Here is a 72,089-nt window from a genome sequence, read left to right on the forward strand (position 1 = left end):
GAGACTAAATCGAAACCCTTCAGCTCCCCATGTGGGGTCCCGCAGGGGTCATCACTGAGCCCTACGCTTTTTAATATATATGCAGCACCGCTAGCAGGAATCATTAGGCAATTTGGTTTCCTCCCGGTGTCTTACGCAGACGACACACAAATAGTGGTCGCAATTAAAAACGACACCGTAAACACCGCAGATAAGTTTAAGAACTGCATGAAGCAGGTCAGTGCATGGATGGAGCAAAATTGCTTGAAACTTAACGGGGATAAAAGCGAGGTGATGATACTGGGAACAAACACAGGGATCTGGTCCCCAGACTGGTGGCCGGAAGAACTAGGTAATTGTCCATCTCCGGTGGATAAAGTAAGAAATTTATGAATCATGCTAGACAATAGACTAACATTCGAGGCCCAAACTAACAAACTAATAGCCACAATGTGGTTTGTTCTAAAAATCATCAGGAAAATACTGCCGTACATCCCTACAGACAGCCGCAAAACTGTGGTCACCGCATTAGCCGTATCAAGACTTGATTACGGGAATGCGCTATATGCCGGGATGCAGGCGCAGCATCTAACCAAACTCCAACGCCTACAGAATTCAGCGGCTAGGCTGATTCTAAATATCCCGAAGTCGGAACACATGTCGCATCATCTGGAATCACTTCACTGGCTCCCTCTGGCAAAACGAATCAGGTTCAAATACCTGTGCCTGACTTATAAAGCACTCCAGGGCTCGGGCCCCAGGTTTTTGCGAACCCATCTAAAGCCATATGTACCCTCAAGAGAGTTGAGGTCCAGCCAAGCGAAACTGATACAGGTCCCTAGATTCACACAGGCCAGATGGGGGGGCAGGAGTTTCCTACTGCATGCAGCCAAGGATTGGAATCGACTCCCACTGGACATCAAGAATAGTACCTCCTTACTGGCTTTTAGGAAAGCAGTGAAAACCTGGCTATTTAAGTCTCGTTAAAATTTGAACACACCAATAGCACATATCATCAGGTTTGTTCTTCTGTAGCGCTAAGATGCCCAAGGGCAAAAGTGCGCTTTACAAAACTACAAATCAAATCAAATCAAATCAGAAGGCCTTTACTTCCTGAGGGCAGGGTGCATGGTGATAAGTGAGAGGGTGCCACTGCATGAGCACCCCTGCAGCCTACGGAGTCCATTCTCCTGGGTTGTCAGTCAGACAGCCATTTACGACATATAGAGTGGCATTATGCGCCTGCGTGATGACCAACTTTAAAATGGCTGAAACTAACCCTATTGTGTTTGGTGTCAAACATATTGGAATAATACCCCCACACCGTTAACCAGTGTGGGAGGTATGATTCCATCGCTCAGAAGCAAGCTCCGTGGGGTCCCTGGTGTTCCCGGTACCAACCTTCTAGTCCCGGACAGCACAAAATGGATGCTGCCGACTAGAGACACAGTTCCGCCCTCCTACTACTGAGCCAAGCTCGAGCAGGGGGAGGCAGAACAATAGGCATCCTATCACAGGGATGTGTGACCACCTCCCAGACAGGATTTAGTGTATTAGGGCTGGGTGGTTGCGCTTGCAAGCGACTGAAAGTCTGTATGAGGGACACATTTGGGGTCCCTGTGCATAGTCCAGTGCAAACAAGTCCTGGGAGGCGTTGGTTCCTGCTCTGGCATGAAACTAGACAAAGGACATGGGAGTAACCTCTCCACTGTCCAGACCCTCCCCTGGGAGGGTCCCCTGAATCTGTCCAACCCTCCCCTTTGGGTACATAAGGGCTTACCTGGCTGTAGGACCTTAGATTTGATGTGGACAAGATTCAGAACCAGGAACCACTGAACGTTGACCGTCTGGACACTCGACTTTGGTGGACTTTGTTTGGGCCCGACGTAGTCTCCGTCTCAGTCTGAAGACTTGTCTGTGCCGGTGCACCATACAGGATCCGTACAGGACCTGTGGAGCATCAAGGACAAGGAGTTCTTCCCCTGCATTCGCAGGTACCGCAACACTGCTGTCTGCTCTGCTGACCCTGAGCTCCTCTGGATTCCGAAGGCTTCAGTAACACAAGAGGTGGGTTTCTATGTCCCAAGTTTGAGGTCAGAATCCCTTGTGGGCGCTGCGATACCCAAACCCCTGTGCACAGTGTACATTTGTGCATATGCTTGTTGGCGTTTCCCGAACAAATGCATTGGGCCCAATCTCTGGCACCATTTCCTACCAAGAACTTTGGCCTCCTTGCACCAAGTGCACCAAGTGCTCCATGGGCTGTTGTTTGATGAAATCACTTGAGGTTCTCTTACAACTCCTGTGCCTCCGGTCGGTGGGTCCACTTGAGGGTCAACTTTGCTTTTCTTGGGCTCCCCTGGTTTCTCCAGGCCTGCCCTGACTCCCCTTGATAAAGTGAGTCTCCCGGACATTGCGGGTCAAAACCGTACACATCCTTGACCTTCTGGGTGGGTTGCAGTTGATAGGGCTGGTTGGTGCTCCCACTGGACACCAACCCCTCAGTACTCGACAACCTTTGTGCGACAGCTTGTATCCAGCTCCTGTTTGTCCTCGATGTCTCCTAGTCCCCGTAGCTGCAGAGTCAAGAACTCCATCACCGTCCCTGAAGCACCTGACATCGGTGGGCATTCGTCTACTGAGCCCTTGGTCACTCCTAAGTGACCCAGACTCTGTCCCCTCTGCTTTCAGGTACTCTTCAACAAGTATCCACCTTGGGATTCCTGCGGACACTTTTCTTCCTTCCAGCAGCGGCTCTTTTACGAAGTCCTCCATTGGGTTCAATGGCATTTTCCCGACGCCACCTCAGACCTCTGTACCTGGCTTCCTTGGGCTAGGTAACTTTGGTACCTCAGTATCCACGGGTGGGGTGGCTCTCCAACCTCCTTTCTTCCATGGGTTTATTCGAAGTCCACTGGGAAGGGTCCTTAAACTCTAAAACTTCAACCACGATTTTCCCATACAATTGTATGGAGCACGGGGTTGTGTTCCCACACTGCACCCTACCTCCGTGGGGTCCCTACTTACTCACCTTGGGTGATTCCTTGGGTTCCCAGTGATTCTGCGTCCTCTCGACACTGCCTTGACTCGAGTTGTGGTTGTTATACCACTTTCTTAGTATATGGTTTGGTCCCTCCATGTGGCCCACTGTTTATATGCACTGTCATTTCTGTGCTTAAGTATTGTGTGCTTTGTGACTATCTCTGTTTAGGAGATACTGTGTCGTACCAGATAGTGTTATATTAATAAATACATATTTTTTATAGCTACTTTGTGGTTCTCCTTTCATTTAATCAATAATATAAGATTACATTCTAGTAAAACAAGCTGCCTTAACATTCCTTCAAGACATAGGGGTCCATTATGATATCGGGCGGATTGCCTCCGCCAGGCTGGCGGTAGCCACCGCCAGCCTGGCGGAGGCAATCCACCCGATATCATAACCAGATTTCCCCCCGCCATATTAGGATGGCGGGGGGGCCACAGCGGACGGAAAGACCGGAAAGGAATAATATGGTGGCGGTGTCTAATAGACACCGCCAGACATATTATGATGTCTGGTTTTCAGTGCCTTTCCGCGGCGGCGATGCCGCCACGGAAAGGCATGTGGTCTTCACTCTGGGGGCCCCCTGCGGGCCCCCAGAGTGAAGTACAGTTGGGGGGTGCACATGGGGGGTATTCATTGTCATTTACAAAGCGGCAGGCACCGCACGGTGCCTGCCGCTTTGTAAATGACAATGTGAAAGTGCATTTTCCGCATTGTGGCGGGCGGTACAGAGAGCACCGCCCGCCACAATGCTGAAAATACAGGAAGTGCCCGCCACTGTGGCTGACACATCCTAATAGCACCCCCGGGACCCATGCCCTTATGGCGGGCGGTCCCGATTCACGATGGGATGACAGGCGGGCAAAGTCCGCCAATCATCCTAATGAGGCCCTAAGCCTGAAGGCTGTTCTCCACAGCTACCATTTGTATAGCTTTTTATGGTTATCTTTGACCTCTTAAATCACCATAAGGGTTGTTTGGACTGGTGCAAGGTGCCCACTTTAATTAGTGGACAGCATATACCAGGCTAACTTCTCACATTGATCGCAGCGGTGGGAAGACAATTTCATGATTTTAAAAGGAGGAGCACAGACACTTAACCACTTAATTAGCAGCGGTAATGTGCACAGAGTTCTGCTGCTGGAAAGAACAGTCAAGGCAAAATTCTGTTGTGGTACCATGCAATAGATGGCCATTTCGTGCCGGGATGTACAAATATATGCCATGCACTAAGGATTCCATTTATGGAGTGTCACACAGTGACCACCAATAAGATATGCACTCCTCTTGCCTTGGTGTTGATTTCCCAAGTGGGAACACGTGGTCAGACTATCTCACCAATTCCACAACTTGCTCAGTGGCCTACACTGGAGTCTACAATAACATTTCTCCTTTTGACATCCCTCTGGCTTTAGAACAAGCTAGGATACCTTACCAAATGCATCATCCAGTTTACAGGGGATAACAGTAGAGAAGAGAGAACATGATGCAAGCAATCCGATGAAGATGATGGTACAACCTCACTGACACAGTTATGGATTCTGAAGAGGGCAGTACAGTGAGTTCAGTGTAAACAGATGATAACCATTATGGGGGTTAAGTCACAGGGTAGATGTTATGAAAAACCCTGTGGAATACATATTTGACAAAATGACGCGTCGTTTGACAAAACATTTCCCAGACATGTTGTGTGCTATGTGCAACAGTACTCTGTAGTGAACAGGTATTCCAAAGACATTCTTCTATCTGTCTTCATAACATCTGGAGGCTTTTGGACACACTGGCTAATGATTCACAGTGGACTTGTCTTGCGGGTCTTGGTGCAGTTGACAAACATCTTCAATGCTGCTATTAGAGCGGCTCTCCCACCAGTGGAGTGTATGGAGGGATTCTGTGATGGAGCAAGGCACAGCAGGAGTCAGAGTGGGAAAAGTATTGGAACTGGCACAAAGGGCCCAAGTGAGAGACCTAATTTGGCCTGAATAAGGAGGAACTAGGAAGTAAGATTGCAGCACAACATGTATTTAATTATTTTGGTTTCTTTTCATTCAAATGGCAGCTATTAATTTTTTTTTTTGTCGCTCACAGCCAACAAGCACATTGTGAACAGTTGATATGTTTCTTGGTACATTGGAAAAAGGCCATCGTAAAACCTCTTTAAAAAAAAAACCACCTCGATCCTGCAGATCTGAGTAATTACCGTCCCATCTCTCTACTGCCCATAGTAAGCAAAACGGCTGAAAAACTTGTCAACCAGCAGTTCTCAGCCTATCTGGAAACTAACAGACTACTTCACCCGTCCCAGACGGGCTACCGCCAGGGCCAGGGTACGGAAACTGCTATGCTTGCCGTTGTGGAAGAGGCGAGAAAGGTCCTTGATTCAGGAGGATCAGTGGCAGTGATCCTCCTGGATCTAAGCGCAGCCTTCGACACCGTGAATCATACCACGCTGATCCACCAGCTCAGGGAACTGGGAATCTCGGGGTCTGCACTATCTTGATTGGAATCCTTTCTCCACAACCGTTCCTTCCAAATTCTCGAGGGAACCTCCAAATCCCGTGCCACCCCTGTACACTGTGGAGTTCCCCAGGGCTCCTCTCTGAGCTCTACCCTTTTCAATGCTTATGTGTCCTCCCTGGAGAAAATAGTCTCCCCTCATGGAGTCAAACTTGTGACGTACGCCGACGACACGCAGCTTGTTGTTTCTCTCAGCCAGCTCAATCGTCCCCCTGATAATCTTCATTCCTGCCTCCGAGATATTTCACTCTGGATGGACTGTTCTCATCTTAAACTTAACAGTGAAAAAACTGAAGTTCTGGTATTGGGTAACCAGTCTCATTTCATTCCAAAGTCCTTGTGGCCTCCCTGTATGGGACCGGCTCCGACTCCAAAACAATCCATTAAGAGCCTGGGTATGTGGCTCGACCAGGACCACTCGTTCACCAGGAAGTCGGCAGGGGCCTGCTACGGTATCCTCAGGACCACCCGCAAAATCCTTCCCTTGCTCCCCCAAGACTCTAGGAAGCTCCTCATCCAGAGCCTTCTACTATCCAGACTGGACTACGGCAATGCTCTCTATCTTGGTGCCCCTAAGAAAGTCATTGCCAAGCTACAGGGGGTACAAAACTCTGCAGCCAGGCTCCTGACAGGCACTTACAGTAGGAGCTCTGCAAAATCATCCCTCAGACTACTCCACTGGCTGCCTATTCAGGAGCGGGTTTATTTTAAAACTCTCTGCATGACCCACAAAATTCTCCATGACAAGGGCCCCCCTATTCTAAAACATCTGATTAGACACCACGAAGCCCCCAGAAACCTACGCTCAGCACACCTACATTTGGCCCATGTACCCAGGATTAAAAGGGCCCGCTCAGGGGGTCGCCTTTTCTCCTATAATGCCCCCAAGCTGTGGAACTCGCTGCCCCTCACCATGCGTGCTGAACCCAAACTCCTTACATTCCGAAAACTTCTGAAAACTTGGCTCTTTCCTTAACCCTTCACCTTTCCTCTACTATCTCTGTCACTTGCGCTGGGACGCTCATGGGCAGCCATGCGCTTTATAAATCCTGTTTTCATTTCATTTCATTTCAATTCATTGTTACATTTTAACCCGAGAATAAGCATGCCTTTGTTATGATAAATCACATATGCCCTCCATGTATATTTCAAACTTCTTTACATATGTAGCTGACTCTAGTAGTAGCATTTGCTCTTATCAGGCCTGCATGTTCTACCCTCAGTGGTTCTCATAGCTTCTTGGCCCAAGTGTGGGAGGAGCGGGTGTGCTTATCATCATCATCCAACTCATCATTTCTTGCTCTACTGGCACTATTGTATGACTTTGTACATGTGGCTATCATCCTACTAGATGTTTTTTAGGTTGCATTCTAGAACATATCCGCTTTTACAAAGGCAGAAGAATCTGACTTTCAGAATGCCAAATCTGATCTGCTTTTGCAATGTAACAGCAGTCCTGGTATGAAGAAAGAGAGTTATTCCCAAATCATTCACAAGGCCAAAGTACAAGAAACCTGGGGAGCAGATTGATTATTTTTAGTGCAAAGCACTGCAACATGTAAAGGTGATGTGCTGCATTGCACAACGAGCTAAAAGCAGTGCAGACCTATATTAAAAAAATGACCTTCCGTTGCTCACTACCCCAGCGTTGGTGCAAAAACAGGCTACATAGGGTCACACATGACCTATACACATGCTGCAGAAGTGCGTGTTTGCTATCTTGCATATTATTTGTACTGGAAACAGACTTTTCCAGTACAAAATGCTAAAACTGGAAACATTGTTACACACTCCACACATTCCATGCAAGGCCAGTCTGGATAAATAGGGCTTTGCATCAAAATCTCTAGATGCTTGTACTGAACTACTCAAGTTACACCCAAGTAACGGCCCTTCACGCAAAGTGGTACAGAGTGGCACAAATCAGCACAAAGAGGTATTTGTTATGAGTAAAATGCATCATTATTAATTATATATATATAGATATATATATATATTCACTGAAAAAAACATAGGTTTCAGACACATTATAATTAGGAATTAGCATTTAAAAAACCTTAGAAATTCACTGAAAAAAACATAGGTTTCAGTGGCGTTATAGTTAGCTGGACATTTCACTCGTACAAAACCATCGAAATTCCCCCGTTATAGTTGGTTGAACTAACAATAACTCACGCACCCGCAATACACTGCTGATGACGCCACATATTACATCACTCATGACATGATCAGTGACATCACTCATGACATCACTGATGACATATCAAATGACATCACTGATGACATCATCCAGCCTGGCAATTACAGGCCTATCAACCTCATTGACACAATCCAAAAGGTGGTTGGGAGGATGACCCTAAATAAAATATTGGATTGGGTGGAAGAAAACAATATATTGTCCACCTTCCAAGCGGGCTTCCGTAAATTTACCAGCACAATTGACCAGGTCTTCCGATTTACGCTACTCCATTGGAAGACAGTGCTTTTGGGCAAGGGCAGTATTTATGCGGCATTCGTGGACTTACATGCCGCTTTCGATCTTGTCCCACGTTCCAAGTTATGGACTGTTTTAAAAAAACTGGGTATGCCAGATGAAATCCTGACCCTGGTCATGAGGCTCCACGAGGACAATTATGCAAAAATCCAGTGGGGTGGCCAGGGGAATGTCACTTCTGAATTTCCAGTCGAACGTGGACTGCGCCAAGGCTGCGCAATGGCCCCTACACTCTTCTCGTTGTATGTCAATGGAGTGGTGGGCCGCATGACATCAGTAAACACAGATGCACCTAAGTTGGCAGGGGTCAGGACGCCAATGCTATTGTTTGCGGACGACATTGTATCCAAAACACAAAGTGCTCTACAACGCGCTCTGGCAGTGTTCGAGGAATTCTGTTTTGACCACGGCTTGGAGGTTAATGTGGCTAAATCTAAGCTCATGGCATTCAACCCACACTCGAACTTTAGAGGGAAGTTCTATATGAGTGGGCAAGCTCCTGAAAGGGTCAATGATTTTGTGTACCTGGGTATGCATATAGAAAAAGGTAGCAAATGGGATAAACACATAAGTATGGCTGCCCTAAAACACCGCCAAGTCTCGGGGGTCTTGAACCTGGAACACAGTAAGTCGTCAACCAAGCCAATTAAGGCAGTGCTCCAGGTCCATGAAGCAAAAGCTCTGAGCTCAGCGCTTAACGGCGCCGAGCTGTGGGGCTTTGAAAAACTGACTCCGCTATTTCTCTCTGAAAATAGATTTCTGAGGAATGTCACTGGTCTTCCACAGAGTACCCCATTGAACCCATTAAGGTACGATTTGAGAAGAAGGGCTGTTGCAGATATAGCGAGGCTACGCCCTGTTCTGTACTGGAGAAGAATTTGGACTACGCCGGAGCTCCCACATTATGCTGAAGGCCTCATGGACGTCATTAATCTGGACGTCTTCCATAAGATTGGCTGGCTAAAAAAACGGAGACCCTGACGGGAATGGGTATGCGAGAGCTCTGGGAAGACCCGATGGCAGCTTTGTTTCCATCAAAACAGATATTAAAAGAGATCTATTGGGAACGGGTGGCGTTCCGTGTTTGGAGTAACGCAGATTCCTCTGGAATCACGGGGTGTTTTTTAGAGGCAAAAGTTACTCCCAAATTGGAACCATCCTGGGATTCCATCACTAAACCCGGTGATAGGAAGCTCTACTTCCAGCTTAGAGCTGGATCTTTGCCACTAAAATCCTTCACTGGAAGGTGGGCTGGAGCAAGTGTGGACACTTGCCCGGCTTGCCAGAGACACTCAGAAACAGTTGCCCATTTTATGTTCGTTTGCCCTGCCTATGAAGTCCCAGACGAGTTTGGCTAATCCCAATGTGTAGAACCATGGGTACAAAAAGCAGTGCAGTAGCACTAAGAATAATATGCACCAGCACTTTGCCATTAATTTCGACGGTGGTAGCCAAATATCTGAGGTGGGCTTGGGCTATAAGGCTGAAGCCCTTGCTGTGATCTTTTTGTTTTCTTTAGGCTGCGAGCGAAGCTGGAAATAGGCTCCAAGGGTGAATTTTACACTAATGCTTTTTAATTGTACCTTGACGGTTTTTACATTTCTTATTTTTACATTTCTTATTGTGTACAATGTATTTTTATCATGATCTTTTAGAATGTATACATTAATCAGTTTTATCATGTTTTAATGTGCAGTCCAGGAGACAATTATTCTTTTCTACTGTGTGCTTTTATGAGTGTAGGTCGAATAAAGCTGAAATTGAATTGAATTGAATAGAATTGAATAGAATTGAATTGAATTGAATTGACATCATCCAGTGAATGTTTTTTTTTCTGAAAATGAAATGTTTTATATATGTATATCTCAAGGTCGATGGAAGAATAAATAGGTATATAAGTGTCTAAATGGATGATATTTATTTTGTAAAATTGATTGTACAACTGACTGATCAAGTGTTTCTTAGCAAATACATGGGTTAGTGAACAATGTTTAAATATTTAAATATCTGTGTCAGTCTCTCACTTTGTGTATAAGTGGCTGCATGGGTTGTGAGTAGCTACATGAGTGTCTATATAGGTTATTAGTTGTTTCTTTGATTATCAATATGAGTGTCTGTATGGTTCGATGGGGGTATTATGTAGTGCATAGATTCATGAATGAGTGACTCACTGTTTGTATGTGTTGAAGACAGCATGTGTGCAGGACTGTATAGGTGGATAAGAGTGTGTATGGGTGTGTTAGTGAGTGAATGACTGTCTCAATAGTGTCTTTATGAGTAACTACATGTGTTTTAAACTAGGATATGTGAGTATTGGTGTATTTAAGTGAGTATATGTGAGAGTGAGAGTTTGGAAGACTTCCTGTAAAAATTAGTATGTGTTTCTATAAGTGATTGCTTAAGAGACTAAGGGGCATGTTATCAAGGACCGGTGTTAAAATTAGTGTTGTTTTATCGGCAGGAAACTGCCGATAAAACGGCGATAATGGGTTTGATAATACGCCCTTGTTAATTCCCATAGAAGCCCTTATTAACATCAGAACATGGGCTTCTATGGGAATTAACAAGGGAGTATTATCAAGCCCATTATCGCCGTTTTATCGGGAGTTTCCTGCCGATAAAACAGCGATAATTTTAACATCGCTCCTTGATAATATGCCCCTAAGTATGTGTAAGTGTCTGTAGAAGTAAGTGTGGTGGTGTGTGTATAACTGTATATGCAAGTAAATGGATGTTTGATACTTTGTTTGCATGTGTGACTATGTATGTGAGTAACTGTGGATGAGTGTCGGTGTGTAACAGAATGTATAGGTGTATAAGTACATATAATGGGTGAGTACATGTATGAGTGACTGTATAGGACTGTTGGTGAAGGAGTGGATGTGTGTGTAAATCTTGGAATTACTGAATGGGCGTGTTGTAAGTGGTATTGGTATGTCCATTGTTTTTAAAATGTTAGCTTCTATTTTTGAGTGTGTGTATCAAGGTTATATTAGGCTGAGAGGAGGGGTGCCACTCTTTCACAAGGATTATGTCATCAGTGATGTCATTTGAGATGTCATCAGTGATGTCATGAGTGATATCACTGACAATGTCATGAGTGATGTAATATGTGACGTCATCAGCAGTGCATTGCGGGCGCGCGAGTTATAGTTAGCTGAACTAACTATAACGGGGGAATTTCTATGGTTTTGTACGAGTGAAATGTCCAGCTAACTATAACGCCCTGAAACCCATGGTTTTTTCAGTTAATTTCTAAGGTTTTTTAAATGCTAATTCCTAACTATAACGTGTCTGAAACCTATGGTTTTTTCAGTGAAATTGAAGGTTTTTTTAAAAGATAATTCCTAACTATAACGCCCTTGAAACCTATGTTTTTTTTCAGTAAATTTAAAAGGTTTTTTAAATGCTAATTTCTAACTGTAACGTGCCTGAAACCTATGTTTTTTTAAGTGAACTTCTAAGGATTTTTAAATGCTAGTTTCTAACTATCCCGACAGAGGTAGGACATGTGAAGAAAGAAGAAAAAAATGCACAGAAAGAAGAAAAAGAAATGCAGAAAGAAGCAACAGAAGTCCTCACACACGAAGAAAAGTGCAGGAAGAAGGAAGACGTGCAGAAAGAATAAACAGAGGAGCAGAAAGAGGCCTTGTTGAAAAATCATCCTGTACCCTCAACTTTTTCAGATGGGTACTGGTAGTAACTAACTCTGACTAACCAGTCCTAGAGGCAGTGCTATGCTAAAAGACACTTAGAATACAGTGTAAACACCTACATAGACTAGGGAACACTATGCGTTGGGGTACCCCTGTGATTACCATGGCCTCCTCTGTAAGACCCTAGTACATAATAGGACAGGGTTATTAAAACTACCTCTCAAAACGTGCCACAGGGTCTGTTTGCACACTGGTGAAGGGAGGGGGGCCTGAGGTAACATATGTGCAAACACACCCAATGGCTGTTTTAATTTGGGGGATAAAGTCCCCCTGAATCCTGAGTGTCCCTTGCGTCCAACTAGCCCACCAGGTACCTCTAGTAAGTGCCACAGAGCTGCATTGCAGAGAGGTATAAAAAGGGGCACGGCCTGGACCATCTCTCTGCAATGCAGTGCAGTGGTGCTTACTGGAAGCACCTGGTGGGCTAGTTAGTCCCCCAGGGGCACTCAGGATTGAAGGGGAATTATTTCCCCAACTTAAAATGCGCCACAGAGTGTGTTTGCACACGTTCCCTCAGGTCCCGTCCCCTCCCTTCCCCACTGTGTAAATGCGCCCAGTGGCCGTTTTAAGTTGGGAGATTAAGTCCCCTTGAATCCTGAGGGTCCCTAGGGTCCAACTAGCCCACTAGGTACCTCCAGTAAGCTCCGCAGATCTGCGTTGCAGAGAGGTGTAAAAAGGGGCACGGCCTAGACCACCTCTCTGCAACCCAGTGCAGTGGCGCTTACTGGAAGCACCTGGTGGGCTAGTTAGCCCCTAGTGGCCCTCAGGATTGAAGGGGAATTATTTACCCAATTTAAAACGTGCTGCAGGGCGTGTTTGCACACGTCACCTCAGGCCCCGTCCCCTCCCTTCCCCCACTGTGTAAACACAGCCTGTGGCTGTTTTAAATTGGGAGATTAAGTCCCCTTGAATCCTGAGGGTCCCAAGGGTCAAACTAGCCTACTAGGTACCTCCAGTAAGCGCCGTTGCAGAGAGGTGTAAAAAGGGGCACAGCCTGGACCACCTCTCTGCAACGCAGCGTGGTGGCGCTTACTGGAAGCACCTGGTGGGCTTGTTGGCCCCCAAGGGCCCTCAGGATTGAATAGGAATAATTTCCCCAACTTAAAAAGTGCCACAGGGCGTGTTTGCACATGTCACCTCAGGCCCCGTTCCCTCCCTTCCCCCACTGTGTAAACACACCCTGTGGCGATTTTAAGTTGGGAGATTAAGTTCCCTTGAATCCTGAGGGTCCCTAGGGTAAAATTAGCCCACTAGGTACCTCCAGTATGCGCTGTTGCAGAGAGGTGTAAAAAGGGGCACAGCCTGGACCACCTCTCTGCAACGCAGCGCAGTGGCACTTACTGGAAGCACCTGGAGGGCTTGTTGGCCCCAGGGGCCCTCAGGATTGAAGAGGAATTATTTCCCCAACTGAAAACGTGCCACAGGGTGTGTTTGCACATGTCACCTCAGGCCCCGTCCCCTCCCTTCACCACTGTGTAAACACGCCCTGTGGCCTTTTTAAGTTGGGAGATTAAGTCCCCTTGAATCCTGAGGGTCCCTGGGGTCCAACTAGCCCACTAGGTACCTCCAGTAAGCACCACAAAGCTGCGTTGCAGAGAGGTGTAAAAAGGGAGGTGGCCTCTGAACACCTCTCTGTAACCCAGCTCCCTGGCTCATACTGGGGGTACCTGGTGAGCTAGTTGGCACTCAGGGACCCTCAGTATTGAAGGGGGATTAATTCCCCAACTTACAACTCATCAGGGGGTGCGTTTACACAATGGTGAAGGAAGGGAGCGGGCCTGAGGTGACATGTCTGCAAACACACCCTAGTAGCCCACCAGGTACCTCCAGTATGCACCAGAGAGCTGGGTTACAGGGAGATGTTCAGAGGCCACGCCCCTTTTTACAACACTCTTCAACACAGCTCCGTGGTGCTTACTGGAGATACCTGGTGGGATAGTTCGCCCCCAGGGACCCTTAGGATTAAAAAGGAATTAATTCCCCAACTTAAAACCCGCCACAGGGTGTGTTTGCACACATGTCACCTCAGGCCCCGCCCCTCCCTCCACCACTGTTAAAATGCATCTCATGGCGAGTTTTAAGTTGGGGGATTAACTCCCCTTGAATCCTGAGGGTCCCTGTGGTGGAACTAGCCTACCAGGTACCTCCATTAAGCGCCAAAGAGCTGCGTTGCAGAGAGGTGTAAAACGGGGCGTGACCTCTGAACACCTCTATGCAATGCAGTTCCGTCGTGCATACTAGGGGTTTCTGGTGGGCTAGTTGGCCCCCAGAGACCCTCACTATTCAAGGGGAATTAGTTCCGCTTTGCAAACGCGCTTGGGGGCGTGTTTGCAAAGTGTTGCAGGAAGGGGGGGCCTCCGGCGCGATGCCAGTCTTTTTAAAAGAAAACAATTTAAGAAGAGGGGCTTTGTGGCCCCCCTTCTTTTCCTAATTTATTGGCCCTGGGGACCCCATCCCCCAGGAACTGACCCCTAACTTTTTTTTTTTTTAATAATTGGAAGGGGGCACATGGCCACCATCCAGAGGCCATAATCGGCCACTGGGACCCCATCCCCCGGGGCATTGCCATTTTTAAAATGTTATTTTATTATTGGAGGGGGGCTGTGTGTCCCAGGCACCCCTGGACACTGCAGGAGCCGGCCCTGGGGGGTGGTGGTCCCCAGGGCCATTGAGGGCTCCAGGAGGGGGGCCGCGTGCCCCCGTCCCACCATTTACAAAGCCCCGGGGGGTGGTGGTCACTGGGGCTTAGGTATCCTTCACAGACCCCCCAATTTTAATATTTAGAGCCCCGGGGACGTGGCGGTCCCCGGGTTGTGTGGAGGGGTTCAAGCCCCCCACTCAGGTTTTTTTATTTAAAAAAAAATACAAGCCCCGGGGGTGTCAGTCCCCGGGGCTGCAGGGGGCCCGTGAGCCCCCCGTAATTATTTTAGAAAAGCCCCGGGGTAGCGGTCCCCGGGAATTGGGGGGCTTATGAACCCCCGCCCATTTAATTTATAAGCCCAGGGGGTGGTGGTACCCAGTGGTTGGGGGGTCATGAGCCCCCCAAATATTTTTGAAAAGCCCCGGGGTGGTGGTCCCCGGGGCTGAGGGGCCCCTTTGGGCCCCCCTTTACAATATAAAGATTTCCCCTGGTACTTGGCCCACCCGGGGGCTAAATATTAACGAAGCATCTGGGCATACCCTTCCCACATAGGGCGAACAGCAAAACACACAAGATGATAGATGGAATGTTGCACATTGACAAAACATTCACCCCCAGTCACAGATCTGGGATTAATCCATTGTTATTTTGCTCACCACTCCACCCCAGTTCAGACATGGCTATATGCAAATCAGTATTGACCCTGTGCCTCATGGGACCAGTCCAGCCAGAACTGCCAAGCCATGTCTTCCCTGGACCTGAATCAAGCATCCTAGGACCTTGTGGGACCCCCTGAGCAGGCCTAGGGGTTCAGGGTGTTTCTACCCTGCCCCCTTTTCGTGTTTTGCACATCTGTTTTTCTCTTTTCTTGTGCCTCGGTTCTACCGAGGCACAAGATGGCTGCGAACACTTCCTGGTTTGGAGTGTTGACAGCCAATTAGCATGAAGCTCGTGATCGGGAGGGTGCGTGGATCCTGCGCGCCTCTAGATATATAATTTTTTTACATTTTGATTTTCTCAGCAACTACTAAATGGATTTAAACCATTTAACAAATTTGGTGTAATTCCGTTCAGCAGTTCGGGCTGTAGCAGCGTCTAAAGTTTCCTACGGTAAATTGCATGGGGAAAACATGTTTTGGGACCCCCCCTTTTTTTTCTGACCCTGATTGCCGAATCACCCCGAAACGTTCAAGATAGGAACGTACCAGAGCGCCCCACGAGTTTTGATAATTTCATGAAGATTCAGCCATCTGCGCCAAAGTTATTGGGAATAGAATGTTGCTATTTTCCTATGGTAACTAGGGCCTAACTATAACTACTTACCAGTAGGTAATATATATATATCATCAAGGAATACATCGCACTCCTTAGGTCTCCTTCTCTTAAATTCAGTTTTATTTAGCACAATTATCACCATGGCCACCACCAACGTTTCGACCAAGAAATGGTCTTGTTCACTGTCTTGTGACTCCACCTTCTATGTCCACTATTTATAGTTTGGCCATATTAGCCGGTTATGAGGCATTATGGGACTTGCAGTGTTTGGTTGCTTTTCAGTGTTTCTTTCATTTCCTTTTTTTGAAAATGTTTCTGTAGGGCAGTGGTTCCCAAACTTTTTTGACCCGTGGCTCCCTTGACCTAATTGGCAGTTGGCCGTGGCGCCTCACCATTTTTTTCACCATTCTGTGAGTCTGTTGCACAGCAGCTGGGCCGGCTTTAGCACTGGTGGCGCCCAGTGCGGCAATGTTTTTTGGCGTCCCCCTCCAAATGACCACCTCCGCCATGGATTCCCTCCCTACTTCCCTTTAACAGTCTCCATAACCACTCTCTCTCAGATGCATTTAATACATTTTATAGCGTTACTCATAAAAGTGAAGGCAGGGTTGGCTCTAGGGCGGTGCGACCGGTGCCACCGCAGCGGGTGATGACTTCGCCCAGGGACATAAAAACACCTGCTGCCCCATTCCTGGCCTCTAGCAGTGTTCAGGCAGCAATTAAAATGTCAATAAAGGTCCGGTAATTAATGTTCTCCTAGGCGAGATCAGAGTTTTGTCTAATATAGAAGTTTTGACTCCAGGAAGTTGTTATTCTTGGTTAGGTAGTGCAGAGAGTTGATATGCCTGCTGCACAGAACATGTACCGTGCAGATCACAAAGTGAATGTAACGTAAACAGGTCCTTGAGTTACTGTGTTTGTCAAAGACTTTCTTTTGTTAGTTGCAGTTTACAGTGAGCTAATATCTGTCATCAAAGAACTGCTGGTAGACTTCAAGGTATAGATTAGAACATGTGGGTTTTCCCCCCAGACTTTCATTGTTCTAATGTTGCGAAAAGGGTTCACTTGTGTACAAATCTGTTCTTGTCTTTAAAGAGCCCCAATCCATTATGTTACATTTTAAATTCAGAGTTTGTGCTTCTCCAGACCAAGTACTCTTCAACTATACTGCCTACCAATATGGATGACATGTGAATTCACCCCTTGTTATCCTTTGTCTTATGTAACATGTCCTATACACTGATTTGCACACCTATGATTGATAGTCTCACAAGAGTCCAGGTTTTAAACGTGCTGCACTCCCACAACAGCACTGAGAGCTTCCAGATGGCTAAGTCTAGCTGTATTTCACTGTTGCTAACAGACCGACAATTTATTTCTTCTTAACTCGAACATGCCACCCTCATGACGCCTTGACCTCCCCACGTGCAACCCCCTTAATGTGGATAGGAATATCTATGTAATTGCGTGTGTCCATATACACTGTGAATTACATACTCTATGACATGTCATTCTAATGAGCTGCTTTTAATTGAACAAGGAGCTTGCTTATGTGTTTCCTTCTTCGAAAGAACACATTTAAAGGTAGTCATTTCCATAAAGGCTTCAGACAGTGTCAATATGGATGCCCTCTGTACTGTCGAAGTTGTTGTTTACCATCGATTCCCGAGCGCTTAGAGGCCTGTAGGTGATTGAGCGCGCTACAAATCAAATATAACAATAACAAATATATAACAATATGGAAAAAGGTTGGCAAGACCTGGAGCGATGCTAAGCGGTGACCTGTTCTGCCGCACAAAACCTTTTAATAAACAAACCTGTAGGTAGGAGATACCCTATGTAACATTGTCTAGCTTCACTTCATTAAAGAAGGATACAGGCCCTCCCTTGCCATGCCAAGGTGTGCCCCCACAAAACCCAGCTGCAGTAGCTGTCCTAATATCAATCAGAGCTATGCAGGGGCCTTATACATGCATAAACTTCGGAACCATATATACTGCAATAATGGATATTAACACTTTGGCCTTGGCTTGGCTTATATTTTATGTCTGATTTCTAACGTGCTCTGTTTTTACAGTAAAAATAATGCTGGTGATACGTGTGTAAATGTTCAACCTTCATTTTACACCCGTATCACCAGCATTATGTTTACTGTAAAAACGGAGCACGATAGAAATCAGACATAAAACATAAGCAAAGTCAAGGCCTTCCTCTCGCTGAGAGAATGCCTTGGCTTGGCTTATATGTTATGTCTGATTTCGAACGTGCTCTGTTTTTACAGTAAAAATAATGCTGGTGATACTTGTGTAAATGCCCAACCTTCATTTTACACCTGTATCACCAGCATTATGTTTACTGTAAAAACGGAGCACGTTAGAAATCAGACATAAAACATAAGCAAAGTCAAGGCCATCCTCTCGCTGAGAGAAGGCCTTGGCTTGGCTTATATTTTATATCAGATTTCTAACGTGCGCCATTTTTACAGTAAAAATAATGCTGGTGATACTGGTGTAAATGCCCAAACTTCGTTTTACACACATATCACCAGCATTATGTTTACTGTAAAAACAGAGCACGTTAGAAATCAGAGATGCACGTATAGCGGAAGTGCGCTCTTGGGATTTGCAGGAGGGACATATTTTGGCTGCAAAAAAATGAGGCTTCACTTTTCCACATAGTGGTCGTGGCGCCCCTGGCTCCTCATTACGGCACACGGGGTGCCGCGGCGCACAGTTTGGGAACCACGGCTGTAGGGGATTGCTTTCTGCTGTTCCGATGCACCATTTATTTGTTTCATTACATTGTTTTCATTATTTTCAGTTCATTTTCATGAATTCATTGCACCACTTTCATCTCTTTCAGTTAGCTCTTTTTTCCGTGAGGATTTTTGGCTAGGTGGTCTATCTTCCCCAGTTTGTCTGGAGTTGTTTATGATGGTTGCCAGCTATTCTATCAGGGTAATTGGAGTAGTCTCACTTTCTTGTTTATTGAGCTTAGTACTCGCTTTTCGCTCCTGTCTCTGTTATCTCACGCTTTCGAGTTGTAGCGGGCTTAGTGCCCATATCACTTGATTTAGTTCTATTGGTGATGTCTTCTAATTGTTGTGATGTTTTTCATAGATGAATATGTAATTCTTCATCCCCGTTCAGGCTGAGGGGAAACTTTGTCTTGAATATGATGATTAAACGGGATTCCAGTCTTCTACGCTTGAGAGTTTGGTTACCACCTCTTTCATTTTTTTTTTTTAAACAATTTATTGAGAATAAAGAAAGAACATTGGACATTTTCAAGGTTACATTGCACTTATCAATCATACATAAATAATGTGAAGACATGTGGTGGACACAGTATATGCTCGCAAGAGAAAACAAGTATCATAATCGGCATGTCTCAGCAACAAAGCCCCACAATCCTAGATATTCTCGTCTCCTTTCCCTTAACCATCCGAATCTGTATCACTTTGCAACTGGGGTGGTTCACAAATGTGTCCCCTATATTCATTCCAGGCTACCCAAATTGCCCCCCACTTTCGCGGACATTTCCTATTCAAATATACTGTCCTTTCAGCAACCATTGATGAGTCTAAATCCGTGCTCCAGTCTCTGAGCGCCGGAGACACAGGGGATCCCCAGGCCTTGGCCACATTCCGTTTAGCGTACATAATACCCAATGTAGCCCAAGCCTGCAGAGGGTTACTGAGGTCATTCGGTTCCCAAATGTTCAGTAGGCACCGTCGCAGCTCAGGGAGCATCGAAACTTGCAACACTTGGGATATAGTTCTCATTACCTGGGTCCAATAACTAGCAATCACAGGGCACTCCCAAATAGTATGATAGAACGTCCCCTCTTCTCCGCAGCCTCTCAGGCAATATCGGTGTGTGGCTCTTCCTATCCTATGTAATGTGACCCTAGTGTAATATACTCTGTATAAGACTTTCAATTGTACCAGTCTGAGTCGTGATGATATAACAACCTCCTGAGACGAGGAAAGTGCGGTTTGCCAGTCCGAATTATCGAGGTCACCCAGTTCTATAGTCCAGGCGGTTTTAAGTCTGTCCATGGGGTCAGGCATGTTGTTAATTAGCTTACGATAAACCAATGAGGTCGCCTTGTTAAGCATATGTTCCGTCAGCAGTCTATCCTCCAAAGGAGTGGATTCAGGTAGCTGTCCCTCTGCCGGTAGCACCGATCGCAGGGCATGAGTGATTTGCAGATAGCAGAAACGTTCCGCTTCCACCAAGCTGAATTGGGCCGCTAGTTGGCCAAAAGTAAGGATTTTGCCCCGTCTGTAAATGTCTCCAATCGTCGAAATTCCTATGCAGTCCCAGGCCTCAAATCCCTTGCTATTACAAAGACGGCCGAGGCGTCCGACGCCCAAAGTGGTGTCATCTGCGTGATCTTGTTCTGACATTTGAGACGTGCTGATGCCATGTGCCAGAGCTTCAATGTGTGGGCCGTAGGGCCTATCAGGGTTGCTACACTCCGGAGATCATAGAGCGCGGTCAACACTCCTCCAGCCCCTAGGTCATATCTGTCCGCCTTAAACGCGGGCTCTGTCTGTGGTGCGTGGAGCCAGTGATTTACGTTTTTAAGTTGTGACGCCCAATAATACAACTGGACATCTGGAAGCGCGATGCCCCCATCAAACCACCCTCTTACCAACTTTAGTCAGGAGATACGTGGAGGTTTATCCCCACAGAGTAGGCCAGAGACTAATGCGTTGATGGACTGAAAATATTTCGGAGGCACCAGAAACGGGGCATTTTCTAGGATATAAAGAAATCTCGGTAATGTCATCATTTTAAATAGAGCGGCTTTTCCTAACAGGGTCAGCGGTAGGGTGTGCCAATGCCTCACATCCATGCGGAGTCGCTCAAGTGGTGGCAGCAAATTATGATGATAGAAGATCTCTTGATTCGGTGTCACCCATACCCCCAAATACTTGAAGGGTCCGGCAGTAACCCTCAGGGGGCAGTCGTTCGGGAGGATAGGTGGGGGCCCATTGAGGACGAATAACACCGACTTGGCCCAATTGATGGTGTATCCCGTGGCCCTCCCAAAGATCTTACATATGTCAAGGAGAACCATGAGAGAACGCCTGGGGCGAGTCAAATAGAGAAGAATATCATCAGCATATAATGATATGCGGTCCTCCCACGATTCAGTCCAGTTAAGAACTTTTATCATGGGGTCCCACCATATCCATGCTGCCAATGGTTCCAAAATTAATGCAAAAAGCAGAGGCGACAGGGGACATCCCTGACGCATACCACGACCCAGCCGGAAATCCCTGGAAATATGGCCGTTGGCCACTACATGTGCAAGTGGATTCGTATAGAGGAGTTTGATCCATGCGCAAAACTTTGGCCGAAAGCCTAGATGTCGCAGGACCGCAAATAAATATGGCCATTCGACCCTGTCGAAGGCCATACGCGCGTCTAATGACAAGATCTCAGCCGGTTCTGATATGGCTGGGATCTGCGCCATGACCGCATGAATTCTTCTTATATTTAAAGCAGTGCTCCTGTTTGGCATGAATCCAGATTGATCCGGATGCACCAGCGTCTCCAAATGTGGTGTTAGTCGCGCAGCAATCATTTTGGCCAATATTTTTGCCTCCGCGTTCAATAGCGAAATAGGGTGGTATGACGTACATTCGTCTGGGGATTTACCGGGCTTTGGTATAGCTATGATTGTTGCAGTCCGTTGATCTCTAGGTAATTCCCCCACGGTCAAGCTGTCGTTAAACATTTGCAACAGATGTGGGGCTATATGATCTGAGACGCGCTTATATAGTTCTATTGGAATTCCATTTGGCCCCCCAGTCTTACCCGACTGCAAGGAGTGGATAGCACCCACGACCTCCTCCACAGTGAAGTCCGACTCCAAAAGGTCAGCATCTGCGTTTGAAATGGAGGGCATTTGGATATCTTTAATATAAGTCTGTGCCTCCTCAGAATACATCTCCGAAGAGGACGTGTATACCTCCTCAAAGTAATCAGCCAAAGTGTTTATTATATTTGTGAGGGAAGTATGTACCATACCGTCGGTGGAGCGAAGCTGTGCTATCGTTCTCTGGGCCCTGTCTTTATTTTCGAGCCATGCTAGTAGTCTCCCCGCCTTATCGCCCACCTCGTACACTATATGTTAAGTGCGCGTGAGCCTTTGTCTGACCTGCACTCGCTGATACTCCGTGAATTCCTCCTGTTTAAGGCGTAATTGTCGCTTAGCCCCCTCAGTAGGATCTTGAGCATGTTTGGTCTGCAAATTGCCTAAGTCTCGGTCTAATGTAGCCAGGTCTTCCTGCACAGTCCGCTTATAACCTGTTATGGAGGCTATCGCCTGGCCTCTTAGCACCGTTTTGTATGCTTCCCATAGGACCCCAGGGGAGTCCACGGTAGCGACATTCTCTTGGAAGTAGCATTTCGTGGTCGCGACTAGGTCCCGTCTGATTTTGGAAATCTGTAAATAATGGGGCGGGATTGGGAAAATTCGCCTCCGGGTTTTTACATGAGAGGTGTATACCATGAGAAGCGGGGAGTGATCTGATATACCCCTTGGGCCTATGTTTACATCTAATATGTGTGGCAAAATGTCAGTAGAAACGAAGAAATGGTCAATACGAGAGAGACTATTGTGTACCCCTGAATAAAAGGTGTAGCCACGCTCCCCGGGGTGCCTGAACCTCCACCCATCCGTAAGACCCATAGCTTCTACATAGCCCTTCAGCCTCGCCTTATTCATCCCTTTCGTCCTGTTGGGGTGGCGGTCAAGACCTTCATCGAGAACCGCATTAAAGTCTCCGCCCAATATAAGCTCGCCCTCCGGGAGCGTGAGCAGAAATGCACTGAGGGCGGGGAGAGGTACTGAGTGTAAGGCAGGGGGAACGTATACCGGTACCACATTAAATCTCTTCCCCTCCCATAAACAGGAGATAGCTGCAAATTGCCCTCGTGCATCTTTCCACACTGTTGCACTATCACGTGAGAATTCTTACGCTTCAAGATTCCCACCCCCCTGGAAGCGGAGGAGAACTCAGAGTGTATCACCGTTGTGTAACCCCATCGATCCAAAGCCTTACATGTCAACCCCACCAAATGCGTTTCTTGAAGTAGTACCAATGCTGGGGCCACCCTACGTACATATTGCAACCCCAAACCCCTTTTGATTTTGTCCCCCAAACCACGCACAATTCCAGGTAAGCAGGGTCAGGGGGGGTACCGGGGCCACAATCGGGGCATCTTCATTTGTTATCACATCAGCCAAGACCACGTCCGCCATCATTACTGAAACATCCTTGAAAGCTCAGCAGCAGTCCACCCATGCAGTCACTGATATCCTTGAAATACAGTCCAAAACTAAAGCACCAAACAAAGTGCAACCAACCCTCCCCCCCTTGAACATTGCAATCTGAATTTGTACACAATCACTACAGTCGTTACCACCAATAACTCTGTGCCAACTCACCCCTGGAACATCCCCTTGACTCCCCTCCACCCCCCTCCCTGCTCCCCTGCCTGTGGACCACAAATTGCCCACCCCCCAACCCGGCAGAGTGCCTTTGTGTCCCCCACCCGTACTAACTGCGTAGAGGCGAAACGTTCCCTCCCTTCCCGCGGCATAATTATCTAATATAAGGTCGTAACAGTGCAGCCTGCAATCAAGAATATTTGCCTATGGAAAATCGTCACAACATGTCTAAGTAAATACAGTAAACCATATTATAGACCCGGAATCACTAAAGTCAGACACCTACTCCCAATGACACCCCTCTCAAGCCGCCCGTCCCCCCTAATACTTGCAAGTGTCCATCAGGGTCAGTCCTTCTTTAGGTCTCTTGTGCCTCTCACTCCTGTTCCGAGAGGCCGCTTGCCCCCACGTCATCTCCCATCGCTGTTGACTCTGGTTTATCTCCAGGTCCCCGCTCCGGTGCGCCACGGCGTCCACCAGGTTTGCCTCCAACTTTAGTCCATCCATCCAGCTCGTCCCAGGTTGCCTCAGGTGTGTCGAAAAACCAAGATTTACCGTCCCTTTCGACTCTCAATTTCGTTGGAAAAAGCATCGCGTACTTGATGTCTCCTCCTCACAGTTCTGGTTTCACTGCCTGGAAGCTGCGTCGCTGCGCCTGGACCCGAGCCGTGAAATCCGGAAAGAAGGAGACCTCGTACTTGTCGATCTTAAGTGGGGGGCCCGCTCTGGCAGTTTGTAGAATATTGTCACGGTCACGAAAGTTAAAGACTCTGGCAATAATTGGTCTGGGAGGTGCCCCGACATTAGGCCTCCCGCCCGGTACTCTATGGGCTCGTTCTATGGAGAAATATGCAGACAATGTCTTGGGCTTCAAATGTTTCGTAATTAGCTCCTCCACATAGAGGTCAGCCGCCGGCCCCTCCATTTTCTCCAGAACCCCGAGAATCCTGACGTTGTTGCGATGGGCCCTCCCTTCATAGTCGTCGAGCTGCTGTGTCATACGAGCCTGTCTTTTTTCCATGTCCGACATCTGCCGTTGGAGCTCGGAAGTATCTTCCTGGAGTGCCGCCGTCACCACCTTGAGCTCTCGCACTTTTTCATTTGTTTGCTTAAAATTGGCACGAAGTAGTGAAACTTCTGTCGTTACAGAGTCCATAGACGTGCGCATTTCCCCTATGGGTGCCAGGACATCATGGAGCGTGGGCTCCTTTGGTTGGGGAGACGACCCTTTCGCGCCGTCTTTTTCAGTTCTTGGTGAGTCAACTTTGTCTCCACCCACGCATGCTTGGACAGTCTCGCCTGGGCGTTATTTTTGGAGCTCCTGCTTCCTGACGCCATTTTCCCCCCACAGCAAAAGGCGCGGCAAGGAAAATGCGTCAGTGTTTTGGCACCTTTACCCAGAACCGGAGCAATTGATATATGTCCTGCCCCACGCCCAACAGATCACCGATGGGTACACCTCACACCCCGGATCCTTTAATGGCCGGACGCAGCCACCAGCACCGCACAGTCAATTGAGGAGGGAGGGGTGGGGGGGGGTCAAGCAATCTTCAGTCCAGCAGTCCTTCCGGAACCGCCCTGATCAAGGCGGGGAGGGAAAGGGCGACACAAGGGTCCTGACCACCGTCCAACGGGCCCTCAGAGGTCCCCCAATGTCGCAATAAGCCCCAGACTCTGCCAGGGCATCGTCGTCTAAAGCGCCATCCAGGTGTGGATGGAGCGCCTCCAAAGGCCACCAGAGGGTCCCAGGCCTCCCAAGCTCCGCCGTGTGCTCTGCAGGCCGCAGCGGGTCAGCGTGTCACGTGCCGCCTCTCCCCCCCGCTGCAGCGGTGCCGCGCCGTCGCCTCTATGGCCGCCTGAAGGTGGGCCTCAAAGCCGGGGCCTAAAGTTACTCTCGGGTCCGGGCCATCGCCACCACCACGACCGGCTATGGTGGGCAGGTTGTCGCCCCTCCAATCTCACCGCCGAGCCCTCGCAGCGTCCCCAGGGCCCAGGCCCCCCTCCTCGTCTCACCCGGTGGAAGGGGGAAGGTCGTCAGCAGTTCGCCAAAGGTAAAGCAGGATTGCGCTGTTCTCAGCGCATCGGAGCCGCCATCTTGCGCTGTCTGGGTGTCCCCGTGGCCGAGTGCCTGATCGTCAGTGTAACGGCTCCTGCCGCGCCGGAAAGCCACTCCGCAGCCTCCGCGAGGGTGTCCACCGTTCCAATGGGCACCGCGGGAGGGCTTTTGTCCGGGTCCGCAGGCTGCAGGACGGTTTAGTGCCGCAGGTCGGGAAGAGCCCATTCAAGCTGCGGCCATCTCACACCGCCGCTTAGCCACGCCCCTACCTCTTTCATTTTTTTGAACCGTCATTAAACCCCCCTAAAAAAAAAAGGTGAACGCGTATGTGGAGTGAGATGGCTTACAAATAAAGGAAATCATGAAATCCCCAGGCGAGTGCTGCATTTTCCTTGTTTTTGGTGAACAATAAAATTTCAAGGCCAGTCCAGCCTTGACGTATGCACCAGCTGTAAAGTGTGCCGTTCGTTTGTGAACTGTGTTGTTGGAAAAAAACCATATATATTAATGTGTATGTGTATATATATTCACTGAAAAAACCATAGGTTTTACAGACGTTATAGTTAGCTGGACATTTGACTTGTGTGCCCGCAATGCACTGCTGATGACGTCACATATTACATCACTCATGGCATGGTCAGTGACATCACTGATGACATCACTGATGATATCTCAAATAACGTGCCTGAAACCTATGTTTTTTTCAGTACATTTCTAAGGTGTTTCTAAATGCTAATTCCTAACTATAATGTCTGTAAATCCTATGGTTTTTTCAGTGAAGTTCAAAGGTTTTTTAAATGTTAATTTCATATTTTAATATTAATAAAACCTATATTTTGTTAATTGTTTTTTAATATTTTGCAACAAAAATTATGTAATGTTTTATATCTTTCCCCCGAAAATATGTATATCATTTAAAAATTATTTTTTTAGAAAACTACAGTCCTGTACCAGTAGTCTACCAAGCTCGATCAGCACGCGAATACTATCCACCACATTTAAATGGTGTGCATTTCATATCCGACAGGTTTGTGGCACCGCGTCCAGTGTAACAACATATACGAGTATGCACTACCAAGCCGCGCGTTACGTCATGTATGTATGGGGTCACGCCAGCTGCGCGTTGCGTATGCGATGAGTGCACGCTGCCACTTCATAGATGTACGGTGTCACACCGTTTACGCCATTACCTCATTTTTTTTGTCTCAATACTATATCTAAATAACTTTAAAGTGTATATGAGAACAAGCGATAATCAAAAATAGTTATAATATAGTAAATACATTTTCTCAAAATCACGCCAGGTGCGGTCTCCTTGCGCGCTGGCTGCGTGATTGCCATGTGACCATAAAAAAAGCATTTCATTAGTTCCTAACATTTCACATTTTAACAGATGGAAAACGCCACCCATTTTAGTCAATCTCTGTACTGCATTTGATGTGACACACCTCTTCTGCTTAGAGAGATTTTTTCTAAACTTTTTGCTATGTATACATAAATTACACTACACACAACATGCACCCATCATCTTCATCAATATTCATACTTTGTAAAGTAGCCTTCCACCTGTGGAAGAGGTGTGGCGCCACGGCCAGGGCGACTGACGCTGGAATCTGGGGACCACGGTTCGATCCCCGGCTCCGGCGGCAGGTTAGCCCAGCACCATGTGACTCTGGGCAATAGCTCGCTTAATCTTCCCGACGGCCCCCAGCGCCTAGAGACCTTTACGGGTGATTGTGTGCTTTACAAATGTGGACTTTACTTTACCTGTGATAGCCATACACCTAAAAGTTACATAACTGAAGTTTTCTCCACTATCAGAGGTAACATGTTTGCATACACTGTCCACAGCACAATGTAATGTGGTACGGTCCAGGGGCAGTATCATGCATAAATAATGAACACAATGACACAGATAGATAGTGAAAGTGGGTATGCGCAAGTGCGCTCAACACCTTTTTATTACCAGGGTCACATATCCAGTGACATCTGTGCTGGATGCGTGTGGGGTGAGTGTAAAGCAGCCCTCAGGGAATGGTTGCTGCTAGCATCAACTACAACAGTAATCATTGGATCACACACAGAGATTCAATATTGAAAAAATCGATAATTTGTGCTGCAGTAAGGTAGGGACAGTAGATGTGAAATAATACAGAAAAAATTCTATCGTAAAGAACCGCAACTTGTTGCATATTGAGACAGAATCAATAGAACTGAAATAATACACAAAAAGATGATATCATAAACGCTCCATCAGTTCTAGTGCACTCACATAACTACACCAAAAGCAGTCAGCATGTGCACAGCCAGAGATGATACGTGCTGCAGGCGGGCCGTACTAGGAGCAATACCTGATGCCATCAACACTGCATCATCTGCAATAGCGACTTGATCTCAATTGTGAACACTGCTGTCTGCAGTGTAGGCTAGACAGAGCGGTCAGCAAAGGCCCACAGCCAAGTGGCATTGACTTGAGCTCCACAGTTTGCAATACGCGAAGCAACAAAGAAGCATGTGCGGAGCCTGCAATGATGCGTATGAGTGGTGCAGACAGAGCGCACTGGAGCAATGTCTTTTCCTACAGGACTGCGTCATCTACAATAGCGACTCAATCTCAAATGTGAACACTGCTGTCTGCAGTATTGGTCGGAGAGAGTGTTCAGCTAGGGCCCACAGCCACGTCGCATTGACTTGAGTTCCACAGTTTTCAATCTGCGAAGCCACAAAGACCGTGTGCGGAGCCTGCAATGATGCGTATGAGTGGTGCAGATAGAGCGCACTAGAGCAATGTATTTTGCTACAGAACTGCGTCATCCACAATAGCGACTCAATCTGAATTGTGAACACTGCTGTCTGCAGTGTTAATTGAAGGCAGTACTCACACACACAACCATGAATACTTTTTCTCACTGCCTCTTCATAAAATACAACATAAATTACAGAAAACTCTGCAATAAATAAATTTTAAAAAATCGAATTGCGATTTCATCTGTCCACAGTCTACATTATTCACTGATACTTTTGACTTGCAAGATGAATTTGGTCACTTTACTAAACCTATAACTCATCTAAAAAAAGTTCTTCAAGCACGTATACTAACACAATATTGTGTATATTTCAATAGATGTTGTAGTTACTTGACAACTGGATTCTGTAATTAAACAATTACCACTCGATCTAAATTGTGAACCCTTCTAACCGCAGTGTAGGCCAGAGGCAGTGGTCATTAACGCCTCACAGCCATGTACCGTTGGATTCGAAAGCACGGAGTTGGTTGCACCTGTTTGGAGGGGGTACACAGAAATCAACACAGATTTTAACTTATGACATCCTCAATCATAGAATCAAGACCCTGTTTCACTGTTCGTACCTGCTGTACCGCAGTGTACTCCACCGACTGTTGTCAACCAAGCACGATAATCATGTGCAGCAGTTAGCTACCAAAGCACAGAGTCTGTTGCACCTCAACAGAGGCAGTTCTATGAAAACCAAGCAGAAAGTAATATCGGACATCTTCCATTGTGGGATCAAGACATCTTTCCAATGTTGGGACCTAGAGTTGGTTGCACCTGGTCGGAGTTGGTACACAGAAATAATCACAGACTTTAACTTCTGTCATCCTCAATCATAGAATCAAACCCCGTTTCAGTGTTCGGACCTGCTGTACCGCGGTGTAGTCCAGCAACTACAGTCAACCAAGCCCAATAATCCTGTACAGCAGTTAGCTACGGAATCACAGTGTGTGATGCACCTCAACGGAGGGAGTTCTATCAAAACCAAGCTGCAGATAATATCGTCCATTGTGGGATCAAGACACCGTTCCACTGTTGGGACCTAGAGTTGTTTGCACCTGGTCAAAGGGAGTACCATCATCTTTACTCTCAGATGCAGTTCTAACATCGTCCATTGTGGGATCAAGACACCATTCCACTGTTGGGACCTAGAGTTGGTTGCACCTGGTCGAAGGGAGTACCTTCATCTCTACTCTCAGATGCAGTTCTAACATCGTCCCTTGTGGGATCAAGACACTGTTCCACTGTTGGGACCTAGAGTTGGTTGCACCTGATCGGAGGGGGTACACAGACATCATCACAGACTTTAACTTCTGACATCCTCAATCATTTAATCAAGACCCCGTTTCACTGTTCAGACCTGCTGTACTGTGGTGTAGTCCAGCGACTATAGTCAACAAAGATCAATAATCCTGTACAGCAGTTAGCTACAGAATCACAGTGTGTGATGCACCTCAGCGGAGGGAGTTCTATCAAAACCAAGCTGCAGATAATATCGGACATCGTCCATTGTGGGATCAAGACACTGTTGGGACCTAGAGTTGGTTGCACCTGATCGTAGGGGGAACACAGAAATCAACACAGACTTTAACTTCTGACATTCTCAATCATAGAATCAAGACCCCCGTTTCACTGTTCAGACCTGCTGTACCGCGGTGTACTGCACCAACTGGTGTCAACCAAGCACAATAATCATGTGCAGCAATTAGGTACGGAAGCACAGAGTCTGATGCACCACAATGGAGGGAGTTCTGTAAAACCAAGCAGCAAGTAATATTGGACATCCTTCATTGTGGGATCAAGACTCCGTTTCACTTTTGGGACCTAGAGTTGGTTGCACCTGGTTGAAGGAAGTACCCTCATCTCCACTCTCAGATACAGTTCGAGCATTGTCCACTATGGTATCAAAACACCGTTCCACTGTGGGTACCTGTTGGACTACTGTGTTAGTAGTATACAGAGCACTCCACGCTGACCGGCCTAATGCTGGGCACTGTGTGCCTGTGTCGCAGTAGCCAGTGTTAATCTCAGGAGCCTTCCGAGCTCGCAGACCTCGGCCCAGGAGCTTCCGCTGGCACGTGGTGGGCCCTCTTTAATATACGGCGGTGTCAAAAAGTGAACTGTGTAACATATGTGGGTCGCTGTGGCCATGACCGTTTTTGGATACCAGCACGCTGAGAGCCTCATTCACGCAGCCACCTTCGCTCATGGCGTCCGCCTCATGGTGGTGTAACTTGCGCAGACCTGGCAGACACGTTCATCATTCTGGAACAAAACCACACCAAGAGAAACAGGACTCTTCTTCATACCCCTATGCTAGCCTTGTGTACGCCAAGCCAGCCCACTACGCTAAATATTTTGGGGAGGAGGCACGTACGTGCTACCTTTCCGTAATCTTCCCTACTGACTGTACTATCATGGTTGCGTCCACTGTCAACTTCACTCAATAGACCATCAGTGTATGTTGACATGTACATGTCTGTGCACTGCCTACCCAAGTCTGTCTGGCACATCCCCTCAACACTTTGCATTGTATACTTTTATAATCAAGAATTACTTGCCACCTTCGCACATACTTTGCTCCCATCTCTCCCAGTATTCTGTATTGTGTGGCAGAGGTACCATGCCATGTTTGGTTTGTATACATGGCTAGCCACGGTTCCCACAGTACGTAGTGTTGTTGTGTATACTAGGTGTACATGTTGTTTGTCATGTTGTATGTGATTATATAAAGTAGCACGTTTATTCACGAGCAATGGTTTCTCCCATTTACATATCGCTGTCTTAAAGAGCATACAGAAGTTTTTGTCACAGGTAAAAAGTACGACCATACTGGCAGTCATTCATTACTATCCAAGAATGTCCAACTAAACGGCGCTTCTAAGCTTACAGCCCCCAATCTTGCGTCCTTTCTTAAAAGGACGCCAACTCCCACAATCAGACCAACATCCACACAGCTTTCTAACAGCAATCATCTGCTTCTCAATAACATGCACTCCTACAGAATGTTAGCTGGCATACCGTATGTCCTTACTGTTTCAAACCGAGTAACTTCCTGTGTCAATGTCTATTCCCACCCACATAAACTATCTCCCAAACTTCAACTTGGCCTTCAATCCCTACTTTGAAAACAGATTTCATTAAACAAACCAAACTGAAAGTGCTTTTGTTCACAACAAAAGTGTCCCTCACTTCTGCAAAAGAAATGCATCGACTGCAGATACCACAAACTTCAAGTAAAATACACTCCCTTTTAAATACGAACCTCCCATTACACTTTGTGAATTGTTACACAATTTTCAACACATCTCACACTCAAGGTATGTCACACGTTTTTAACACCGTCTCCTCTGGGCTTCTCATACGCTTTCAAACTGTTTTTCTTTTAATACCAGACTTCATTAATTCGATCCTCTCTGGAATAACAGGAACAGTGCCCATAATTCTCATTCTGTTTACAGCCATCCTACTACTAATTTTGCTTGTAAAAAATGGCTGCGCTCTCTGTGGTAACAACCATGTCTGACAGAATACGCCTCTACGCGAAGCTACATCAATACTGTAAAAAAATGGAAAAACTTTTCGTCTGCCTGCCTCTATCTATTATCGGAGCCAGCTACAACATAACATTTATTTACACATATGCAATCTGCGTACAACCATCTTTTTATTGCAAACTTGCCCATTCAACTGGTGAATGGATCTATACCTTGCCAACATCCCAACAACCGCTCCTGATATCCTGCAGATAGTGCATTATCTTGGAAACCATGAACTTGATTGTTCAGGCAGTGAAGCAATGGCGAATGCAATGCAAAAAGGTATTGTGGCGGAATGGGATTTCTGCGCAGCCGAGCAAGATCTCCTGCAACGTGCAAACTTTCACAACATCGCAGATTGCCTGCCAATTCAAATTGCCACTTCAACATTTGAGGAACATTACTTTTCCTTTCTAGGATATGAATTGTATCACTTCGCTTTTCTCACACGATGGCAACAAAAGCCTTTTGGAACATTACGCATCTCAAGCCGCTGAAGAACTTCTGGACTGGAATCTTCAAGACTTGTAAGAAACTCACGTTATTCTTGGATGGATTTTTTCCATCTTTTTCGACTTTTTCCTTACATTTTTTTTAATACACTTCAATTTTACTACTTTCATATAATAACTTTCTAAGTATACTCAGACATTTGAACTCTGTCTTCATTACTGCCCCTTATGTCTCCACTCTAACCAGGGATCGGTGATGTATGGCCCATACAAATACGCAGTTTACTAAATTAGCCTAAACCCAACACCCATTTAGAAACCACCTCTATTCTTTGTACACACGTCTCTCTGCCTGCCTCTTATCCACAAAGCCCTTTCACACAAATTTACCCAGCCTCTGCTCACAACCTGGCGATCAAAATGAAAAAAAGACAACATTGTTTAGGAACTGGTTGGCACAGTTGGGTAATCGTATCCTACCTTTATTTTCATTATATAATTTAGTCATTCATCTCTAATAGCTATTGTTTATGTCACATAGAACTGTAACATGTATTGTGGAATTCACTGATGCAGGAGCTTCGGTTTGAATACAGCAGAAGCGGTTGGAGTTTGCCTCAGCTGGATGCCTTAGCCCTCTGCACAAGAATGTTTTTCAGCTGTAGACAATAATGTATGGTTTGACCAGAAAGGTACTGAATGTGCTTCTCAGAAACAAAATGTTTGTGTTCCTCCTCAAAGTTCCGATGTTGGTAGAACTATTACCAATGCTCACACGCACCAGATTGAATCTACTGTACAAGAGATAGCTGACTGTTCTACTGTTGATAAATTTCTGTTGGAAAAAATGGAGAACCAGGTTACCTAAGAAGTTTGATCATCACATTTTACAATTTGTTTGTGTTTTTTTCTTAAAGGATACATGTGGTAATCGTATCCTACCTGTATTTCCATTATAAAATGTAGACTCATTAAAGTGTAATAGGTATTGTTTATGTCACATGGAACTCTAACATGAAATGTGGAGTTCACTGATGCAGGAGCTTACGTTTGAATACAGCAGAAGCGGTTCAAGTTTGCATCAGCTGGATGCCCTAAATCTTGCACCAATGGGGCAATTTAAAGACACTTTCTATATACCTTCCAAACTCCATCACTTTATTACACACAGCCACTTTCTTAGACACACCTCATTTCACCATTTGTCTTTTGTGGCACTGCAACATTCTGCATTATATTCTTCATGATTATTTCTTTATTCCTGCTTGCTAAAATACTGCATTAGAGTCTTCAGACCGGTAGGGGTGAGTAATTCGCTTCCCACTCCCTGTATAGTATAAACACATACTAACACTACTTACACAGGTATGCTACAGCGGCCAGTATCCTACAGCGCCCACAGCACATCACTTTACAGCAATCAGCTCACGACTTAGACTCACAGTTTCATCCCTGAGGCTTCAGAGTGGTACAAGTGAGTAGTTTGCTTCCCACTCCCGCTGTAGTCTAAATGCATACTAACACCACCTGCACAGCTATGCTACAGCGGCCAGTATTCTACAGCACCCAGAGCATATCAGTTTACAGCACTCAGCTCACAGTTTGGGCTTACGGTTTCATCCCTGAGTTTACCGGTACCTCATCTCAGCACCATCTCACTGTAGGCAAACAGCACTTTCACATCATTAAGAGTAAATACTTTGCTTCGGCCAGTATGCTACAGCGCCAACAGCACATCAGTTTACAGCACTCAGCTCACAGTTTAGGTGCATGCTTTCATCCCCGAGTTTACCGGCACCTCAACTCACCACCATTTCACTCTAAGCAAAACACCACTTTCACACCCGTAAGGGTAAATACTTCACTTCACACTCCCTCTATAGCACACCCTAACCACCCTACAGAGCTCACAGTGCTCCAACCCTCCTCTTTCCTCCTCTTTTTGCCGTTTGTTCGCCTTACTCGCTTCAACTGAATCACAAAATGGCGGCCAACTCTTCCTAGTTGCAACCGCTCGCAGCCAATAAGCAACAAGCTTGTGCTCATAAAGCCTCAGCCAATTAGATGGCAGAATTCCCAAATATCGATATCTGTAAATCTCAATATTTCTCTAAAACTACTGAACGAATTTACACCAAATAGAGCGTGCTTTCTAGACCAAGACCCTTCTCCCTACCAAATTTAGGGTAATTCCATTCACCCGTTCGACCTATAGCCTTGTCTAAAGTTTCCTATGGAAATTAACATGGAGAAAACATATTCTGTGACCCCCTTTTTTCTCAGCCCCATCTTGACGAATCACCCCCAAACTTTCAAGTAGGTAGTTGTAGTTAGGACCTATTATCCATAGGAAAATCGCAACATTCTATTCCCAATAACTTTGGCTCCGGTTGACGAATCTTCGCAAACTTTTCAAAACTCATGGCTCGCTCCGGTCCGCTCCTATCTTGAAAGTTTCGGGGAGATTCGTCAAGGGGGGGGCCGAGTAAAAAGGGGTCCCCAAAACATGTTTTTCCCATGCAATTTCCCATAGGAAACTTTAGACAGGGCTACAGCCCGAACTGCTAAACGGAATTACACCAAATTTGGCAAAAAGGTAGCCCTTGGTTCAGAAAGATCCCTTTTTTTGTTAAATGGTGTAAATCCATCCAGTAGCTGCTGAGAAAATCAAAATTAAAAAAGTTTCAATATCTATGGCCGTGCAGGATCCGCGCACCCTCCCGATCACAAGCTTTATGCTAATTGGCTGTCAACACTCCAAACCAGGAAGTGTTGGCAGCCATCTTGTGCCTCGGTAGAACCGAGGCACAAGAAATCAGTAAAACAAATGCGCAAAACACGAAAAGGGGGCAGGGTAGAAAAACCCTGATCCCCTAGACCTGCTTAGGGGGGTCCCACAAGGACCCCCAGGGCCCAAAAATGTATTTATTTATTGTTTAAATGTCAAAATCCACGGATACTGCCGCAAGAAAGAAACGAAGCACGGGCTCACGCGCTTCGTTACTATTTAGCCCCCGGGTGGGCCAAGTCCTGGGGGCAATATTTTTGTTGTAATGGGGGGCCTCCCAAGCCCCAGGGACTGCCACCCCCGGGGCCTTATGAAAATAATTGTGGGGGGCTCACAGCCCCCCCAGCATCGAGGACCACCACCCCCAGGGCTTCTAAAAACAAGGGTGGGGGGCTCAAAGGCTACCAAAGCCCCGAGACTGCCTACCCCCAGGCCTTTAAGAAAATATTTGCGGGGGCTCACGGTTTGTGTTTTATTTATTTTTGTAAACTTAAAAAACCCGGGGCTCTAAATATTAAAATTGGGAGGTCCGTGGGGGACCCCCCCAGCCCTGGGGACCACCACCTACCCGGGGCGTTGGTAATATTGGGAGGGGGCTGCGCTGCCCCCCTCCTGGAGCCCTGTCATGGCCCTGGGGACCACCACCCCCCAGACCCGGATCCTGTAGTGTCCCGGGGTGCCCACTGCAGTGTCCCGGGGTGCCCACTGCAGTTTGCTATGGCAGGGCGGGAGCCTCGTGGCTCCTGCCCTGCCATAGCAAACTCTGCTTTGGTATTTGGAAGAGAGAGCAAGAAACCTGCTCTCTCTTCCAAATCCCAAAGCAGATTGCTCTTCCACACGGGGAACTGCATCTTAGCAGCTCCCCGTGTGGAAAAACAATGCGCGCTCCCGCAGGACGTGGGGAGCCGGCCCGACCGTGGGGGGATTGGGGACCCCCCAATGTCCCCAACGGAGAGGGCCGGCCCCCGGGGATGGAGTCCCCAGGGCTATTAGTGGCCCGGGAGGGGGGCCACGCGGCCCCCCTCCTCAAAAATTAAAATAAATAAATAATTTTAAAAAACAAAGGCCGGCCCCGGGGGATGGGGTCCCTGGGGCCATAAATGGCCTGAGGAGGGGGGCAAGGCAGCCCCCCTCCAAAAGAATAAAGTTAAAAAAAATGACCATGCCTGGGGGATGGGGTCCCTGGGGCCGATTATGGCCTCGGGAGGGGGGGTCACGGCCCCCTTCCAATTTATTTATTTTTTAAACAAAAATTGGGGTCAGGCCCTGGGGGGTGGGGTCCCCAGGGCCAGTAAAACAGGAAAAGAAGGGGGCCCACACAGCCCTCTTTCTTAAAAAAAAATCTCCTACAAAATGTGAGGGGTTTAGGGAGAAACATGGAGGGATTTAGTAAGAGGTAAGGAAGGGACATACAATTACAAACACCCCCCCTCCAGAGGAGATTAAGCCCATTGCTATTCACAAACTACATTTCTAAAATGACTGCAGACACAAAGTCCACAAAACAGTCATTAATGCATTCCACCCTAGCCTTGGAATAACTCTAGCACCAATCTTGACCACTTACAGGTACTACAAAACTGATGGAGAAGGCCCTTAAAATAGAACCCCCATAGAAAATAATGTTATTATAAAATAATTTATTTTGAGTTTCTAAAAATATATGCAAAGTATTTATAAATAGAAATAATTATTATTATAGTTAAAAATATGTTAATGACTTTTAAATTTAATAATAAATGTAATTGATTCTTTCTTTTGAAATTCAAGTAGTTTACATTAATTTTATACATAACTTCAGTAATTTTAAGTGCATAATAAATAAGTATAGTTCTTTTATTTTAGATGGGATTTTTTGTATAAATCTTTAAAAATAATTTTGATACAATCAAGTATATTTAAATTAATTCAATATTTATTTCAAAATTAAGTTATTAGTGTTGTAGTCATTTTCATTTTGTCATATATTCAAAACACATATATCAAATTAATCTGCATTAATATTTGACATTAAAATGTTTTTGCTATTTTATTAAAAGTTTAATAAACCTTTTAATACCTCCCTATACTTTACCACTGAGGGATTTTTATCATAATGGCGGATATCTCTGCCTATGTGTGAAAAGTTACTGCTAGTAACTTTACACTTGTAAATGTGTCTCTGTCCCCGATTCAGCTGGTGGAGACATATAAGTATACACTTTTTTGTGAATTTACATTCCGAAATGGTGGTTAGCTACAAGTAGTAAATTTAATATAACATGCAAGATTTACTGTACATGTGTAGATTTACTCGTGTGTAAATGTATCTTTATGAATAGGCCCAAGAGAGTGTAATAAAGAACAATTTACAGTATTTTAACCATGTACACGTAAAGCGATATTGAAAAACAAGTGCTGATTAAAGTTCTTTCATGTTTGTATAGAAATGTGTTTACTTTTATGAAATGGGAATGCTTAATTTTTGTAGGTAGATGCTACATATCTAGGTATTCTGTTAACATGTAGTGTATGCTTCAAACTAATGCTTCAAAGGGGCTTGTTCAACACATACAGTATTGTACAAATACCCTGAATGTGTATCCATTGTGATGCCCAATTGTAGAACCGGGGGTCTTCGAGGAAAACCACCCAGCATTGCAGGGACCACCCAAGTCTACAGGTTCCTCCAAGTATATAAAAGAGGGTAGACCACACCACTGGGAGTAAAGAAACACAGGTTTATTAATTTCACACAGTCAATATCTAGAGATGGAAAAGTGTCTGTGACTGGAAGGTAGGTAATAGGACACTGTTCGACCTGCGAGGGGCATGCAGCATCCCTTATAGGACGTGGACACTCCCCTCGCGGGAGAAGGAATGAAAAACTAGTCTGTATAGCTTGCGGGGATGGAGATACAGATCACCTGCCTCTTGTCGCGTAGCTTGATGAGGAATGGAACCCGCGGGCGAGATCATCTACGTCTCAACATTCCTGGAGCATTTTAACATGGGTACGTCAAAAGGTCAGATTGGGGTACAGTTTGGCATGTACGTGGTCAGTGAGCCAGAGACAGAATGGACGCCGTAACACAAAATGGTAGTGCACATAGCAACTTAGCAGTTTCAGGTTTCACACAAGTTATGCTTCAGACCATGGCTAACATATTCATGCCATATTGTGTCTCACTCCTTGTATTTTCTGTTGCTAAAGGCAGCAAGATGCCGTGATGTATGTCAAACCTAGTAAGTGTTAGATTCATCAGTCCTAAGTACCCCAAACCGGTATTCAAATTCAGACTCTAGATTGTCTTTTCTTAGATACCTTGATTCTATATTTGAAATGAAATCAATATGTTTTGTCTAGTGTTAGTGCTTGAATATTAGGAAATTAATGGACAGATAGGAAATGTGTGCATGTCTCTGTAAATGGAGAGTCATTTCCCATGTCCTTTATTACAAGTGATAGAGATTTCTAGAAAACGCGTCCTTGAAATGTGTATAATGAAATTAAAGCCCTTCATTAGTGGAGAGTAGTTCAGAGGTGTTATTTCAGCATGGGGTATGCGTACTATTGCCAGTGTGCTGTTGCACTGACATTGACATGATAAAACTATATGCAACTTTACTTGAGCAGATTTTAAGGCAAGAGATATTTTGTGAATTGTTTAGATGTTGAGTTCTATGTTTTAAATAGAAAATATGTCTGCCAGTGTATGTTACAAATATTCTAATATGATGCTCAGGGTATAGCATCAGGTGCTTGTATTTGGGTATGTTTGCAAGAATGTTGGAGCAATATTGACCGAGTCTGGTGCACTACATTCAGTTTTTTGGTATGTAAAGGGGATGCATCACCTCTGCATGGGTATCTCACTGATCCGTTTATTCTTTATTTCAACATTGGCAGCCCCTGTTAGGCCATCTACCTGCTATCTAACATTAATATATTGTAGCTTCATAGAGAGGAGTCTGCTCCTTCTACTATATTTTTTTCATTGGCAAATGGGTGCCTACCTGCACCTCCCATATACACGCTCTTCTGTCCTGAGGACTGCATGAAAAGATGTTTGTTAAAGAAGCATGTTTATTTTTGCATAAAGAACATTTGGAAGATGAATCATGATGGTGGGAACCGCAAAGACCATACCCTCTGTCCACGAAGGAGAAAAATCAGATGCCTGCCCACACTTCATCTTTGCTAAAGGAATGTACCCCAGCTGGGCAGCTTTGACCCAATACTCAACAATTCCCACATCACAGCCACTTTCCCAGGTACAGGAAAGCACACCACCATACTCCCACTTCTGAAGAAACCCTCAGTAGACTCGAAAGATATTGGCTAACTACTGACTGATCTTCTTGCTACCCTACCCTGCCAAAGTCCTACAGCAAGTCATCAACAAATAACTGGCCAATCACCTAAACAACCATCACCTCCTTGACCCTGCCAAAACTTCATTAAGGCGTAACCACCGCACTGAACTGAGACCTCCTTCAATGCCACCACAGATGACACCTGAATGATCATGGAGAGAGGAGACACCACAGCTCTTTCCTTACTATTATCTGTCACTTTCCACATCATCTCCCAAACCACCCTCATTTAACGTCTCCACAAAACCAGCATATGAGGGCCTTTCGCTCACTGGAACTACTACTTCCTCCTCAGTCTATCAGCCTGGCTCTCTATACCTCAGTCGCCACTTACCTTATCTGTAGTATACCCCAAGGATCATTTCTCACTCCCTCACAACTCAACACCTATATGGCACAGCTCACCAACATTATCTGATCCTAGAGAATCAACATCATCCACTATCTTGACAAGACCCAGATCATCTTTTCCGTGTCTGACAAAATATCTAGCACCATGTCTAACTTCACCTGCTGCACGTCAGAAGTCGATTACTGGATGAAGACCAACTGACTGAAACTGAACACAGTCAGAACAGATATGGTACCCTTTGGCAAGAACACCTCTCTTTGGAACTCCGCCTGGTGGACAGAATATCTAGGACCAACACTCTGTCAGGCTAATCAAGCCAAGAACCTGGGTATAGTTGTAGACAAACATTTCTCTATGACTATTCAGGTTAAAGTGGTTGTGTTCTCCTGTTTATACATCCTAAAGGTTGTCCAAAACATGGTCTTTGGTAAACCCATGCATAACTGTCACCCAGGTCCTTATCATCAGAAAATTACTATAGCAGTGCACTCTATGTCTCTATGTCGGTATCATCGCCCGACTGACCAGAAGACGTTAGTTCATAGAAAGCGCAGCAGTTAAACTCACTGAGTTCCACTCTGCATATACATCACCTTGTATCTGACAGAGCTCCAATGGCTCCCTTTCCAAAACTGTGAACTCTTTATACACATGCACTAAACTGTGCACCACTCAGGTCTTCCTACCTCATCAATTTTCACCTCAACCTGGCCTGCTGCTGCTACACATCCCCCTTGCATCTGCAGAGCCAGCAGTTGTGTTTTCTCGTACCTCACTCCCAAAACCTAAAGCACCCCCTGCACATCAGGACCACCTCCTCCTTCATTGAGAGCCACAAGAAACTAAAGACTGGGTTCTTCACCTAGACCACAAATGTGTCCTGCACATTCACTCCCTTATCTGGCACTTGGATAACCTTCAGGGTCCGACACTCTCTCTCCAAGAATTCATAACATAACATTCCATAACAGATCATAACATAACATAACTTAGCATAACATTTCAACACTTGGCCATAAGTTACAAAATGTTTTACCATCAAGACAGGCTCAGCAAATCTTTGGAAGGGAAAGCAGAATGGCTGACAAAGAGCTCTTCATTTTGTGGGATTGTAAAATTTAAATCAGTTTTGAAGAAAGCAGGGTCATATTCTAAAACAGCGCAATGAGATATGCACTGAGACTTGTAAATACACAATGGCCAACTCACTTACATTTTTCCTGAAGTAGGTCTAACTTACTCCTGCCTTTGTAAATCAGGCTTAAAATCTTGAATGATATTCAAAACTGTTTGGTACCAGAATATCATAGCATAAATATTGTGTGACAAAGATAGAGTGTGGTATTTTATTTATTATTTATTTATTTATTACTGCCATTTATAGAGCGCGTACAATTACCCTTGGGCGTCTCGGCGCTGAAAAGTGCATTGATGTCTCACCTTGATCAGGGAGTACGGAAATATGGATCACTGATTGAATAACCATGTTTTCAGTTTTTTTCTGAACTGGAGAAGTGTGGGACTTGCTTTTATATGGTTAGGTAAAGTGTTCCAGAGTCTAGGGGCTGCGATTGAGAAGCGGCGATCGCCCCAGGAAACTGTTCGGCTTCGTTGAACCACTAGTTGGTTAAGAGAAGTGGATCTGAGAGTTCTGGATGGATTGTAGGGAATCAGTTGATTTTTGAGGTAACGAGGTCCTTGATCCTGTAGGGATTTATATACTGTGCACAAAGATTTAAATTTTACCCGGTTGTGGATGGGCAGCCAATGGTAGCTTTTAAGCGTGTCTGAAATAGGTGCAAACTTGGTTTTTTTTGACAGAACGCGAGCGGCAGCATTCCGCACGGTCTGTAGTTTTTTGGTGACTCTGCTCTGAGCATTGAGCAGCAGACCATTGCAGTAGTCTAGCGAAGTAAGCACTAGGGAGGTGACTAAAGTTTTTGCTGCTGAGTCTGGTAGATAAGGTGTAATTTTTCTTACCATTCTAAGCTTGAAATGGGCGTTAGCTGCCACCTTGTTTGCATGGGCCATAAAGTTAAGCTGGTCGTCGAAAGTAACCCCTAGGTTTCTGACTTTGACCGTGGGGCTGGGGGGTGTGCCCAAGGCCGATGGCCACCAAGTAGCCGACCACGCTGGGGAGAGATTACCAAAAATGACCACCTCCGTTTTATCGGAGTTGAGCTTTAGGCAATTCTTTGCCATCCACTCACCGATAGCAATCATCCCACTTTGGAATCTCTCTGCCACCCTTTGTCCGTCGCCCTTTATAGCCAGCACCAACTGAGTGTCGTCAGCGTATGAGGTTAGGCCCATCCCATGTGCTTTGATGACACTGGCAAGGTCCGACACATATATATTAAATAGTGTCGGACTTAGGGATGAGCCTTGGGGTACCCCACACGGCAACGACAGATCAGCCGACTGGAAAGGACCCACTGTGACCGCCTGAGTTCTGTTGGCCAGGAAGGAAGCAAGTAAGTCCCTGGCCGTGAGCGTAATGCCCATCCTCTCGACACGGTCGACCAAGATCTTATGGTCGACCGTGTCGAAAGCAGCTGACAAGTCCAGGAGAACTAGCAAAGCAGTTCCTCCCTGATCACGGATGACTCTTATGTCATCAGCTGATTTGATAAGAGCGGTTTCCGTTCCATGATGTTTGCGGAAACCGAACTGCGTATCATCTAGCAGATTGTTGTTTTCTATGTAGGCTGATAGCTGCTGGTTCATCGCCTTTTCTATAACCTTAGCTAGAAAAGGGAGGCTTGCTATAGGGCGGTAGTTTTTTAATTCTTCTTTATCTAAACCAGGCTTCTTAAGCAAAGGCTTGATCAGGGTGTTTTTTAGTGAGTCAGGATAAGATCCAGATGCCAGAATTGTATTACAGACCATGGTAATAATTGGGATTACTGTATCCGATACCTTTGCAAGTACGGAAGTTGGGCAGGGATCCAAGGCGGATCCAGCTTTGATCGTTGTTACTATGCCCTTAATTTGGTCAGTGGTGAGGGGACTAAAGCAGGTCATGGTGGTTCTAGGAGTGGTCATGGGGGTAGTGGCACTACTACTAACCTGGTCTGAGTTGAATACTTGATAAATGTCGTTAACTTTTGCAAAAAAGAACTCCGATAAAGCATCACATAGTGTTTGCGATGGAGGTGGGTTGAGATCCGGGGCATTGCCAGCAAGGGTTTTGGCAATGTGATATAGCTGTTTGCTGGAATTTTTAGCAGTTTCTATGTGGCGTGTGAAAAAATCCTTTTTTGCTGCAATTAACATTGTTTTATAAGTAGCGAGAGCTTTCTTATATTTTTCCTTGTTTTCACTGTCGTAAGTTCTTCGCCAGTGTCTTTCCCTGTTCCTGGTTAATTGTTTTTGAGTTTTGAGTTCTGCCGTATACCACTGAGCTTTGGGCATATTTCTATTTTTAGATATTGATTTGGTGGGTGCCAGCTGAGTAGTAGCTTCACCTAACCATTTTTGGAATTGGTTAGTTGCAGTGGTGGGGTCAGTGGATAATTCCGGAGTTGTGGTGTTGAGAAGAAACGTTAGGTCGTTGGGATTGATGTCCTTCCATGCTTTGAAAGTGCCCTTTTTCGCAGGGGCGGCTTTTGTTCTCTGAGGACCTTTGATGGTGAGTCTACTAAAGATGACTGAGTGGTCTGTCCAGGTCATAGGGAGAACTGAGGTGATACACAGTCCTTCCACATTCGTAAAGATTCCGTCCAGCGTATGGCCTGCCAAATGGGTAGGAGTTTTGACCAATTGTCTAAGGCCCATTATGTCTAGGTCAGATACGAGGGCTGCGGTATCCCTATCACTGAGAAGCTCTAGATAGAAATTGAAATCTCCCATCATCGTGGTAGAGTCTTCTGATGCTATAGACTCGGTGATATTGCTAAGATTTGAGAGAAACGCAGATCTTGTCCCCGGAGGTCTGTAAGTCAGTGTTCCCTTAAAGTTATAGGTGGGGGATAGTATTATATCAAACAGCATGGCTTCGCAAGAGTTGATAGGTATTGGTGAGCAGCGGACTTTAAAATGTTCTCTCGCTATTATGACTATCCCTCCTCCCTTTCCTATGGGCCTGTCCTGTCGGTAGGCACTGGGGGAACTGCCGTGACATAGTCAGGGGCAGATGCCTCATCGGACCATGTCTCTGTAATATAGAGCATATCTAAATTATAGTCACTGATGAGGTCGGCTATATCTTGGCAGTGTTTGCCCAGGGAGCGCGCGTTAATAAGTGCCATGGAGACATACATGTCAGCCTCAGTGGTGCAGGATTTAACATCCCTTGCTGGGTTGATGAACACTAACGGAATATTACAGTGTGCACATTGTATATGTGGTGGCGGCTGCATGAGGGAGACATCAAGTTTGGTGCACAGCGGGCCGTGGGATGGACCAATCTCCAGAAGTGCGTTACGGGCATAAGAGAGGCGGGGGGCAGGGGTTATGGCCCTAGGCCCGGTCCCGGCGCGGACGGGCGCAGACGGGCTTGCCTTTGGCGCGCCCGCTGCGCCCGCCCGCTGCGCGGACGGGCGATAGTATTGTTTATATACATGATTTGGGCGGAAAGGGAGGAGGGTGGGAGGGGTGCCGAATTGGCAAACAGACAGCCACACACTTAGTGATGATTCAATCCTCGTATGGCATTCAACCCTACCTGTCTTTTTACTTGTCAAACTACGATAGGTATGTTTTAACTAGATTTCGTTTCGACTCATTTTACCGTCTTGTCTCGTTCCCTGAGCCCTCTGACTGGTCCCGTGAATTGAGTAAATGTCCTTGCGACAATTGTTCCTCTCAGTCTACATTGCATGTAATTTTATTTTGTACTTTTTACGAGACCCCACGTAAACGTTGGTTGGTCCCACTGCTAAGACAAATAGGACTGAGAAGATGCAGACCTGCTCTCTTGGCACTACAGCGTTTAGATGTCCCTTTTGTTGCCAAATCAGTGCTTGCTTTTTAAAGACATGCATGAAAATTCGTTCCCAGATAGCAGCTTCTGTATAGAAATTTTTTTCTTCTGTCTCTGTGCATATAACTCTTTTCTTACTGTTATTTAAGGTACCATTGCATAGTCGACTTTTTAAGATTGATCTAATGCTTATTTTACTACTTAGTCAATTCTGCTTTCACGGAAACTTTTTATAAATCGTTGTATATATTTTTCTACAATGTACTTTTATGATTGTAAATTCAATCGAATAAAGTTTCTTGAACTTGAATGAAGCAACAACACTTGTTTGCAGCCATTTCTACGAGATCTCTAAATTAAGAGTGACTGAGTATTTTCCACATTGAGAAAGTAAATCCTGTCAGCCAAAGTCAAAATCAGGCCCATAGTCTTTTTCACACTACAGACAAATAAGAAATAAACCAGTACATGTGTTTTATTTTTGACTATCATAACCCTCTGCCTATTTGTTTTGACAGTGTGTTGGGCGGATAGCTCTGTGAGGTGAACAAAATAAAATGTTCTGGAGCTCATGAGATTGAATCATGTCAAGGCAAACTTGAATTTCCATCCTGGTGTGTGTAAATTAAGAACATTCATTGGCTACGAATCATATATGTTGTTTACAGTATCTAGAAATGGCAGATGCATGATACTTTAGTGCACTATAAAAAGTGAAATATCATTGTACCTACAATTATGAATTAAATGCATTTTTATAACGTTCTTGTTTAACAAATCCATTATATTCTTGTGTTGCACCTATATTTATCAATGTTTTTAAGAAAATTGATTATTTTTTGAAAAAAGCGTTTTTTAAAATATGTTTTTAACTTATATTGTGACAGTTTTTATTAACTAATAACAATAAACTGAAACTGAACTGAAATATTATTAGGAAAGTTTAGTGAATACTGAAATAGGTGCAAGTTAATAACAAACGTAAAACATCACTTACTGCTGGCGTAAATTACAGCTTATTGAAGCAGTAATGTATGATTTGCCTCTGGCAAAATACTAAATTATGTACTTTAAGTTGATAATCCGTGTTATAGTTACATAACGATGCGAAAAGTGGCTTGCTATGGGGACAAATGAAGCATTTCCATTACAGAGCAACAATCGTCCACTGAAAAACTGGAAGGGCATCAATACTTTGTGTGCAAGCAACTAAAGCTGGTAAGTGAAACCGCTCAAAGGGAGTGGGCTTAAGAAAGGTCTTTCTGTTACTGGGACCATGCCATCATTATGTGTGACCCGGGTCATTATCTAGTGCTATCACTGTCACATAGTAACCTTTCATGCCACTGCAAGATTGTGAACAAAGGGACATGTCTCTCGGGTACAAATGTCAGCCTCCGAGCACAAAACAAAGCAGGTTGCTTCACATTTTGGATTCAAATGCAAACTTTAAGCAGCATTGTTTAGATCTTGGGATTAGTGTCTTTTTCTTCCAGCAATACATCTGTTTCCCTACTCACTTAGGAACCAAGTGCTTGCGGGAAGCAACTCATTTAGCGTGTAAGAGGATAGGTGCTTGGTAACACAGTCAAGGGCAAACGCATTACTGCATTAGGGCTCGCGTTTTTACATTTCACAGAATCCTGTTTCCAAAGAGATGATTCAGGCCTTTTCACTGTTTGTCTGACCTCCCGAGATACGATTTCTTGCCATTACTATCTTCTTGAATAGAAATCAGATTGCAGAGTTCACGGCTTCCTTGTGCTCCTTGTTTGAAGGAGAAGTTGTGTCATAAAAGTAGTAATTTAATCTTTAATTGCCTAGGGCTGAACATTGCTCAGGATTTGTTTGGAGCCTTTGGGAAATAATGTACATTTACATTCAATGTTTTGTGTGATGAAAAGGAAAACTAGTGATCTCCCATTAAATCTTGCGTAATGCTACATGTTTTTATTTTATTCCTAAAGATGATTTATTTCCATGACCTTTGGCAGGTAAAGACATAAAAAAGGCAACATCCCAATTAACAAATAATAATTAAGGGCCACATGTATCAAAAAAACATTTTGCGATTACCAAATAGCAATGTTTACCGAACCGCTATTTGATAAATGCAAAATGCTATGTATGTAAGGAATCACCAAAGAGTTAGTTATTCCCCAAATAGTGATTTGGTAAATAGGTAATTGCTAATAGGAAATACTGCTCCATTCGTTCCTATGGGCCTAGAGGCCCATAGGTGCGAATGGTTTTGTATTAGCTAATTTCAGGTAATGCAAAGCCAAGGGTACCCGGGGCCTAAGTTCCCCTTGAAGCACCTCTAAAATAAAGGGTCACATGTATCAAATAATTTTGCATTCAGAAACGGTGTGAATCGGTAATTTCGTCCATTGGCAAATTCAAAATAGCCTTTCAAGATGTATGAAAGACTTCGTAGTCGCAATTTTAGGTAATCGCAAAAATAGCGAATATCTAAAATTGCGACTACAAATTGGGAATCGCAATTTGCGATTCCCTTAGCACATGTACTAAGCATTTTCTAAATGCAAACTGTGCATTTAGGAAAATGCTATTAGTGCAAATATTGAAAAATGCACAAAAATGCATTTTTCAAAGTGTCACGTATCGCACACATGCCCCCAGGGCATGTGTGCACTTTGCATGTGCACATTAGGTTTTTTGGGGGTGCTTCAGGGGGGCACCCTTGGCTTTGCATTACCTATTTTGTGATTACCAATGAGGTATTCAGAAATTAGCTAATTTTAAACCATTCGCATCTATGGCCCTTTAGGCCCATAGGAACGGAAGGGAGTAGTATTACCTAATAGCGATTACCTATTTACCGACTCCGTGGACTCCGACTTATGGCAGAATGGAGTTAAGTAAGTAAATAAATAAATAAAACAATTAACATTGCGCACACTTCATCAAGAAATCGGCGTAAATTGTTTTATTTATTTATTTACTTACTTAATTCTGTTCCGCCGTAAGTCGGTGTCCACTACCCCCACAACCTGGCCCTCCCCCGCCCCACCCCACCGCCCGCGGGACTCCCTCAGCGAGCCGCAACTGCATTTGTATACTCTGCTCCTTGTAGCCACATCCGTTCCACGACCAGACATAGACGTGTGATACAGTATCAAAAGCCGCACTTGGGTCTAGCAAGACTAATGCCACCTTCTTGCCTTTGTCAGCCAGTGTACGTAGCATTTCTGAGGCTAATAGGAGGGCGGATTCAGTGCTAAACTGCAGCCTGAAACCAGATTGCGTCTCGTAAGGAAGCTACATTTTCATCAATGAACTTCATTAGTTGAGAACTTACATGTTTTTCAGCAATTTTCGTAAAATAAGGACGCATCGAAATTGGTTGAAGGTTTTCAGGCTTGGAAGGATCCAAAGTAGGTTTCTTAAGGAGAGGAACCACCATAGTGTGTTTCCACTCAGCTGGGAGTTGTCCCACTTCGAAAGGTAGGTTGAGCTGTGCAGATAGAGTTGGAGCAAGAGTCATGAGCCGGCGTTCCAAGATGGCCGGAGAGGCCATATCTTGCTGGGAGCCTGACTTAACCTTTGCAGCGAGAGAGCCTGATCTGCCTGTTGTACTCCCTAATCGCCTGTAGATATGTGGCTCCATCTGAGATATGATAGCTCTTATGCCATTTACGTTCAAGGCAATTGCATGCCTTTTTTTATCTGAAGAAGGTCCTTAGTAAACCTTTCTAAAGTGTGTCTAGACAGAGTGATGTTCTGTGTCTTCCAGGGGGCCTCTGCAATCCACCCCAATTCCTGTTGATTACCAACCTGCGGGCAGGAGCGTAGGCATGGGGGTTTACGATTCAGAGTAATTGTGAGGGCCTCTGGGGTCACCAGGGGCCATTTACGGACCTTAATGTGGTGACCCAGTGGCAGTCTTTTCAGGAGAGCAGACTCAAGGATCTGAAGGTGTGTAGGTGAGATTTCATGGATGGATTTAAGTATCAGGGTAAGTAGTCATAGTATGCTATGGGCTTCACAGAGAACCAGACAACCTGCTTCCCATTGTAAGAAGAAGGTGTCTGTATCTTCTGATTCAACAGTGTATGGGTGGCAAGGTTAATGATTGATGATTCTTCTAATAATGGATGGCGCTTGTTGTTAGGGCATACAGTGGTTTGTTTAAATGAATATGTTATTGATTAAGCATTTTGCTTTATGTAGTGGGAGAAGTGGAGGGATCTTGTTAGCTGTAGCACTGGAAGAAATTAACTCCTTTAGGTGCATTTTGGAACTTAAGTTCAAGCTAAGATTGCAGGATTGAGATGACATCAAGGGGTTGAAATGGGATACGTGTAAACGCAGTCCTTGGAGCACGGTAGTATAGGGAGTAAAGAATTTCAGCTTTTGAGGAGTTCAGCATGAGAGAGCAGCGATCCTCCTGTGATGTATTGCTGTGATGCGGTCAAAGATTCTGTTCTCTAAGTTGACAAACAAGAGGAGAACCGGAAAAATATTTTCACTGTTGATTATGTGGAGGTTGTGCAACAACACACAGGAGGAGATGATTTCACATGAGGATTAGTTTGGGAGGAGGAGATCATCAAGGCTGGAATCTTGGTGTGCGCTGATGGTTAGAGGGCTCTGCTTGGAGTGTGCGGTGCAACAGGAGACAGACTACGACTGGATAAAGAGGCGAGTGATATTTGTGACAATGAAGTGAGTTATGTAAGTATAGCACGATGGTCAGTGGTGCCACAAGCAGCAGCATCGTCTATTAAGATATGTATTGTCTTCTATTGTAATTGCATTTAGATAGCGCTTAGTTTCCATGACGAGGCATCGAAGCACTTTTTCAGTCAGTAGCACACTACTCCGGAACCCATAAAGGATTCGTGATGAATTGGTATAGTGAAATATGAAAGTAATTTGAGTGGTGAATAGGTTAGTCAGTTATTTGGATTCAGAAGGATAGTGGAGGGATAGAAGAGGGAAAAAGGTTTGCATTTATATAGCGCTTGTTACCCCTGATGGGGTGTTGAAGCGCTTTTTTGGCGTGTAGCACGCTATTCCGGAACCCGTAAAGGATTAGTGGTGAATTAGTATACTGAAATATGAAAGTAATTTGAGTGGTGGATATTAGTCAGTTATTTGGCTTGAGAAGGATAGCGGAGGGATAGAAGAGGGAAAAAGGTTTGCATTTATATAGCGCTTGTTACCCCTGATGGGGTGTTGAAGGGCTTTTTTGTTGAGTAGCACTCTACTCCGGAACCCATAAAGGATTAGTGTTGAATTAGAATAGTAAAATATGAAAGTAATTTGAGTGGTGGATATGTTAGTCAGTTAAATGGATTGAGGAGGGTAGGGGGGATAGAAGAGGGAAAAAGGTTTGCATTTATATAGTACTTCCTACCCTTGATGAGGTGTTGAAGCACTTTTTCTGCGAGTAGCATGCTAGTCTGGAACCCATAAAGGATTAATGGTAAATTAGAATAGTGAAATATAAAATTTGAGAATTGGACATGTTCTTCTGTCATTTTGATTGAAAAGGATAGTAGAGGCATAGAAGAGAGAAGGATTTAGACCTTTTTTTGGAAGGGCATAGCAGTAGGAGGAGGCTTGGGATAAGTAAAAGGGGATATGGAGTGGAAGAGTCAGAGGGAAGAGTTTAGAAAGGCTTGTTTTGGGGGATCGGTATAGTAAATGAGGTGTCAGATGATGCAAGGCGGTGTAGAGTCTAGAAAGTAAATTACGACTTGAGGTGGGCAGTGGTGATGAAGTTTACGTCATGAGTAAGGACTATTGTTCTAAGGTAGAGAATCTGTAAGTCAGATTGAAGGGGGTTTTGAAGCGTTTGCCGAAAATTAGGCGTTTTAGTGATTTAAAATTGAAAGGTAACTGGCAGTTATTAAAGTAGTTGGTTGAAAAAGGGTTGACAGGGTGTTTTAGTAGTGACATAACAGAAATCAATTTGAAAAAGTGGAGCTATATGCCTTCGAGTAGGGAATGATTAAATAGGTGTATCTGGTAAGCAATGACATTTGGAGGAAATCAGATGTTTCATGAGCTGGGTTTTGCGGTAGTCACTGTTTTACAACATTGGTTAGTGACCTTCATGATGAGAATGACCTCTGTGGCATTGTGGGTGTGAAGGGTGTGAGTGCTTTGAATAGAGATGATGATGGGTGGCAAGTGTAGAAGAATTAATGAGGCAGCTCTTTTAGATATTGGAGAAAAGGCAGGAGGGAACATTTGATGATGATTAATAACTTTGATAGCTGTTAGTATCGGAAGGCGAAAACATAAAGTTGGCTGTTGTAAGAAATTAGGTTACTGGTTGAGTAGGGTGAAGGTGCATGGTTACAGCAATCATATATGAATCATGGTATTGTGCAAGGGAGAAGGTTCATGGTTTGGTGCAGTATGATAATCTGTGAGGGAGGTCTGGTTTGAGGAGAGTGGTAACTAAACTATAAATTCAATCAATTACTTCATCAATATTTTCAAAGGCATTGAAACAGATGTTAATGATGCCTTTACTAAATTGTCATCTGATGTTCCATCTACCTCAAGCCACATTCTGCCTGTTTCTATGCGTGCTTTTCCTTTGAGGATACTAGAAAAACATATTAACACCCAACTCTCTACTCAGTTGGGGGCATATCAGCAACAACCGGCGATAATTATCACTAAGCGCACTTAGCGCTAGGATAATTATCGCCGGATATCGCTTGTTTTTATCGCGGAGATAGCGCGCTATCAGCGACGCTTATCTCCAAAGCGAGAAAAAAAAACGAGTTAGCTGCCAAATGTGCAATTATCGCTGGGATTCCAGCGATAATCGCACATTGTTTGGCGCTATGTTGCTGATAGGGAAGGGCATACTAAACCATGATATCCACCTTCCATTGGATATCATGGCTAAGTTACGCTAAAAGCAGGCGTAAGGAAAGTAGCGATAACCGCGGTTAGCACTACTTTGCTTATCGCTATGCTTGTTAGCGTGCCCATTGATAATTGGAGAAATGTCGCTTAGCGACATTTCTCCAGTTATTTGGGGAAGGAACGCCCACTTTGCATCTCATTAGAGATGCAAAGAGAGGCGTAGGGAAAAAGGGTGCTAACATGCGATTAAGCAAAAACATAATCTCCGCTTTCTGGCTTTTAAAGCCAAAAAAGCTGAGATAAGGCCCTTGATGATATGCCCATTAGAGCTTTACCAATTTCACAGTAATGATTCCGCTTTAATAGCAACACTGAATGAGTTGGGTTAGAGTCACACGTAGAAAAGGGGCCCAGTGCTAGTCTGGATCGCTTCCTATTTAGCTGATCAATCACCAGCCATCAAGTTGCTACCTTTTCAGTCTGCATTCAGATCTCCCACCAAGGGTGTTCCAATAGGCTACTCAAATAACCGTGCACTCTTAATGAAACTCCAGCTCCTCTGGCTCTAAAAATGTGTGTTTTCAGTCTAACATTAATGTCCTATATGGACAATATGCTAATTAGTACCATTTAGATATCAATTTGAACCATATCCATCTGAATTTCTAAGAGTGCCTCTCAGCAATGGCCGATTGGATGAGCGTTAATGTGCTCACACTGAACACAGGTAATGTTGCACACCTTCCTGTGCAGGTGAGAGCAATGCTATCTAACAAAGTTCCACTGGCTACTTCTTGTGCTAAGATTAGCTTAGTTAAAGCAAAAGAGATATTGGCGAACCGTCACGGAGAAATGTCACAGTTACTGTTTTAATGCTGCAATATTTTTTGCTTTCTGTTTAATAACCTAAAATGTTGCCACTATTTGGTTGGTTTTCATAGTAACCACTTTGCACATTATATGCACTAAGATTGCTTTTTTTTTATTTTAACAAAGTCATAAAAAAGTATATTGCTAGTATGAATTCTTGAGTGTGTCTATTCATGATGAAACGAGACTTTCAGCCCTCACATAATTAATACTCCTGTAGGACTCATAGGACAGACCTTTGCCAAATATGTTGAAGGGGTGCATAGGTTACAGTCCACTGGGTTCCTTGTCTCATGAGGTTTTCTGACTCATGATGGTATGTTGACTAAGTCTGCACTGGCAGAGAGTGTATGAATCTCAGGCAGTATTCAGAAGAGATACTGGAAAAAGTATCATTGCTATCTCCTGGCCTCTACCTACAAAACAGTTCCATTAGGCACAGTGGCCCACATGCATCAAGCATTTTTGTAGTCGCAAACGGTGCGATTCCTTAAAATCGGCCGTTTGCGAATGCAAAAGTGCTTTTTGGGATGCATGAAGCAATTTTAGAATTCGTAACATTGTTGCGAGTTCTAAAATTGCGGGTGCTTTTAAGAAGTCGCATATGTGCGATTTCTTAAAAGCAATGCATCATTACTTTTACAAGTGGAAATTCCCAGTTAGGGTGCCAAATTTACCGAGTGGTTGAACCACTCGGTAAATTTGGAAAAAGTGTTTAAAATGGTGAAAATGTTTTTTTTTCAACATTCATGTTTCACACACACATGTCCTTAGGACATGTGTGTGTGAAACATGATGCGAAAAATACATTTCAGGGGTGCATGGGGGGGTCCTTTGGACCCCCCCCTGCACCCATGAAATTTTCTAAGTGCCACTCGCAATTTGCTGATGCCTTCCCATTGACTCCTATGGGCCTTTTGGCCCATAGGAATCAATGGGAATTGCGAAAATGTACTTAAGAATTCGGTATTCATTTGGGATTCGGTAAAAATTGCGATTTTTACCGAATCCCAAATGAATACCGAAAATAATGATGCATAGCATTTTGCACTTCTTAATTTGCGATTCCTTATTTTTCGCAAATTAGGAAGTGCAAAATGTAACAATGATGCATGTGGGCTATTATCCCTTACAAAAAGCCAATGATGTCAATGTGCTACCTATCTTTATATAATTGCAAAGCCTGGATAACCTGAACAGGACCATCACCCCTATTTGCTACATCACCACAGTCACCACTGCCGCCTTCTTTCATTATTAGGCTCCACCTCCCAAGCATGTACAGAGTGATATGATTAGAACATTGGCCACTGCTTGCCCTTTTGGTCTGTGCCAGATATAGTGATTCCTGTTATGTGTTCTGCCCTTCAAGCATGGAAAAAATACATATATTTATTACATTATATTGTTGGACCTATGATCAGTCTTCCTGATCCCAATTTTCTGAGCATACATGGGTAAGAGGTACTTTTTTAAAATATAAGTGTAAGACTTCATAGAAGGTAAATACACACATATCTTCAAAGAGCACATGCAGATTGAAGCTATAGATGCACTCTCCAGGCAAGCTAAATCTTAAATTGGACTACAAATAACTCATTAAGTGCCCAGCAGCTAATTTTGGCTTCTGTTAATTTCACTTAGCCCCCTTATTTTCAAATTCATTGAGCACTTACACAGGACTGTCTCTGCCCAACCCCCCATAGCAAACTTTCAAAATCCAGTCCATAGTCACACAGCTTTGAGAAACAATGTCACAAGTGGGGGTAGTCCGATTCACAGGAGCATACATGATTAAGTTTCACATGCATGATTAAGTTTCACAATTCTTCAATCGACAAGCACCATTAATAAAAATATGTGTCCCACTATTGGGTTCACTAAACTGCACCAGTCTGGATCGAATTCGGTAATTCAGGATCCCACTGGTGGAAGTTTGTTTGGCAGGAATGATTCATTTGAAATGCAATGATGAATCATGCCATGCTTGTTAAGAAGAACAAACGGGTTTTACCTCATATTTCAGTACTACAAGTATAAGTTCTTGACAAAACAAACACTGGTCATGGTGTACTTAGGGGTAGTGAATTTAAACAAATTGAACTAATTGTAAATCAAAATCTAACTAGCATGGAGATGGCCAGTTTTTTGTTTTTATTTTGCCTTTTTTGGAAAGCTGCTACGAAAACAAATAATGGACGGAATGCTGAATAAAGCATACATTAACCCCCAGTCACGAGTTCTGGGTTAAATCCATCATTCTTTTGCTCATCATGCCACCCCAGTTTAGACCCAGCCATATGCAAATCCGTCTTGACCCTATGCCTCATAGGAACAGTCCAGCCAAACTGTCAAGCCAGGTCCTCCCTGGACCGGAAACAAGCATCCTGGGACTGGTTTCTGGGTATTACCCTTCATCAGCCAGGCTAGCTGGAAACCAGGGGCACAGTGAGCAGGGGACCCTCGTCTGGCAATACCCATCCCACTTAGGGTGAAAAGTGCTACGCAAACAAATGTTGGACGGAATGCTGAATCAATCGTACATTCACCCCAGTCAAGAGATCAGGGTTGAATCCATTGTTCTTTCGCTCACCATGCCACCGCAGTTTAGACCCAGCCATATGCAAATCAGTCTTGACCCTGTGCCTCATGGGATTTTGATTTAAAATCAAAATCTAACTAGCATGGAGATGGGCAGTTTTTTGTTTTTATTTTACCATTTTTGGAAAGCTGGCATTCAGGAACAAGCTGACATTTTCTAATTTCATCAGACTGCATAAGGCATATTAAAAGACTACTGGTAGTCTGTGCAATGTCAGTTTCCTGCTCCAGGGTCCTGTGACTGATACATCTTATAACAGGAAGTCATCATCGGAGGAAACGCGAACCCTCCACATGAATGGAAGAGGTGGCATGGTGACACAAATGGCTAGCAGAAAATGGCAATGCTGCTTTTGGAAGTAGGTGATGGGAATCAGGCTTGTGACTTACCGTGATAATGAAACAGAGCTTTGTGAATGGATTGCAAGCAGCATCCAAGAAGCATCAACACCTCTCATTGCAATTAGCAGCCAATCTCATGTCAGGAACTTTTCTCACTGCCGTGCCATGTTGCTCTAGAGTTCCCCATTTTCCCTTTCTTTTTTTTAAAAAAAAGTTCAAACTTGTGTTGATAAGAACATTCATCTTGAGATTTATAGGGTAATTATTCATTTTAAACTTGCACAATCTTGATAGTTAATCTCCTAAATCGAATTTATGATAGTGTAGTGACCACTCCAGAATTCCTCAAGTAATGGTGGAAGGTTGTGGAAGGGACGGGCGGAAAAAGAATCTCGGATGCTTAATGTGCAGATCAATCTTGGTGTGTTTTTAATCAGGGGCAAACAAAATGAAGTCCATCAACATTAAAAAGTCCTAGGTCTTCTCTTCTTCTCACAAGGATCACCCTTCTTCTCTGTTTTCTGGGGTAATCTTCATCAGGAGGACATCCCCAGGTGACTCAGAAAAAGAGAAGTTGGTGGTAAGTATATCTGGTTGTGTTACTTAGTTTGAGTGCATTCTCCTTCACCACACCCAGGAGTGCTGGGAAAAATGGCCTAAGCCTTCTAAGTGATACCCTACACTGTTTAACAGGGTGCAAAATAAAAGTGTTCCGATTCCTCCTTCTCTTTCTTTCTCCGGTGAGACCTATTATCATGCAGGTGGTATGGAGGACGGGACTTCTGACCACCCTATTTTTTCCTGTTCCTTTTATTCAAGGGACAGGTATTTTGCTTTAGAAAAAACAGTCTCTGTGCAGCACCAAAAAAATACCACACAAAAAGGAACAGTACATAAAACAAATTAAATGCCCCCTAATCGATATTCAGTGTACTGTTCCTTGATGGATATTATGGGCAGGTCTGCAACAATACAGTAGGTTAATGTGACACCCCTTTGTGACCCCCCTCAATATTTCAATCTCGGAGCCGACTCCCCGGCCACCTCCCCCATCCGAGGTACGTACCGCTACTGCCACAACTCTCCTGTGTTATGGCTGTGTGTAGGCATTCCCCGGGGGGGGTTCACCACTCTTTACTCCAGTCCACTGTAGTTTCATCTGCTTTGTCATTCCCCTCCTCCTCCTCCTTTGGCTTAGTTTCCTTTCTCTGCATTTCCTCTGTGTTTCCTCCGTCTTTTTCTCGTACGTGGTTGTTGGCGTCTTCCGGGTCTCCCTGACCCCGCCTTCTGGATTCTCCCACATCATGCACATGACTCTCCTCCTCTTCCACACTTCTCAGTTCTTCGCATTGGGTGTTTAGTAGGAGGGGCTGGTCTTCTTCCAGTGAGCGAGAGACGTTTTTACTTTTTAGCCCCTTTCTTTCTTTTCTTGCAGGGATGAAGCCCTCTGTGTTCTGCAGTGTGCCCAGGGCAAGTAAGGTAAGTTATTCATTATGGTGATGTCTCCCACCTCACAAAGGTACATTCTTAGGAGCATATTCTTAGCATTAGAAGTTTTGATTCCTTTATCATTAAGTACACCATAAAGTGGGGGCACCGGAGTTCTCCAAGATGGCTGCACTCTACAGGGGCCCTGGAGGTCTGAGGAAAAGATCTGACATCATCTTTTGCCATAAAGTGGCCTGCCAGTTATGCCTTCCAGAGCATAGTTATAAAGCTACAAGTGGTTCCGTTGGGTAAGCACCACAAGGTGCTAGTTTAGAACCAAAACATTTCTTCAGAATCCTTATTGGATTATAGATTCCAGAGTATAAGCATATTCCCATTTGCCAAATGTGCCCCTGTGGAAGGCCATGGAACCATTTTTTGGATTGGGCAATGTGCCGAGCGGAGGCCTACTGAGGGCCACTACAGGGGCTTGAGTGAGATGCTGGTAAAGCCCAGTAGTGAACTATGATCCTCTGTGGGGGCGGCAACCCTATCTGGCATCTGGTGACAGCTTGTCAGTGGACCAGAGGAGGTGTGTCGAGTACTGACCTAGGATTAGGATCAGGTTGTGCTATTGCACAGCATGATCCCTAGAAGCACCCTGGGAGGCCTGTCTCACCCCTCCTGTCTGGCTCTAGTGGATGCTCATTGAGGAAAAATGGGCACTAAGTCATAGGCTTTGACGAGCTGCCACATGGCATGGACACTAGTATCTTGTTGCAAAGAATTGTGGCCCTGAGGTTTGGAACCTGCTGGGACATGAGACATGGGTCGTGGAGATCCAACCTTCGCTGCAACTGATTGAGGCATTGGGGGTGTGTTTCCTGGACTTAGGACTATCAGGACTGGAGGAGTTAGATGCAAAGAGGACCTCTGAAACGGTCTGAACCATGAGGACCAAGGATGTAAGGGCCAGAGAGATTGAACCCACACAAATCAGTCCTTCAGCCAGCCAGCATAAAGGTTATTGTACAGCCCTCTTGGACAGCCTATAGATCTGCATGTGCCTCTCTGTTGGAAGGTGCAGTGCAGTGAAGGGAGGCAGGATCTACTCTGCCATTAGGGTAAGTGCTCACACAAGTCCAAACATTTACTGCTGTGATAGGCCATGTTTGCTGATATAGTCCAACAGGCTTAGTAGAGTAAATAGACTCTGACACTAAGAATTTATAACCCCATGTTGTGAGAGTGATATTGAAAAATTCAGAGAACCAGGGGTGTATATTTCTGGTGAATTCTGCTGTGTCCTTGAACCCCGGGTTGATTTCATAATTTGAGGTTATGGTAGCACATGTCTGGTGCTTTACGGAGTGGTGTCATGTATTGGGCAGTATAAGTGATGTGATTTGTCCAAGGTCCCCATTGAGAGGTCAAAGGACCCTATAGTGTTTGAAGCATCATCATATACTCTGCGACTCGTGGTGGTCAAACTATGGTTTGGCAAAGCTGACACTAAATAGCCCAAGTTGACTTTTGACTTCCGGCACAACCACAAAGCTCCAGAAGTGGCCTCACTAGGGATAGATGAGAGCCAACGAGTATTCCAGAAGGAGAAGATGGAAAACCATAATGAGAAAAATCCACTTAAAGCAGTACAACATAACCTCACCTTTATGGATAACAAAATACATAGACTCACAACCATAATGGAGCTTAAGAACTCTAAACTGGGCTAGCAGGAGTTGCACCAGGTGACTGTGAAACCACACCTTTTGATGTGGAAGATGGGGCACATAAAAGAAATGAAAACTTTTAAATAGGAGAATGCACTAACTGTGATCAAAGAAAAACATGTAAACTTGGAGGTGAGATCAAACCATAGCAATCTTTGAGTCATTGGAGTACCAGGGTTAAATAGAGCTATCTGTTGAAGGATCACTATCCTCAATTTCAGGTGTGGGATTTAAAAAAAAAATGTTTTAGTGGAGACTGTGCATCACTTTCTCATGCTTAGATTGGCCCTTGGCTTCTTGCACACCCAATAATTGCCCACCTTCTTATATTTAGATACAGGGACGAGGCTCTGGTAAAAACAGGAGCTCTAATAAAATGAAAACTTGATATCTATCTTCCATGACTTTACGATTACAGTCCAAGAGGCATGATGGGAGTTTATCTCAGTAAAGAAAAAATTACAGCTGGCAGTATTCAAATACTCAATGTTCTACTTGGCTTGACTCTGACTGAAAATCCATTCCAGGTAAAGCAGCACATTTTCTTCAATCCAAAGCAGGCATTCTCCTTTCAGAAAAAAATTACTCCTGGCACATAACTGCTCAGCATGGAGCTGCTAATCCTCTATTGGCTCACACTTGAGTGATGTGGAGTAGTAAAGGTTCATAGGCATTTATTGATATAGAATTACAGTTGGGCTTCTTGATTTTCATCTGTGGTTATAAAATAACTAGTCTGTTTAAATATGTCATTTTAATTATTTTGATGTGGCGCCTGCATTATAGTTATTTTACACACTATCAATATAGGAGCAAGGGTTGCTGCTACCTATTGTCTCTTCTGACCCCCTCTTCCATTTAAAGAGGCATTTGACCAGCATGCGCAGCAATTCCTGAGGTAACCATCGCTTTTGAACGTTAGCATTGCCAATTTCTGGACTATTTGTTTTTGCTGATTACTTTATATGGGGATTTGTGGAGCAGGGGGTGAGAGTTTACTCATTGGCATGATTAAGATGTTGAAGTTGAATTAGAGTAAGTGAAAATGAGTAGTTTAGTGTTGCACACTCATTAAAAGGCAATAGAACATTATTCATCCTTTCTCAATAAACTCCAGATCCGCAGTTCAACCTTTTAAACCATTAATTATACTTAGCAACTTAACCTAGAACTGTTGATATGGATACTAAATTGGTTACACTAATCAGTGTGAGTGGGCTAAATAATCCTCCTAAAATAAGTTAAGTGTTGTTATATATCTGGATAGGCAGGGCACTGAGAACGGCCTACTTCAGGAAATAACTGCTGGGCAAGCACTGAACTCAAAATATGGCTGGAGGTTCATCACCTGGTGAGTAGAGGGCAGAGCCTCCAAAAACGTGACTGGATGGCAGGCTTCCTGGCTTCTTTAAATGAGCCTGCAAGCCTAAATATATGTTGGGAATTTATGTTGCATCTCATTTGGCACCTCCTCAAAGAACTTACATTTCTCAATTACATGGGGTGTGTTTATATTATCGATAAAGCTTGATGAGTTCATTACTACATGAATGATCAGTAAAACTGAGCAAATTCAATGGTTTCATAATTTCATACCAAGTCAAACAATTCCTCTCCGTAAGAATACTTTGTAACCATAAACATATCTAAAAACCCTAGGACTTCCAGGACAGATTACAGATAACATCTATTGTCAGCACTCAAATACTGAATTGCAATAAAAACGGAATTGTGATGATGGAAAATCACCCTAACTTATATATACCAACGCAGCTTTTTTCTTAAAATCCAAATGGCATCTGTTTGAACGGCAATGTTTTTGAAATAAGCCATACGGAATATGAATGAAGTATATCGGTAGCTGACTAAAATATTGAATCAATCTTCTATTGCGAAATAATTCTCTCTGCTAGTGGGAATGTAGGAATGTTCTAGTTCCTGCCGAATAGCATTCTAATTCCTGCCTTTATGAAGTGAATGTTAAGTAAGAAAGAATGTTCCTTTTTACTTGGTGAATGTAATACTCACATACTTGACGTTCTTTGTCTATATAATATTGGACAAGGGTATAAAGTCCCATTACATAACTTAAACATTTTGTAACATTCATTCTATTGTTTAATATCTTGTTGGAGTTGGTCACATCAATTACCAATTGCTGAAACACATCTACTTTGATGTTTACAGCATGCTTTTCCTGTGCGTAGGGTTCGATCTTATATTTTCCTCTGGATAGTTCAAATTATTAAATACACGACATTTGCGTGAGCTTATCAGCTATTGCATTCAGGAGAAAATAAGCAGAAATGGAAGGTATTCATGTGCTGTGGCTGGTAGACAGTATATCAGAAATAGTGTGTCTGGTAAACATCCAAGTAACATTACTTATATAAAGGTCTTTTATTGCACTGCTTGAACCATACGGGAAGCCCAAATGGTGAGTTAATGCACCCAGATGTACATGTCAACTGCCTTTTTGAAAGTTTTTTTTTCCATTTGCAAACCAGTGATGAGTCCTGTGAATATTATGAATGACGTATATGTAACTGATTCAGGTGGGAAAGAATTTTCAATAAATCTTTCATATTCATATTTATAAATTACATTGGGTTTTGTGACGTTGCTAGATTCACCTTTGTTCTTTACAGGAAACCCGCTACAGATGAACCTCTCCGTTTTTTTTTAAGCATTCCCTTTTCTTTAATTTGACAAAATAACATCAGAAGAAATGTATTTCACTGATTAAACAGAGGTACATATAGCTGAAAGCAGGCCATCAGTCCAGACGACATTAGCATGTTTTAATAAATGAACAACTGTCTTAACGATCTGTAAAGTAGCACATGCTTTAATTGCTACCTGTTTATCAGCAGTGTAGGAGTTATAGTAGTAGCAATAGAAGCTGAGTCATTAATCCTGCCAAATCTCGCCAAAGAGTAGCTCCACTGGTAGTTAGTTCTCCAGATACCTCTAAGTAGCTCGCCTGTGTGCAGTGCACTATAGCATGGGTACTCACAAACTTTCTCTCGGGGCCAAATTTACAGTTTGGTTTGTGTACGAGGGCCGCACCGGTGGGGGCGGGGTCAGTGGGGGAGGGGGAGGGGCTAGAGCAATAAAAAAACTGACCATGAGGTTGATCACAGGTCCCTGCAGCGGACGCCTTCGTCCACTGAGCTACCAGACCCGGCATACACACATCTCTTTCTCTCTCTCTCTTGGTCTCCCTCTCTCGCTCTCTCTCCCTCTCTCTCTTACTCCCTCTCACTCTCTCTCACTCTCTCTCTCACTCTCTCTCTTACTCCCTCTCACTCTCTCTCACTCTCTCTCTCACTCTCACTCCCTATCACTCCCTCTGTCTCACTCACTCTGTCTCACTCCCTCTCTCTCTCTCTCCCTCGCTCTCTCTCTCCCTCTCCATCTCCCTCCCGTTCCCTCCCTCTCACTCCCTCTCCGTCTCCCTCCCTTTCCATCCCTCTCTGTCTCACTCCCATTCCCTCCCTCTCACTCCCTCTCCGTCTCCCTCCCTTTCACTCCCTCTCACTCCCTCTCTATCTCCCTCCCTTTCCCGCCCTCTACGTCTCCGTCTCCCTCCCTTTCACTCCCTCTCACTCCCTCTCCGCCTCCCTCCCTTTCACTCCCTCTCACTCCCTCTGCCTCCCTCTCTGTCTCCCTCCCTTTCACTCCCTCTCCGTCTCCCTCCCTTTCACTCCCTCTCCGTCTCCCTCCCTTTCACTCCCTCTCCCTCCCTTTCTCTCCCTCTCCGTCTCCCTCCCTTTCACTCCCTCGCCCTCCCTTTCACTCCCTCTCACTTCCTCTCACTCACTCTCCGTCTCCCTCCCTCTCACTCCCTCTCTGTCTCCCTCCCTTTCACTCCCTCTCACTCCCTCTCCGTCTCCCTCCCCGTCTCCCTCCCTTTCTCTCCCTCTCCGTCTCCCTCCCTTTCACTCCCTCGCCCTCCCTTTCACTCCCTCTCACTCACTCTCCGTCTCCCTCCCTCTCACTCCCTCTCTGTCTCCCTCCCTTTCACTCCCTCTCACTCCCTCTCCGTCTCCCTCCCTCTCACTCTCCCTCCCTCTCACTCTCCCTCCCTCTCACTCTCCCTCCCCCTCCCTCTCACTCTCCCTCCCTCTCACTCTCCCTCCCTCTCCGCCCCCCTCCCTCTCATCTCACCCTGCCTGTGTGTCAGCTGGGGCACACACACACTCACAGCCGCAAACAGGGTTGTGATCAGATAACACCTACAAAAACATAATATTTTTTTAAACAAATGTAGCGCATAATTTCCGGAAGGGTCAAATATAGAACTAATAGTCGGCGCTGAATCAATAGTACACACACTACTTTAACCAAATAAACGCTGGGCAATCCCTCTTAGTAAAACCTGACCTGTGCTATAAATGTGTTGCTGAATATGAAAGAGTATTCGAATTCTTACAGGCATCCAGGATAGGGAAAGTGCTAAATTACCTTGTTTGGGTTTAACACCGATTACATGTAAGAAGGTTACTCAAAGCTGCAGTAGCATTTGTTAGCGCTGATTATTTTTGGACAAAAATGTAAATCGTCATTTTCTCTCGGGTGGTCTTGCATTCCGTGGTAGACCCTGAATGTGGGGCAATAGACTGAGCGAGCGAGAAGTGCCGATTAAGTAGGTGGTTTTCCAGCTAAAGAATGCGCTTTTCTTTTGAGGTGTGCATGTGTTTATAAGTCCCCCTCCCTCTCATCTCACCCTGCCTGTGTGTCTGCTGGGGCACACACACACTCACAGCCGCACCCGAGCACTTAACACGTCTTTAAAAGACCATTTTCATGTTAATGAGGCCTTGATGTATTTCACCTCTTAGGCCCCTGCAGCTTTACTCTGGCTATCCTAGGATCGCCCGGCCCCCACAGAGCAGCAGAGTCTCTCGCGCTGCTGCAGACACTCTAAAACAAATAAAATAATTAAAACACGGGCATGATGACTCAAGGTCCGCGGGCCGCCACGGAAGGCTTGCCGGGCCGCCACTGGCCCGCGGGCCGTACTATGAGTACCCGTGCACTATAGTAAAACAGAAGCTTTTGCTTGATCCAAATAACATATATACCACATTGAGAATGTGTTTGGAGAAACCAAGCTAAATTTCCTAAATATATCTAAATATGATATTTCAGTGGTAAATCATTTGGCATTGTGGAGAACTATACATAATAATATTACATGGGTGCCAGAGACCTTGTAGCTATGGCTGTTATGTAATACCCATGTAGAGACATTACAAATAGACAAAAATATTTTTACAATACTGCTGGCAAAGTTGACAGGTGCACTTAGGTGATCACTACTAGTGAGTTTTCATATGGTGACTACTAATGTAATCTTGACTGATGTGGTCACTATAACAACACTATTAATATCAGTAACTAGCTTGTGATGATCTTCATTAAACATTAGTACTTCTCACTACAAATGAGGTTGGAGACCCCGTCTTTAGAGAGTCTTATAACAAGTTTGAAATGTCAGGCAGATTAGCTCCTCAGGCCACCTTCTCTATTCTAGTCTAGCATCCACTGCTCTGGTGCCATTGTAACATGTTATCTTTCACTCTCCGTGTTGTTTAAAGATTGAGGGCAGATGTATCAACATCTGTGTTTGCGATTCTCAAATAGCGATTTTTTGAGAATTGCTATTTGAGAATTGCAAAATGGGATGTATTTAAAAATTCGCAATTCTTTTGCGAATTCCTAATATTCATTAATTGCGGTTAGCAAATTGCAAAATCGCAATTAAGGAATACCTTTCCATTCATTTCTATGGGCCAGGAGGACCATAGGAATGATTGAGAAGTCATTCTCAATTTGCGATTCGCAGTTTGAGAATCGCATATTGAGAATAATTTTAAGGGTGCAAGGGTGTCATAAGGACAACCTGATGCAAACCTGTAATTAACATGTTTGCGCATATGGCGCACATACATGCCCTAAGGGCATGTATGTGCGCCACATGGCACCTTTACAAATGCCAAAAAGTGCATTTGTAAAAGAAATCGCAGATTACCACCAACTTGAAGTTGGTGGCAATTTGCGATTTCTTAATGAGAAATCGCACAACTTGGGTGCTTGATACATAGCATTTAAGGAATCACAAATTGCGATTCCTTATTTTTGCGATGCGATTTTACTTATACATCACGTTTTGCAAATTTTTAGTCGCACACGCTGCTTTTTTGCAAATCGCAGCGTTTGTGACTAAAAAAACGGTTGATACATATGCCCCTGAGATTCAAAGAATTTAGCAAGCTGTGCTGCTTATTCTACAACTTTTTTGTGAGAGACTAGTACTAATCTTCATGTGATTTAATCAGATGTTTTGCTCCCAGGATTTTTATTTTTGGGCGTTTTATATAGCGTGAACTCGACCCATTAGTATCAAAGCACTTTACATGAGCACCAGTTGCGTTACCGACAGACACATTCATTTTGTTAGACACGGAAAGATTAAGTAATTTTGTCAGGTACACAGGGTTTTGAGCGTTCCCGCTGAGAATCGGTTCCCCAGCTTCGAGGTTGACTGCTCTAGCTGTTAAATATAGCTGTTAAAATAATTTGGCTTGTCTAGTGTGTCAGATTTCTTGGAGTCAACCATGGAAGCTAGGCCTTCAGAGATGCACCTTGAAATAACACTGGATAAATAATTTGTCCAATGTTCCAGGATTGCTTGAAAACGCAGTTGAATTCTTGCTTGTCAAGAGAAAAACTGAGGATTTTATAATAGCTAACAATCTAATGTCAGTTTTAAAGGATTAGAGGCTAGTTGGACCTCCAATGTCATCAAAAGGTGATGCACTGAGTGATCAGATACATGCCACTAAACACCACTAATAACATTCTGTGAGTCAACTAAACATCGAGAAAACAAGCAATAGTCATTGCAGGAATAATTTTGGAATTGTGGTGAGAGAAACATATCACCTGGATTAAATAGTTCTAGTTATGTCTTAAATCGACCAGGTCAATGTTTTGTACAATTTTCAAAAAGACCTCCAATAATTTAGATTTATACAACCTCAACCACTACAAGGACCAGTCCCAGGAAGAAAAGGTAGCATAGTATTTTATTGCAAGTATGGAAAGGAGATGAATAGTGCCAAATCGATAGGTATGTGCTAAAGCGAGCTGGGATCATCTACATTTGGCCCATAAAGGATGCCTACATTGTTACTGTGCCCATTCAACCTTTAAAGCTGAGACATTTTCCTGAACTCCTGATCTGGGACTCCTGATCAAGGACCTACTAGACTCAACCTCCCCAGACGTCGCCTTCCTGACAGAGACCTGTCGGAACCCCTCCTTGGCACCCGACATCGCCATAGCCGTCCCAGAAGGCTACAAGATCACTCGCAGGGACCGCACCAATGGAGTAGGAGGAGGGATCGCCATCATCCACAGGTACACTCTCAGAGTCTTGACCAACCCCGACGACACCCACAGCACCACCGAACACCTGCACTTTCAGTTCCACACCGATCCCAACACCACCCTCAGAGAAACCCTCGTCTACAGACCCCCCGGACCCTGACCACCGTTCAGCGACTCCATCGTGACTTTGTCAGCACACACGCCCTCACCTCCGTGGCCTACATCCTCCTCAGGGACCTGAACTTCCACCTCGAGAACAACAACGACACCAACTCCATCACCCTGATCGGCAACATAGCCAACTTCGGACTCGAACAACTCATCACAACACCCACCCACTCCGCCGGCCACACGCTTGACCCGATCTTCACCGCTAGCCCCCACAGCTCCTTCAACCACACCAACAAACTCCACTAGACCGACCATCGCTGCATCCACTTCACCTTCTGGAAACCCACCACGCACCACCACACCCAACAGATGCGTCGCCGCTGCTGGAGCAAAGTCACCGAAGACCAGCTATCCACCACCCTCACCCAGAGCCCACCCACCGACCCCACCGACCCCGACACCGCCACCTGCAACCTCAGACAGTGGAATAACGGCTGCGCCAACATCCTCGCCCCACTCAAGAAACCCTCCAACAGTCACACCAGCAAGAAAGCCAGCTGGTTCACTGAAAACCTCCAGGCCTCCAAGCAAACCTGCCGAAAGCTAGAGAAGAACTGGCTCCGTGAACGAACACCGGACAGCTACGCAGCCCACAAAAACGCCACACAATCAGATCCCAAAGAGGCCTCCTTCAAAGACTGTCTAGGCAACAACGCACACAACAGCAAAAAGCTCTTCAACATCGTGAAGGAACTCTCCAACCCCAGATCCAACACCAACAACATCCCACCTTCGCAAGACCTGTGCGACTCGCTGGCCACCTTCTTCCATCACAAGATCACAGACATCCACAACAGTTTCTACGCCACGACAGCCCCGACAACCACTGAGACCTCCGCCCCTACGACCACCATCCACACCAACCGCCTGCTCTCCTGGACCAACATCAACGACGATGACACCATCAAGACCATGACCAACATCCACTCCGGATCTCCGTCAGACCCATGCCCACACCACATCTTCAACAAAGCCAGCACCACCATCACACCCCATCTCCGGAAAGTCATCACCATCTCCTTTGAGACAGCAACCTTCCCAGACAGGCGGAAGCATGCCGAGATCAACGCCTTACTCAAGAAACCCAAGGCGGACCGCAAAGACCTCAAGAACCTCCGGCCCATTTCCCTGCTCCCAGCGATTGTTATCGAGAAGACCGTCAACAAACAACTGACCCACTACCTCGAGGAGAACAGCATCCTGGACCTAGTCCAGGTTCCGCACCAACCACAGCACCGAAACTGCCCTCATCGCTGCACACGATGACATCAGGACCCTGCTAGATAACAGAGAAACCGTGGCCCTCATCCTTCTGGACCTGTCAGCCGCTTTTGACATGGTCTGCCACCGTACACTACGAACACGCCTCCACGATGCCGGGATCCAAGAGAAAGCCCTGGACTGGACCACCTCCATCCTCTCCGGCAGAACACAGAGCATCCTCCTTCCCCCCTTCCACTCCGAAGCCACGGAGATCATCTGCAGCGTACCCCAGGGCTCATCCCTTAGCCCAATGCTGTTTAACATCTACATGGCACCGCTTCCCCACGTCACCAGACTGCACGACCTCACATCATCTCCTATGCCGATGACACCCAGCTGATCGTCTCCCTCACCGAGGACCCCACACCGCCTAAACCCACCTCCACAAAGGCATAAAGGCTGTCGCCGACTGGATTACAAACAGCCGACTGAAGCTGAACTCTGACAAGACGGAGGTCCTCATCCTCGGATCCACCCCTTTGGCCTGGGACGACTCCTGGTGGCCGACCACACTGGGAACAGCTCCAACACCCATCGACCACGCACGCAACCTAGGGGTCATCCTGGACTCCACCCTCTCCATGACTAAGCAGGTCAACTCTGTCTCTTCCTCCTGCTTCAACACCCTCCGCATGCTCCGCAGAATCTACAAGTGGATCCCCACTGAAACAAGAAGAACGGTCACCCAGGCCCTCGTCAGCAGCAGGTTGGACTACGGAAATTCCCTCTACACAGGAGCCTCGGTCCAACTCCTGAAACGGCTTCAACGCATTCAGAACGCCTCTGCACGCCTGATCCTTGACATCCCTCGCCACAGCCATATCACACCCCACCTAAGAGACCTGCACTGGCTCCCCATCAACAAGAGGATATTCTTCAAGCTTCTCACCCACGCACACAAGGCACTCCATAACACAAACCAGTGTACCTAAACAGACGACTCAGCCTCTACACCCCCACCCGCCAGTTCCGCTCTGCCGACTTCACACTCGCCACAGTCCCCCCATCTGAAGAGCAACCTCTGGTGGCAGATCATTCTCACCTTGCCGCCAAGACCTGGAACACCCTCCCCATCCACCTACGGCAGACCCAAGACCTGCAGACCTTCAGAAGACTCCTAAAGACCTGGCTCTTCGAGCAGTAGCAGCATCCCCCACCCCCCAGAGCATTGAGACCCTCACGGGTAAGCGGTGCACTTTACAAATGATATGATTGATTGATTGATCTCTAATTTCCAACTACTTGTATGTTTGCCCCCAAAATGACCTTTTTCAATCATGATGGCTACCACACAGACAGCAGTTGAATTTGTCAAAGCGAATACAGTGCTGGAGAGGAAAGCATAGGTTAGATACAGGAATTGTGAGTCTATTCAATTCAATTCAAAGACTTTATTTCGGTTTTACATAAACCTTAAAAGTACATATACATTAAAAACAATTTAAAAAAAACACATACATTGTAAACACATATCGGATAAAGTGCCATAAGTGGAAAAGTGCGGTATCATCTTTACACGGGAAAAAAAGTGACTAGTGCATTCATCTCAGAAAACCATTACATTTCCCAACAATTTCTTAGCCTAACAGTCAATTTTAAAAATTCGATAATATGGAGAATACTGTCATTATGCAAAAGTTGTAAATACATTAAGGCCGGTCTGATCTGAATAAAATTAAGTTTTTTTAAAAGAGTTACCAGATAGCGCTTGCGTGGATTTTCGAAAAATCTATATAAAAATATAAAATGCAGCATATCCTGTGGAGACTTTCCGTCGCAGCCACAGGGTGCCGCCAGTTTGTTAAAAACATCTGTTTTTGGTCTAATCAGCAGATGATGAAAAAGATTAAACCTGAACCTTGTTAACAGGAACTTTTCATGAGAGGTCAGTGAGCCCAGCAGATACGGCTCTGCAGTTTTACATGAGTTCCACTTCTGCCCTCTGGGTCTTCCTATCCAGAAGGAAGTCCTGTTTAATTACCTCCAGATCACCCTTTACAATCTTACTAGGGTGTTCAAAGAATTCCAAACGACCAAGCCTAGCAAAACTAGATTTCACATATTTTATCCAAGGGGAACCCATTGCCTTGTCCTGGGTCATATAGTCGCTCACAATCAGATGTGTCAATGGTATATCCTGATTTAACCACAGTTTTAGCCAACAGGTCAATGGGCGTAAGGAGAAAGTGTCACTTAAATATTGCGTCCCTAACTCTTCTTGTACCGGGAGATTAGGTGTGCCTGCAGGAACGCACAAAATACGCTTCAGAATTTTTTTTTCAACAATCTGTAGCTGCTCACCGGCAATGTACCCCCAAATTTCTCTGCCATAAGTAGCAGTTGCTACCGCTTTGGCATTATAAAGTTTCAGCATGGCACTGGTAGGTTTTTTACCCAATTTCGATGCAAAATTGAAGATGGAGGCATTAACCCTGACCAATTCCCCTTTCTTTTTTGCAAGATGAGGACCCCAATTAAGCTTAGAGTCAAAAAGGACCCCAAGATTCGAAAATGTTTTTGTTATAGGAATCACTACATCATCAAGTTTAAATGAAAAGTTCCTTCTTGGTTGTTGGCCAACTTGCATGACGAATGATTTCGAGTTGTTGACCACAAGGTCTCTATCCGTCATGAACAGTTTAAAAGCATTTAATAAAGCTTGAATGCCCCTCTCAGTTCTGGAAATTAAAACCGCAACATCTGCATATAAGAATACAGGAATCCCCCGTCTGCCGACTCTAGGGCAGTCAGCCTGTACATTCCGCAACACACTATCAAGGTCATTAATATAGGAATTAAAAAGGAAGGGGGCCAAGATACAGCCTTGGCAAACACCCTTTCTAATGTCAAAATTATTTGTTGTGCTCAGATCTTGGGAGTATCTCACATTTGCTCTAGTATTACTATGCAGATCAGCCAGAAAATTGACAATTCCACTATCTACACCCTTCACCCTCATGGACTGCCAAAGCCTTCCCCTGTTTACACAGTCGAAGGCTGAGGACAAGTCCATGAAGGCGAGGTGGATGGTGCCCCTTTGAGCCACAGCATACTTGCTAAGTATTAAAAAAAGATTGAGACACTGCGTCACTGTTGATCGACCACTACAAAATCCATACTCCCCCCTAGAAAAACGAATCATCTGACCATTGTCACTCGGGGCAGGAATGGGCCTTTCATCCACCGAGCCACAATATAATTGCTTAAAGTGTAGTTCCCACTCCTCCTTCGGTATATAGCATTCCAGGACATCACCCGGTACCTGGACCAGGAAAGGTTTCTTCATTACCGCCCAGAATCTGGAGCTACACTGCAAAGTAGAAGGATCAAGAATCTCTCTCCAAGCCTCCTCTCTTAGGAATTCCTTGTGTTTGGTAATGGTGGATTTATAATATTTACGACACAATTGAACTGTCTCCTTTATTCTCGGTTTAGCTGCTAGTGCCAACCTTAAATTTCTGGCCGCTTTAGAGCAATCTCGATTACACCACTTTGGTCCCACAGATTCTAATTTCTTTACTGGGACCGACAATAGCTGTGTCACCTTGACCAACAAACTTTGGAAGGCTTCGAGAACCTTCCTGGGTTGTGGTTCTTCTTGTGTGCAGACCAGGATTTAATCTGCACAGATGGTTTTAATATCTTCATACAACAGATCTGGGGTAACTTTGGACCATCTAAGACGACGTCTCCCATCAGTTGTGCTTACCCTACCGGAAATGAGATTTGGGCCTGCATTAATTATCCAGGGACCCCTCAAGTGAACAGTGAGTGGTTTATGATCACTGAATTCACTATGTTCAATGACAAAGGAATCCACAAAGGACTGCATTGGGGTTGTTATTAATACATAATCAATAAAAGTTCCCCTTCCATGCCCCTTAAAAGATGGAATCTCAAAGCACTTTGTAGGATCCGTCAATGCCATGGTCAGTGATAGATCTAAATCATTAAGTAGGTCATTAAAAAGTTCCCCCTCTGTCGTATGTTCCAAATGCATACCCTCTAAATGCGGACAATGCAAATCAGAGATACTTTTCAGAAGAAGATCCCCACAGGGGTGAACATTAAAATCCCCCATTATCATAAGATTATGGATACAATCCCTCATTGAATTTCTAATAAAAACATTCAGTGCGAATATCTGACTATTAACTGAGCATGGATTGACAGCATTATAAAAATTGACCAAACCAGACATACAGTTTTCTCCCATTAAAATTAGACCAATAATACCAGAATTGCTTGTTATGGCTCTGCGAATTTTACACGATAACGCAACAGAGATGAACGTAACCATTCCCCCCTTTGGTCTTCCCCTAGTTGTTACTATTGCAGGAACATAAAATGCTTTGTAACCTTCCAGAAAGTGGTTACATTCGACTGACCAAGTCTCCTGCAAGCAGATAACCTGAAACTGCTTGATGTACCTAATCCAATTGCGGTCCTCCATTTTAGCACCCAATCCAGCAATGTTCCAAGAAATTACATTGTTTCCACTCGGTTTTGCCCGTGTGCTTTCCTCATGTCCCATTTCATCCAATGTCTCTGTTACTAGTCCATCAGATTCCTCACGTCAATCGCACGCCTCCAGTCCTGAGAGTAATCAAATCTGTTCTGCGTTACAACATTGAACCCATTTATGCCATGACTATCAACATTGTACCGATATGCTGCTTCAGGAACCGGAGGCTGAATAGGGATAAATGGACCAGTTTCCCCGCGATTGGGAGGGGCTTTAATTAGATGGGTATAAAAGTAACTAAGGGGACGTACACACACACTGTTCGCATTGTAAACTAAGGAGGCTGCTCTTAATAAAACTGTAGCCACGTGTTGGGGATGTTTGAAATTAACTATAATACAGTCCCCACTAGATGTTTTTATGGACGGGCCAATCCAGTTAACCCTCCGAGTTGACAAAATTTGGTCAGAGTATGCAATTGGGAAGCCACATTTATTATTCAACCATGATACCGTTTTATTTTTTAATGAATCATGGGATTCCTCATAGGGCTGAGCTGAGTGAAA

Source organism: Lissotriton helveticus, chromosome 6, assembly GCF_964261635.1.
Source record: "Lissotriton helveticus chromosome 6, aLisHel1.1, whole genome shotgun sequence".
Lineage (NCBI taxonomy): Eukaryota > Metazoa > Chordata > Amphibia > Caudata > Salamandridae > Lissotriton > Lissotriton helveticus.